At 47.1% G+C, this 72,089-nt stretch overlaps 1 protein-coding gene, 1 non-coding gene and 1 pseudogene across 2 annotated transcripts; 2 read left to right on the forward strand and 1 right to left on the reverse strand.

Moving 5' to 3' along the window:
* Nucleotides 1-22,287: 22,287 nt before the first annotated feature.
* TRNAE-CUC (transfer RNA glutamic acid (anticodon CUC)) lies at nucleotides 22,288-22,359 on the reverse strand. Its single transcript has one exon. It is a non-coding gene; the product is annotated as a tRNA-Glu (tRNA).
* Nucleotides 22,360-22,564: 205 nt separating this feature from the next.
* On the forward strand, nucleotides 22,565-50,593 carry PIN1 (peptidylprolyl cis/trans isomerase, NIMA-interacting 1). The gene is made up of 4 exons (XM_073557195.1): nucleotides 22,565-22,723; nucleotides 27,334-27,534; nucleotides 29,295-29,405; nucleotides 44,558-50,593. The coding sequence occupies exons 1-4, from the start codon at nucleotides 22,666-22,668 to the stop codon at nucleotides 44,665-44,667; spliced, it is 480 nt and encodes a 159-aa protein (XP_073413296.1). The 5' UTR covers nucleotides 22,565-22,665; the 3' UTR covers nucleotides 44,668-50,593.
* An 18,729-nt stretch (nucleotides 50,594-69,322) lies between these two features.
* LOC141062758 (U4 spliceosomal RNA) lies at nucleotides 69,323-69,455 on the forward strand (annotated as a pseudogene).
* The last annotated feature ends 2,634 nt before the right edge of the window (nucleotides 69,456-72,089 follow it).

The raw sequence follows: 72,089 nt of genomic DNA on the forward strand, positions 1-72,089 counted from the left end.
ACAGAGAAAAACACAAGCTCCTGCGTTAGTGGGGTTTAGTAACGTCTGCTGTTCCCCTGCTGTGTGGACGACAAAGTCTCCTGCTGCCTCCACATTCAAAAACCATCAGGCCTCTGCCTGCTCCATGCTTGATCCTGGGCTCCAACAACGCCAGTTGGTGTTCAGAAGTGCCGCCTTCACAGAGAAAAAAACACTAGCTCCTATGTTAGTGGGGTTCAGTAACGTCAGCTGTTCCCCTGCTGTGTGGACGACAAAGTCTCCTGCTGCTTCCACATTCAAAAACCATCAGGCCTCAGCCTGCTCCATGCTTGATCCTGGGCTCCAACCATGCCAGTTGGTGTTCAGAAGTGCCGTCTTCACAGAGAAAAACACGAGCTCCTGTGTTAGTGGGGGTTCAGTAACGTCTGCTGTTCCCCTGCTGTGTGGACGACAAAGTCTCCTGCTGCCTCCACATTCAAAAACCATCAGGCCTCAGCCTGCTCCATGCTTGATCCTGGGCTCCAACAACGCCAGTTGGTGTTCAGAAGTGCCATCTTCACAGAGAAAAACACTAGCTCCTGTGTTAGTGGGGTTCAGTAACGCCAGCTGCTCCCCTGCTGTGTGGATGACAAAGTCACCTGCTGCCTCCAAAATCACACTACATCTTATTTTCTACTCGCTCCAAGTAGGCCTCAGCCTGCTCCATGATTGATCCTGGGCTTCAACACAGCCAGTTGTTGCTTGGAAGTGCTGTCTGCACAGAGAGAAACACTAGCTCCTGTGTCAGTGGGGTTCAGTAATGCAAGCTGGTCCCCTGCTGTGTGGATGGCAAAGTCTCCTGCTGCCTCCACATTCAAAAACCATCAGGCCTCAGCCTGCTCCATGCTTGATCTGGGCTCCAAAAACACCAGTTGGTGTTCAGATGTGCCATCTTTACAGAGAAAAGCACAATAGTTCCTGTGTTAGTGGGGTTCAGTAATGCCAGCTGCTCCCCTGCTGTGTGGACGACAAAGTCTCCTGCTGCCTCCAAAATCACACTACATCTTATTTTCTACTCACTCCAATTAGGCCTCAGCCTGCTCCATGATTGATCCTGGGCTTCAACACAGCCAGTTGTTGCTTGGAAGTGCCGTCCGCACAGAGAGAAACACTAGCTCCTGTGTCAGTGGGGTTCAGTAACGCCAGCTGCTCCCCTGCTGTGTGGATGGCAAAGTCTCCTGCTGCCTACACAGTCACACTACTACTGATTTTTAACTGAGCTCCACTTAGGCCTCTAGCTCCACTGTCTCTAGTATTTCCCCTGGCCTTCAAGCCCGCCAGTTGCTGCTCTGAAGTGGCGTCTGCACAATCCACACTTGTTCCTGTGTTACAGGGGCTCAGTCACATCAGTTGATCCCCAGATGTGTGTCCGGCAATGTCTCCTGCTCTGTCCACATTCCCATTACTAGTAGTGGGAATGTGGACAGAGCAGGAGACCTTGCCGGACACACATCAGGGGATCAACTGACGTGACTGAGCCCCTGTAACCCAGGAACAAGTGTGGATTGTGCAGACGCCACTACAGAGCAGCAACTGGCGGGGTTGGAGGCCAAGGGAAAAACTAGAGACAGAAGAGCCAGAGGCCTAAGTGGAGCACGGTTACAATCAGTAGTAGTGTACAACCGATATAAAACTTGCTTCAAGTAGGCCTCAGCCTGCTTCATGATTGATCCTGGGCTTCAACACAGCCAGTTGTTGCTCGGAAATGCCATCTGCACAGAGAAAAACACATGCTCCAGTTTGGGGTTCAGTAACGCCAGCTGCTCCCCTGCTGTGTGGACGACAAAGTCTCCTGCTGCCTCCAAAATCACACTACATCTTATTTACTACTCGCTCCAAGTAGGCCTCAGCCTGCTGCATGATTGACCCTGGGCTCCAACATCGCCAGTTGCTGCTCAGAAGTGTCTTTGGCACGGGTACTCCCTCCTGCCCAGCCTGGTTCCAGCACGCCTGCTCTTTCCGGGTAGTGTTAATGTCTCTTTGCCACCAAAACGTTGTCCAGTCGTGTTGTGGTCGGGTTAGCCGACTCTATGGTGCCTGCAGTTTAGGTGCTTCCTATGTGGGCTGCGGGTTCTGGTAATAAAGGCTGGTTCCATAGTGCCAATAGGACAAGCACCCCCTGTAGGACTGTGGGTTTCAGTAACTGCGGCCGGCTCGCGGCCTTGCAACGTTGTTTTTCAAGGGTAGCTTCTGCTAGCCATCCGGGTTCCAGAACCGTCAGCTGGTTCTCGGCAGTGCCTTTGGCCTAGGTGCCTCCTTCTCAGTATCCGAGTTCCAGCAACGTCTGCTGGTCCTTGATAGTGCTTTGTAGCACAGGTACCTCCTGCTTAGTAACCGGGTTCCAGCACCGTCAGCTGGTCCACGGTTGTGCCATTGGCTCTTGTTCCTTCTGCTGCCACTCTGGGTACCAGCACCGTCAGCTGGTTCTCGGTAGTTCCATTGACTCTTGTAGCTTCTGCTACCCATCCGGGTTCCAGCACCGTCAGCTGGTTCTCGGCAGTGCCTTTGGCCTAGGTTCCTCCTTCTCGGTATCCGAGTTCCAGCAACGTCTGCTGGTCCTTGGTACTAGTGCTTTGTAGCACAGGTACCTCCTGCTTAGTAACCGGGTTCCAGCACCGTCAGCTGGTCCACGGTTGTGCCATTGGCTCTTGTTCCTTCTGCTGCCCCTCCGGGTTCCAGCACCATCAGCTGGTCCTCGCTAGTTCCATTTGCTCTTGTTCCTTCTGCTACTCATCTGGGTTCCAGTACCGTCAGCTGGTTCTCGGCAGTGCCTTTGGCCTAGGTGCCTCCTTCTCGGTATCCGAGTTCCAGCAACGTCTGCTGGTCCTTGGTACTAGTGCTTTGTAGCACAGGTACCTCCTGCTTAGTAACCGGGTTCCAGCACCGTCAACTGGTCCACGGTTGTGCCATTGGCTCTTGTTCCTTCTGCTGCCCCTCCGGGTTCCAGCACCATCATCTGGTCCTCGCTAGTTCCATTTGCTCTTGTTCCTTCTGCTACTCATCCGGGTTCCAGTACAGTCAGCTGGTTCTCGGCAGTGCCTTTGAACTAGGTGCCTCCTTCTCGGTATCCGAGTTCCAGCAACGTTTGCTGGTCCTTGGTAGTGCTTTATAGCACAGGCACCTCCTGCTTAGTAACCGTGTTCCAGCACCGTCAGCTGGTCCACGGTTGTGCCATTGGCTCTTGTTCCTTCTGCTGCCCATCCGGGTTCCAGTACCATCAGCTGGCTCTCGGCAGTTCCTCAGCCTTCTTGTACCTTCTGCCACTTTTCAAAGTTCACGCTAGTGGAAATGGTTTTTGGTTCTCACACTGGATCTCCCTCACGACGACCCTGAAGACCACACCGAAGAAGACCAAAAAGATGACCCTGAAGAAGATGACCAAGAGGACAAAGAACATGAAGACAACCACCAAGATGCAGAACAACAAGAGACAGAAGAGCAAGAAGCAGAAAAACCAAAAGCAGAAGAACATTAAGCATAAGACTAAAAATCAGAGCAAATGATATTATCTAAATTATAAGCAGAAGAAGACTAAGCAGTGTATGGGGGTGAGTCTGTTCCTCCTCATGGTGCCCCTGGAAAATGCCTGCTGCTGCAGGCCAAACTGAACGCGGACATATCCTGTTGTAAATCTTTTGTGACAGGCAGAACGGAAGGTGTAATCTTCAAACTTTTATAGATAACAACTACAGGAATGCCTGTCACAAATAAGAATATGATGAAGAAGAAGAATAGGAAGAAGATGAATAAGAAGAATATGAAGAATGTACAAAAAAAGAATAATAGGAAGAAGATGAAGAATGTTAAAAAAAAGAATAATAGGGAGAAGGTGAAAAAGAAGAAGATGAATAAGGTGAAGAAGTTGATGAAAAAGATGCTGCTGCTGGGGATGATGAAGGAGAAAGTGTTGGAGAAGTAAAAAAGGTGAAGAGCATGGAAGTAGTGAAACATACATATCTAACAAAATATACAAAAGGTTAACATAGTCAATATCTTTGTAACTCCGAACATCTTTAAAAAAAAAAATGTATTCCTGCTATTCCATTTGATTGGGCTAAACCTCTCTGCCTTTAATGTCTCCTCCACCTCCCCCAATACATTCTACATTATTCTTAGTTGTTTTTCTTCATGTAGAATTACACTACAAGGAAAGAAAGGTTTTTTTTAATTCCGATATTTCTGTTCCATTGACTTGAATGGGGATTGAGGGATCGGAATCGGCGATACCCGATACTTTTTTGATATCGGCCGATCCAATATTTTTCAATATCGGGTGGTATCGCTCAACACTAATTACAACACAATCTAAAAAGCCATAAAACGGTAATGGATCTCAAGAGTACAGCTGTACACAGTGTAGGTGTCATTGTTGTCAATTTCAATATTTATTTCCACAGTCAGAAAATAACTCACTTGGTCAGTTTGGATTAGATCAGAATATAACAAGCAGTAAATGGGTAATGTATCCCAAGCATAGAGCTGTATACAGTGTTGGGGTAATTTTTAAATGTACATGTAAATTGCAGGAGTAACCCATAGACACTCACATGCTCAGGATAGATCACACCACAATATAACAAGAAGATCCGCAAGAAATAACCACACATGTGGGACAATATTCCAGGTGTCAATGATACACTTAGAGTGTTGGTTGGAGAACTTCCTGGCAGAAAGGGTACAGTATCACCAGATACCAGGTATATATAGCATAGTTTAAACATTAACAATGTATTTCTATATATCAGGAGTAGTGTTGAGCCACCCCACTAGTGTTTTGGTTCGTCGCACAGGAGGCAAGTTCGTCGAATGTTCGTCGAACGTTCGAAGAACACTGTCGAACCCCATTGAAAACAATGGCAGGCAAACACAAACACATAGAAATCAATTACAAAACACCTTTAAAGGTGTCCCAAAGCAGACAAAATGCTCAGAAGAAAAAAATAACATATGGAAAAGGGCAATTACATTTAGAAAAGAGGTGGAGGAGTAAAAGGAGGAGGTGGAGGAGACACAGATATAGGCTTGTCATGCCCTTATGAAGTCAAGAAAGGCTGGAATAAAAATGTAAAATACAAACCAAAAAAAAAATTCTGAAATCGAACACGATCGTATACCGTCGGACTTCCCACCAATAAATTATGCCAACTGCCGATGGGGCGGCGTTATTCCCACGAACCTCCAAACTGCGTCCATGAAGGCAAAGTGTTTGGTTTCCGGGGGCAGTATGATTGCAAAGCTGAACCTTAAAGGAATGTCCAAAAGGGCACCACCAAGAGTGGCTTAATTGGACTCCACCCGGGAAACCACAACCATACAAGCTACAGAAAAGATGGACAGATTGCAAGGTTTGTCAATTCTGTGTGTGGTGTGGTATGCCCGTTGTAGTTGTGCTAGCGATTTCTCAGCTTTATTCCGTTAACGACCGAGACTCCGGCATGCCCCCGCAGTACGCGTCAAGCTTACTAGAGGGATACGCGAGGCTCTGGCACGCGAGATCGAGCAATAACAGGTCTATCATGCCCTTACATGTCCGGGGCTGCATGCGCGCTACACTGAAAGGACCAGCTTTTGTCGCTTACAGGTGCTGATAACCCGCTGAACACCGTTAGTGATGGGGATCTGGGATTCCAATTATTCCCCGCGAACGATGATTTCCCAGTAAGTGCAGGTCAACCGCAATTACGGAATTAGGCCTAACCGGCATTCCTGAAAAAATGAAAAAAATTACGTGTCCAAACCACAGGTGCTGTAGCTTGCTTAACAGCTCGCAGCCGTTCTTAGGCCCAGTATGGATTCGACAACGTTGTAGAAAGTTGATAAAGGGTACAGTTTCACCAGATAACACGTATATATGTAGCATAGTTTACACATTAAAAACCTATGTCTATAGATCAGTAGGCAGGCTCAGACGGTCTCAGGCCCAGTATGGATTAGACGTGATTGGACAAAGTTGAGAAAGAGTACATTATCACTGGATAGCAGGTATATATAGCAAAGTTTAAACATTTAAAATCTCCGTGTTCTCAGTATGGATTAGACAACAATCTAAAAAGTAGAAAAAAGGAAATGTTTTTGAAGCGTACACCAGTATACACTTTTGGTGGTATTTTTAAATCTTCATATATATTTCTGTCTCAGTAAGACAGTCCAGCCTCTCCACAATAGGAAATGAGATGCAATCAATTACTGACATAAAGTCTAGTGATTACAGAAATCTAGGAATTAATAATCACGGGAAAAACTTCCGTCACAATTCTCAGAGGCGAGGCTGACCCTCAATTAATTTGTGTGTGGAGGCAGCGAAAACATAACTTTGTGAAGAAAGTGTTGCTGTATCGCAGTACCGTTGATCCCATCAGCGTTACTCATCTCCATCAAATTTTTATCACAGGGAGAGATGTAAACATGCTGCTCACTGCCTATCATGATCTGTCACGTAACTTTGGAGTGCAAAAGACAGAAGCCACAGGCCGTAGGTGATTCTATGGGATTGGCATGAGAGGGCACATTTAAAAATGTGCGCCGGAATGTCACACGTCTGTGAGTAGGAAAACTGTGAAAGCTGATGATAAACCACCACTGCATGTCATTGTGAGTCGACGTCCATAAGAAATGGAAGCCATTGATCATCTGAAGCTAGAGCCCGGCCAGCGGGACAGGGCATCGCTACGTCTTAACCATCATCTAACAGTTCAACAAATTTGTAGTGGCAGTCCCAGTGAAGGATTTTAAAGCCCAGACTACACAGCGGAGGAGCAGGGAGAGGTAAACATTGCAAATGCTGTGGCCCTGCCCAAGCAAGGGGGGCACACTCATGGGTGTCGGCACTGGCACTGGGCACCTCATAGTACGGCGGTGTGTCTGACGGCGGGTGTGCACCCCCACCGTCAGAGACACTTGATTGCACTATGATGGACCCTGTGCCAGTGCCCGCGCCCAAGAGTCGGCCTACCCACCTGTCCAGGGCAACGGCACTCGCATGGTTGTGTGCGCTAGGTGGTGACCCCGGCCATGGGAGGGGGAGGCAGCCCAGTTAGGGAGGTTTACAAAATGGCATATGTTGATCTTGGACATTCAGCTGCTGCTAAAGGCAAAATTGGTCAAGTCCGAGGAAGAGGAGGACCAAAGCAAGCCATTTTTCTGGCAACCTATGTGTCATCAGGGTAAGGTGGGACAAAATCCTTGGAAACCCATGCATGGTTCATTTTAATGAAGGTTAGATCATCCACATTTTGGGTCGACAGACGGGTCCTTTTTTCTGTGAAGATTGATCCAGCTGCACTGAAGACTCTTTCTGATAGCACACTTGCAGCTGGGCAAGCGAGCTCCTGTAAGGCATATCGTGCCAATTCAGGCCAGGTGTCCAGTTTAGCGGCCCAATAGTCAAATGGGAATGACCTGTGAGGGAGAACATCGATATGGGAGGAGAAGTAGTTTGTAACCATAGTTGACAACTGCTGTCTCCTGTCACTTTCAATCGATGCAGTATTACCAGTCGTGTGAGCGGGACTTGAAAAATCAGTCCACAACATGGTCATGAAACCCGTCTCCAACGACACTTCTGATGTGTGCACCACGAACACCTCTTCCAAGCTGCCCCCGGCCCCTACGGCTCGTGTGAGAACCATCACCGCTGCCGTGTGCTGGGAAAGCCTCAACCAACCGGTTTACCAGAGTTGCTTGTTTGTTAGCCAATATTAGGTCAAGGTTCTCCTGTGGCATGATGTTTTGTAATTTGCCTTTATAGCATGGATCCAGGATGCTGGCCAACCAGTAGTCGTCATCATTCATCATTTTGGCAATGCGGGGGTCCCTTTTTAGGATCTGCAAGACATAATCTGACATGTGGGCCAATGTTCCCGTTGTCAATGATGCACTGCGAGTGCTGGGTGGAGGAGCACTTTCTGGCAAATCCACATCCCTCCAGTCATGCACAAACCCTGTACCAGACCTTGCCACGCCAACATTTTCTCTTGCCCCACGAGAAGCATCCTCCTCCCCTAAATAATCATCCCCATCATCATCCTCCTCCTCCTCTTCCTCCACCTCGTCCAGGAAAGGTCCCGGAGCAGACAATGGCTGACTGTCATCAAGGCTTCCCTCCTCCTCTTCCTCCTCATCTACCTCGGCTGCAGACGCCTGCTCCTTAATGTGCGTCAAAGTTTGCATGAGCAGACGCATAAGTGGGATGCTCATGCTTATGATGGCATCGTCTGCGCTTACCAGCCATGTGCATTCCTCAAAACACTGAAGGACTTTACAGAGGTCTTTCAGCTTCGACCACTGCACACCTGTCAACTCCATGTCTGCCCTCAAAGTGCCTGCCCGTGTATCCTCCCACAAATGCATTACGGCCTGCCTCTGTTCGCACAGCCGCTCAACCATGTGCAGGGTGGAGTTCCACCTTGTTGCAACGTCGATAATTAGGCGGTGCTTGGGAAGGTGGAGCAATCGCTGCAGCTTCTGCATATGACTGGAGTGTACCGGCGACCGGCGGATGTGCGAGCACAGTCTTCGAACCTTATGGAGCAGGCCTGTTAACTCCGGATAATTATTGAGGAAGCACTGCACCACCAGGTTCAAGGTGTGAGCCAAGTAAGGTATGTGTCTGAGTTTTGAAAGGGCTATGGCTGCCACAAAATTCCAGCCGTTATCACTAACTACCTTGCCTGCCTCAAGATGTAGACTGTCCAGACATGACTCAGTTTGTCGTTGAAAGTAGTCGGCCAGTACCTCCGCGGTGTGTCTGTCGCCCAAACACATCATCTGCAACACAGCCTGCTGACGCTTTCCACTAGCTGATCGATAGGGGGACACCTCGTGTGCAACAGTGGCAGCTGCAAATGGAGTGCTCGTACGACTGCGCTCTGTGGACGAGCTTTCGCTTCTGGAGGAGGAGGAGGGTCGAACGCCTACAGCCACCTGTTTCCTATACCGTGGGCTAGGCAGCACTGTCCCACCACCGCTGTCCCCTGTGGACCCTGCATCCACCACATTAACCCAGTGCACAGTGATGGACACGCAACGGCCCTGGCCATGTCTACTGGACCATGCATCAGTTGTCAGGTACACCTTTCCACTCACTGATTGCTTGAGTGCATGGACAATGCGGTCTTTCACATGAAGGTGGAGGTCTGGGATGGCTTTGCGAGAAAAGTGGCGACTGGGTAGGTCATAGCATGGTACTGCATAGGCCATGAGTTCGTGGAAAGCTGCACTTTTAACCAACCGGTAGGGCATCATCTCTAACAAGATTAGTTTGGCAATGTGGGCATTCAAACCCAGTGTACGGGGATGAGAGGATGAGCACTTTCTTGTCCTACTCATAGTCTCTGGTTAGGTGAGCTGGACTTGAGAGCTGCATATGGTGGAACTAGCGGTGGACATGGCGGACTGAGAGAGGGTTGATGATGGTGATGGAGTTGGTGTTCTGATGGCCTAGATTCAGTCTTTCGTTGATATAACATTGTGATTCCCTGACTGCTTTGGCCTTGCGACGACACCTCAACATTTGCTGCTGGTGGTGTGCTAACTGGTGGGCTTACAGTGGGGGAAACAATGTAGCGCTGCTGACTACCTTCTTTGGGAGCAGTTGCACATGTGGTACGTGAGGTTTGGTAGTCCGTCCACGCTTGCAAGTGCATGGTGGTTAAATGTCTAAGCATGCAACTGGTATTCAAATTTCTCAGATTTTGCCACAACCAGCAGAAGCACCACCACCAACACCACCATCAGGACGAGCTGGCAACCCCCACCCACTTCCACGGCCTCTTCCACCATACTTCTTCATTTTTTGAAAAAGGTACCCAAAATAACAACAGCTATATGGTACTGTAAAACAAGGTAAAGGGTCTATAGAGTCTTGGTGAGAATTTGAATCTCACTGTAGATTAGAGGACGTTGAGCTATTGTCTCAGGCCCAGTAGAGATTACACCGCAATGTGACAGGCAGAAATTGGCTGGTATATGAGAAGGCAGAAGCTGTATAGACAATTGGCTAGAATTTGAATCTCACTGTAGATTGGAGGACGCTGAACTATTGTCTCAGGCCCAGTAGAGATTACACCACAATGTGACAGGCAGAAATTGGCTGGTATATGAGAAGACAGAAGCTGTATATAGTATTGGTGAGAATTTGAATCTCACTGTAGATTGGAGGACGCTGAACTATTGTCTCAGGCCCAGTAGAGATTACACCGCAATGTGACAGGCAGAAATTGCCTAATGTATGACTAACTACAAGGTGTATATAGAATTGGGCAGAATTGGAATCTCCCTAGAGTGTAGGTCTGTAAGAATGGACAAACTCCTCAGCTTTTTCTTACAGAATCACACACAGATAGCTTCAATTTCGCCGCTGAACTATTGTCTCTGGCCCAGGACAGATTACACCGCAATGTGACAGGCAGAAATTGCCTAGTGTATGACTAACTACAAGGTGTATATAGAATTGGGCAGAACTGGAATCTTCCTAGAGTGAAGGTTTGTAAGAACGGACAAACTCCTCAGCTTTTCCTTACAGAGTTACACACAGATAGCTTCAATTTGGCCATGATAACAGCCGGTACACGGTACTGTGTGAGGAGCGTACACCGCTGTACGGTGTGTGAAAAAATGAACGCTCAGTAACTCACCAGGACAAAATTTGGATTGTTTTGAAAAAAAGTAGTTTGCTCAGCCGTGTGAAAACAGCAATGCAGCCATCAGGGAGCCTTAAAAGGCAGCCTAATAACCAACAGAGCTGATGCACCAAAATATAGCCTCCCCTTGCACTGCACAGTAACTGGGGTGTTGTACAGGCAAAATCGCTAGCAGCAGAAGTAGTTTTTGGTATCTTCTTCCCTGCCTAACGCTCTCCCTACAGAATCAGCAGCAGCAGAAGCTCTCCCTACTCTGAGATCAGCATAAGTAACATGGCGGTCGGGGTGCACGCCCTTTTATACCCCCTGTGACGCCACACAAAGCAAGCCAATCACTTGCATGCCCTTCACAAACATGGTGGTAACCGCTGCCTATATCATCACGTTGCCCACAGTGTCCGATCTTCCTGATTGGCTGAAAAAGGGCGCAAAAGCATCTTTTGAAACGCGACTTTGGCACGATGGTCGCCGACCTCGTGGCCGACCTTATGCTAAGGTCGAGTTTCATTTCATGAAACCTGACTTTGGCGAAAGTCGGCGACTTTTGAATTTTTTCTACCCATTTCGCTCAACTCTAATAATAAGGTGTAGTTCAGAATAGTTTAAGCTATGAAACAAAATGAAATCTTGTTCAAAAGGTCAGTAAGAGCCACAAATACCCTGATGTTCAGCATTTTGACTGCAAGGTACAAATTCTACCTGAAATATTGTTGTCTGGAAAACACATTTCTGTCTTTGAATGTTGGCAGTAGTACAGAAAAAGGTGCTTTCCCATATCGGGAGTTGAATCCGGGTCAAAACCAGGAATCCTAACCGCTAGACCTATCGCTGTTAGGTAGGGATCTCCTAACTAGGGATTCCAGTTTTGAGATCCTCTTCCCTCCTTTTTTCCCTAAAATTAATTGTTTTTTTCAGCTACTGGTTGAACCCATTTTTCATATTTTGCTGTGGTCATTGGTGGTTGATTTTTGATTGGTTAAAATTTTTATCCCTGGACTGCTCTAAAATATTGGACCAAACATCATAGTTATCTAGTTTTATGTTTGGTGACGTTTGTCCTGAGAACAGGAGTTAATAGGGTGATTAGGGACAGCCACCGTGGAGCGGGGGCGTCATTTGCGTTTCAAGAGGGTGTCAACCTCGGCTGTCAGGCAGGGACCACTGGTAGGGCCTGTTAGGGATACATAGGTTCCCTAGCTGATATCCCTTAAGCGCCAATTTTCTTAATCATTTGAGATTTTGATCAGCAAATGGTTACTTGTTTTTTTCACATGTTCTATGGTTTTTAAAAATTGAATAATAAAGGATTTTTTTTCTAATTAGTTTTTTTTATGAGCCATCACATAACTAATTCATCTGCGAGGAAAGACGAGGGATTGGCTTTTGAGCCCGAAACAACGTTGAGGAGCCACATCTGTACACCTTATTCCAGCAAGGTGTTAAAATTCAGCTCCGGTTTCAGTGGTTGTCATGTGACCGTAAATATGCGTTTCGCATGCTTCCTTTCATGTTCTGACTAGACTAGCAGCCACGATTCGCAATGTGAGACACGGCCGAGTCTGGCGCAACTACAGCAAGCGGAGACGAATCCTAATGATGTCTGCAATACATGCTGGAAAAGGTGGAGAGTACGTTTACATTTAACCTGCCAAGGTCCCAAATTTAATGAGGTTGTCCAGGCTTGGGGCTCAAGTCTGAAATCGATCTACATGGCTGCAGGCTTGTGAGTCCTCACCGCGTACACCGTGTGCTAGCTGTCAGGATTCTCTAAGGCCGGTAGTGATGTGTCGTTCGTGAACGAACCGATACAAAGAGTCGGCTCTTTCATGTGAACGACGGGAGTCGGCTCACCACTGGGAGCTGAGCCAAATTTTTTTCCCCCCCTGCCGTTTGCGTAGCTTCTTCCTGCCTGGCTGGGGGCTGGGAGGAGTTGGGGAGGAGACTTACAGCAGTGTGTACTAGTGGGGAGTGACTGGCAAGGCCAGAGGCGTATCTAGGCTTCCTGGCACTCGGGGCAAGAATTTGGTTCGGCGCCCCCCCCCACACCAAGTACATATGCGACTTGCACACTTAGCCATGTACCCACGAGCCGCTCTCCCTAATGCTCTCAATGTTCAGTAAAAAACTGAAAGCAGGAAGAGAAGCTCGTTGTCACAAGACCATAACTATGAAAATCGCATATGAGTGAAGTGTCCATGTGGTGACTACTGCAACCTGCAGAGCTGAATCCTGACATTGCAGCTTCTGAATTCTCACAATGAATGCACTGCACACTTTTAGGATTCTCCCTTGCCGATGTACAGTCATGTCAGCACAAGCATGTGATTTATATACTTCTGGCCACATTCTGACTAGACGTGCCCGGCCCCGCTCCGTTCATTTTCATTGAGTGAGGCCACACACGTCTAGTCAGCATGTGACCGCATGTATGTAAATTACCGGCACGAGAGAATCCTGACAGCGTTCAGTGAGCACTGTGAGAATTCAGATGTCTGCAGTCACATAGAATGACTGCAGACTCGGCACAAACCTGGACAACCCCTTTAATGCTGCTAACAAATAAAAACATGAGAATTAGTCAGTATCACACATAATATTTACATCCAGGTACCTTATAGATGATGTAGTCGTTCTCCTTTTCTTCTTCTTGTCCAGACACCATGATGAGTTTTCTCATCCACAGCTGTCTCTGCAGACTTCCATCTTCTCCGGTATTCTGCAGCAAATCTCCACACGATCCCCTTAAAGATAGAAGTGTCATTATAATGCACCTAAATAAAAATATCTGCAATATACTGTCACCTCACACTATTCCCCTCCCTCCTCATACTGTCTCCTCTAACATCCCCTCTGTTCACCATACTGTCTCCTCATATATTTACCCCCTCACTCTCTATACTGCCTGCTCACACATACCCGACACCCCATACTGTGTCCACATACATTAACCCGTTCGCTCCCCATACTGTCTGCACCCAACCCCCATACTGTTTCCTCATACATACTCTGTGTCCTCAAATCTCCCCACACACATTAAATTCCCCCATCCACACTCCAAATCACTCACACACATTAAATAACCCCCCATCCCCACTCCCAAATCCCCCCCACACATTATGTACCCCCCACTCCAAATCCCATCCCAACTCATTAACCCCCCCAAACAATAACCCCCATCCCCACTCATTAACCCCCCGTCCATACTCCCAAATCCCCCAACACATTATGTACCCCCCACTCCAAATCCCATCCCTACTCATTAACCCCCCCAAACAATAATCCCCATCCCCACTCATTACTTCCATCCCCACTCATTAACCACCCCGTCCATACTCCCAAATCCCCCAACACATTATGTACCCCCCACTCTAAATCCCCCACACATTAATTCCATCCCCACACATTAACCCCCATCCCCACTCATTAACCTGCCACACATTAACCCCCATCCCCACTCATTAACCCCCCACACATTAACCCCATCTCCACTCATTAACCCCCTCCCCATCTTCGGTGGTTTCTTCAGCTCCACATTGGAGCACACTTACCACCAGCGCTGAGCGTTCACTCTGGGCGCCGGGGAGTGACGTCAGCAGCGTGATCACATGACATGTCACGCTGCTGACGTCGCTCTGGCCCGGCGGTCAGAGCTGCAATTGTACTGGCGTCTATAGAGACGCCAGTACAATTGTTCCCTGGGAGCCGGCACGCGCACCTTCTCTGCGCCAGCTGTCAGCTTGACAGCTGACACAGAGAACCGCCGACTCTCAGGCCGGGGGGCGGCAGAACGCAGCCGCCAGGGAGGACACTGCGGACCGCTGCATTAGGCGGCCTGGACTGCGCCCCCTGCCGGCTGTGCCCGGGGCAACTGCCCCGGCTGCCCCCCCCCTAGATACGCCCCTGGGCAAGGCTCTGACTTGCGACTGGGCTCCTCCCACATGAACACATAGCTGTACTGTGATTGGCTGCTCAGTATAGTGAGTGCACACACATGATCTGTGATAGATCACAATGTGCAGTCACAGAGACTGCTACTGTGTCTGACATAACAGTGGATTTCAGGCAGCTGCAGGATGAGCAGAGGCACTGAGGCATTGACAGCCATCTTATCCCTCTCACTATTTTCTGTAGTTCCTGCTGCTTTACAGTGGGAAAGTAATAATATAAATATAAATATGTATAAAATAAAGCTCTAAGCATCACTCTGAAGCCTGTATAGACTACGCAAGTGTGACGCACCTGCGCAGTCTGGCTCCAGAGTGACACACCCCCCACGAGATCACGGTAGACGCACTCCCCCCAGGAGATCGCGGTATGCGTAAGCACTGAACGCATACCGCAATCTCCGGCACAGCACCTTACCGATTCGGTGTTGCTGCGGGGTCTTGCATCTGGCGGTGATGATAGGAGAGGGTGGGTTGTTGGGCCGGAATCGGCGCCTGCGCATTCCACGCTTTCCGGCGCCATTTTGTGGAAGACACACTGCAGTGTGTCTTCAAGAAAATGGCGCCAGAAAGAGAGGAATGCACAGGTGCCAATTCCGGCCCAACAACCCGCCCTCTCCTCACATCACGGCACAAAAGATTACTGATCGGGTATTCGGCGTGAAGTCAGGAGAGGGCAGGTTGTGGCGCCATGCATACCTGGATAGGGGGGCTAGAGAACCATGCATACCAGGATAGGGGGGTGAGGGGTAGCATGCATACTAGGATAGTGGGGTGAGAGGACCATGCATACCAAGATTAGGGATGAGAGGACCATGCATACCAGGAAAGGGTGGTGAGGGGACCATGCATTCCAGGATAGGGGGGTGAGGGGTACAATGCATACCAGAATTGGTAGGTAAGGGGTGCCATGTATACAAGGATTGGGGATGAGGGGACCATACATCCTATGATAGGGATGAGGGGAGACCATGCATACCAGTATTGGGGGGTGAGGGGACCAAGCATACCAGGATTGGGGGGTGAGAGGACCATGCATACCAGGATTGGGGGGTGAGAGGACCAGGCATACCAGGATTGGGGGGTGAGAGGACCAGGCATACCAGGATTGGGGATGAGGGGGCCATGCATACCAGGATAGGGGATGAGGGGGCCATGCATGCCAGAATTGGTAGGTAAGGGGTGGCATGTATGGTGCAGAAATCAGAGTTACTCTGTAAGAACCTGGAACATGTCTCCAAGGATTTACTTATAAGGGTATGTGCACATGTTGCGAATTGCTGTGTGGAATTTTCTGTGCGGAATCTGCATCTCTTGGCAGAATCTGCAGGTCTAAATCCGTGCGGTTTTTATGCGGATTTATTGCAGATTTTGTGCGGATTTGGCCTGTGTTTTTACACCTTCGGATTCCTATAATGGAATGGGTGTAAAAACGCTGCGGAATCCGCACAAAGTATTGACATGCTGCAGAAAATAAACCCCTGAGTTTCTGCAGCATGTGCACAGCGTTTTTTTCCCCCATAGAATAACATTATACTGTAAATCACTTGTGGATCTGCAGCGAGTGCACATGGCCTTAGAATAATCAGTGCCGGCAGATGTCACAGCACTGACTAATGTAGAAACCACATGGACAAATATCAAATATAGATTAAGGCCCGATGCTATCGCATCGAGAGGATAGTGACACACCTCTTGCCATGTTAACCCTCAATACACACACACCTCCTCAACACACACTCCTCTCACCTTTCACCATCTCCACTCACATCCACTCACTCTTTCACTCCACATACGACCCTTTCTCTCACTCCGTCTCTCATACTCACACTGTCATCGTCGCTGCTCCATGATCCCCGACATCTTCTTCCGCCGGCGCCATCCTGGATCCCGACGTTGTCCACGCCGGCGACATGTTCTTGCGGCCATGCCATCTTGAGTATTCTGAAATCCTGCAAGTGGACATTAGTGGAGATAGTGAAAGGTGAGAGGAGTGTATGTTGAGGAGTGGTGTGTTGAGGGTTAACATGGCAAGAGGTGTGCTGTGACGTCACCAGTTACAACTGGACGGAAGTTGTTACAACCCGGAAGCTGCTTAGCGCATTTATTATAGTAGATTAAAGCCCGATGCTATCGCATCGAGAGGATAGTGACACACCTCTTGCCATGTTAACCCTCAATACACACACACCTCCTCAACACACCACACCTCCTCAACACACACTCCTCTCACCTTTCACCATCTCCACTCACGTCCATTCACTCTTTCACTCCACATACGACCCTTTCTCTCACTCCGTCTCTCATACTCACACCGTCATCGTCGCTGCTCCACGATCCCCGACATCTTCTTCCACCGGCGCCATCCTGGATCCCGACATTGTCCACGCCGGCGACATGTTCTTGCGGCCATGCCATCTTGAGTATTCTGAAATCCTGCGAGTGGACATTAGTGGCTCACCATTGTCATTTTGAAACACGACTGCTACTTCACTGACAGTGGGATTATTGTAGCGTCGAGGGTCTTGAGTACGATCTTGTTTAATAGCCATAGTGATGTTTGGCATGACAGTTCCGTTTTGTAGAGATTTAATTTTTTCTTGTTCTTCCACATCACGTAACATTTGATAAGCTTCCACAAAAGGATTAATAGTTTGGATTTGAAGGGCAATAATGTTCATCAATGTAGGATGACATTTTTGATTTTCTTTACATCGTAAGCGTTGTTCGTTTGCGGTAGTGGTATCGAGAATGTAAAGTTGGGCAAATGCGCGTTGCTGGTCATCTGAGGGATTTAGTGTTTCAGTTCTATGATAGATCTGGCCATGTATGCGGAAACAGTATGGGCCATATCCAGGAGGTGGTGAAATATTTGCACCCATGGAGGCAAAAGCAAAGGAACTGTTAATACTTCGAATATTATCCATGAAATTTTTGCTAAATTCACTTTGCCCTTTCAGCAAACGTGTAAAGACATCAGGATATTGTAGTATGGGTACATGGACTTTACCCTTCTGACAGCAGAGCGTAAAGTTGTTATCAGAAGGTATCTCTGCTACAAAATGCAAAGCTTCGCAATGCTCACATACATGGGTCATGTCACCACAGCTGTGTTCGGTAATACTGTTTTCATCATTAGTGAAAATGTGAGGTTGTAGTAGAAGTGCATGTCCAACCGATGGGGTGCGCCTAGTTTTGAGACCAACGTATATTTGTCTTGGTTGCACTTTCTGCGGGCTAACTGCAGCTTGTATGTGAAGAAACTGTGCGTTGGTATTGACTAATGGTGGTATTGATAGGGCAGAAACAGATTGCTGATTAGTTATGTCAGTGAACGGCATATAGGATGAAGTGTGGTAGTAACTTGTTCCACATGCTGATGTGGAAGCATCCTGTTGTGAGTCTACTAATAATGATGAGGAAGAAGCCGTCTGTTGTTGGCGGTGATGGCGTGTAGAGGCTTCTTCAGCCAATGTAATAGATTTAGAGTTAGGGGATTCGTGTGTGAGACGACGGCGTTTATAAGCCTTAATCTTGTCAAGTCGATGCTGTTTTTCCTCAGGAGTCTCATTAGCACGGCGTTGTTTTTGTCGTAGTGCTAAAGCTGCTTTCCTTTCACTGGCATTGGCATACTTTTTGTTATGACTCATGTTGGCACAGGTAAAGGAGTCTATTTGGCAGTTATCTGGCAGTGAAGAAGGCGTCCTGGAGTATTGTAGAGTAAACAGATACTAATTGACCCTGTAATTGCCCAGCAGTAGTTATGAAGTGGTAGTGGCAAATTGGCCCTGTAGTTAGACACCGGCAGAGGAGCAAGGCAGCAGTAGTTATGGCGGTAGAGGCAAATTGGCCCTGTAATTAGACACCGGCAGAGGAGCAAGGCAGCAGTAGTTATGGCGGTAGAGGCAAATTGGCCCTGTAATTAGACACAGGCAGTGAACAGTCAGAGGAGCAAGGCAGCAGTACTTATGGCGGTAGAGGCAAATTGGCCCTGTAATTAGACACCGGCAGAGGAGCAAGGCAGCAGTAGTTATGGCGGTATTGGCAAATTGGCCCTGTAATTAGACACCAGCAGAGGAGCAATGCAGCAGTAGTTATGGCGGTAGAGGCAAATTGGCCCTGTAATTAGACACCGGCAGAGGAGCAAGGCAGCAGTAGTTATGGCGGTAGAGGCAAATTGGCCCTGTAATTAGACACCGGCAGAGGAGCAAGGTAGCAGTAGTTATGGCGGTAGAGGCAAATTAGCCCTGTAATTAGACACCGGCAGAGGAGCAAGGCAGCAGTAGTTATGGCGGTAGAGGCAAATTGGCCTTGTAATTAGACACCGGCAGAGGAGCAAGGCAGCAGTAGTTATGGCGATAGAGGCAAATTGGCCCTGTAATTAGACACTGGCAGAGGACAAAGGCAGCAGTAGTTATGGCAGTATAGGCAAATTAGCCCTGTAATTAGACACCGGCAGAGGACAAAGGCAGTAGTTATGGCGGTATAGGCAAATTGGTCCTGTAATTAGACACCGGCAGAGGAGCAAGGCAGCAGTAGTTATGGCGGTAGAGGCAAATTGGCCCTGTAATTAGACACCGGCAGAGGAGCAAGGTAGCAGTAGTTATGGCGGTAGAGGCAAATTAGCCCTGTAATTAGACACCGGCAGAGGAGCAAGGCAGCAGTAGTTATGGCGATAGAGGCAAATTGGCCCTGTAATTAGACACCGGCAGAGGACAAAGGCAGCAGTAGTTATGGCGGTATAGGCAAATAGGTCCTGTAATTAGACACCGGCAGAGGAGCAAGGTAGCAGTAGTTATGGCGGTAGAGGCAAATTGGCCCTGTAATTAGACACCGGCAGAGGAGCAAGGTAGCAGTAGTTATGGCGGTAGAGGCAAATTGGCCCTGTAATTAGACACCGGCAGAGGAGCAAGGCAGCAGTAGTTATGGCGATAGAGGCAAATTGGCCCTGTAATTAGACACCGGCAGAGGACAAAGGCAGCAGTAGTTATGGCGGTATAGGCAAATTGGTCCTGTAATTAGACACCGGCAGAGGAGCAAGGTAGCAGTAGTTATGGCGGTAGAGGCAAATTAGCCCTGTAATTAGACACCGGCAGAGGAGCAAGGCAGCAGTAGTTATGGCGATAGAGGCAAATTGGCCCTGTAATTAGACACCGGCATAGGACAAAGGCAGCAGTAGTTATGGCGGTATAGGCAAATTGGTCCTGTAATTAGACACCGGCAGAGCAAGGCAGCAGTAGTTATGGCGGTAGAGGCAAATTGGCCCTGTAATTAGACACCGGCAGAGGAGCAAGGCAGCAGTAATTATGGCGGTAGAGGCAAATTGGCCCTGTAATTAGACACCGGCAGAGGAGCAAGGCAGCAGTAGTTATGGCGGTAGAGGCAAATTGGCCCTGTAATTAGACACTGGCAGAGGACAAAGGCAGCAGTAGTTATGGCAGTATAGGCAAATTGGTCCAGTAATTAGACACCGGCAGAGGAGCAAGGCAGCAGTAGTTATGGCGGTAGAGGCAAATTGGTCCTGTAATTAGACACCGGCAGAGGAGCAAGGCAGCAGTAGTTATGGCTGTAGAGGCAAATTGGTCCTGTAATTAGACACTGGCAGAGGACAAAGGCAGCAGTAGTTATGGCGGTACAGGCAAATTGGTCCAGTAATTAGACACCGGCAGTAAACAGGCATAGGACCAAGGCAGCAGTAGTTATGGTGGTACAGGCAATGCCAAGCGTCCGCACAGCAAGTCAGCGTGAGGTAAATGACGCAATTTCAAGAATGCAAGATGGCGTCGGCGAGATTTCGCCGACGTCGTTAACACCTCTTGCCATGTTAACCCTCAACACACCACACCGCCTCAACACACACTCCTCTCACCTTTCACCTCCACTCATGTCCACTCACTCTTTCACTCCACATACGTTCCTTTCTCTCACTCCGTTTCTCATACTCACACTGTCATCGTCGCTGCCCCGACATCTTCCTCCGCCGCCGGGATCCAGGATCCAGACGTTCTTCAGGCCGCCGACATGTTCTTGCGGGACGCCATCTTGGATTTCGTGAAATCCCGCGATATTCAAGATAGCGTCGCCGCAACAACATGTCGATGGCGTGGACGACATCGGGATCCAAAAAGATGGCGTCGGCGAAATCTCGCGAGATTACGCCGACGCCATTTTGGATCCCAATGTTGCCCACGCCAGCGACATATTCTTGCGGGACGCCATCTTGGATGTCGTGAAGTCCCGCGATATTCAAGATGGCGTCGCCGCAACAACATGTCGCTGGCATGGGCGACATCGGGATCCAAAATGGCGTCGGCGTAATCTCGCGAGATTTCGCCGACGCCATCTTTTTGGATCCCGATGTCGTCCACGCCAGCGACATATTGTTGCGGCGACGCCATCTTGAATCTCGCGGGACTTCACGACATCCAAGATGGCGTCCAGCAAGAACATGTCGGCGGCCTGGAGAACGTCTGGATCCTGGATCGCGGCGGCGGAGGAAGATGTCGGGGCAGCGACGATGACGGTGTGAGTATGAGAAACGGAGTGAGAGAAAGGAACGTATGTGGAGTGAAAGAGTGAGTGGACATGAGTGGAGGTGAAAGGTGAGAGGAGTGTGTGTTGAGGCGGTGTGGTGTGTTGAGGGTTAACATGTGCGTGTGTGTGGTGACGTCACCGGTTACAACTGGACGGAAGTTGTTACAACCGGAAGCTGGTTAGGGCATTTATTATTATAGATTAGAGAACACAAATCAGCAATACGGGCAGGAGTGAGGGCCTGATCCCAGGAGCTTACACTCTGAGAAAATGGCTAAAAAGCCTTCAGTAGACCTCTGTACAGCTGTATACTGAGGCCCAGGCTTTATAGTTGAGAGACTGGAGTGATAAAAGTAGGGAAAGTTGCACTTTTTGCAAGAAGAGCCGGCTCTTTTTGGTGATCGGAGCCGAGTGAGCCAGATCACCAAAAAGAGCCGGATGCCCATCACTAAGGGCCGGGGCCGCATGTGACAGCAGGTGTGTGATGTGGATACTTCCAGTCACATGACGACTAGACGTGCGTCACTCGATTCCTGGCTCCCGGCCCTAATCCTGACACTTGTGACGACTCCCAGGTCACATAGAGCGACTGCAGTGAACCCCGAGCCTGGACAACCCCTTTAAGCCACTTTTCTTGTCTAGTATTTATGGCCTGGGGTTTTTCTTTCCTCCAAATTTTTCAAAATGGCGCTCGGGCTTCATGAATTTTGCAAAAAGTCCAAAAAATGCTCTTTATTATTGCCTTCAACCTTTTTTTGTTTAAGGTAAAAAAAAATTCACATTTCGCAATATTATTATGCCACAAAAAAACAGCGTCAAATCAGTAAGGGAGGCAGAAGGCTGAGGAACATTTACAGCAAAATGGGAAACCATCTGGAAACCTCAAACCTCGTCCGAATATGAAAGACGAACACATATAAAAGAGAATTAAAAAAGGCGAAGACGGAAAAGCCGTAAAACACTAAAAAACTCACCAAAAAACGATGAATCGGGCGTTGACAGAGACTTATCGCATCTTTGTGCGTCAAGCGCCATGTTTTCATTTGTAAGAAACCCCGACTGTAGCAGCAGATGGCACTTTTCCCATTTTATACCATAATTTACCTCAAAAAAATACATTTGAAACTAGTAAAAAATAAAAAAAATCCGTATTCCCTGACCGGGAATCGAACCCGGGCCGCGGCGGTGAGAGCGCCGAATCCTAACCACTAGACCACCAGGGAAGATATTAGCACTTACAGCACTGTGCCAAATCAGCGTTTTCCCGCCCACACGCTTGCGCACTCAGATGAACAATGCGCATTTCTTATAAGGATGCCCCCTTTCCTAACACGTTCGGCCCATGTACAGCTACAAACAAACATCTGGATTGGTTCATTTTCTCCCGCCCTTTACGTCTCGCTCAGTCGTAGCGATGTCCAGGTTCTGCGCCGTCATCGTCAAAGCATCAGTGAAGATTGACGAATAGGGAAGCCTGATATAGAGGTGACGTCATAGAGGGCGGGGCATACCTGGACGCAGGAGTCAAGATGGCGGACGAGGAGAAGCTGCCGTCCGGGTGGGAGAAGCGGATGAGCCGTAGCTCTGGTAAATGGAGGCGAGAAGTAACGGCCTGTGAGGAGGAGGAGGAGAGCGATGACCGTGGCGGCCGCTCAGATCTGTGCCGCCTGGTGTGAAGGGCTGGCGCCTGGCTGCCATTGTGCTGGCTCCTCTGGGGCTCATTCATTGACCCCGCCGGGCTCTTCGGGTCTGCAGGGCAGAGATGATCGCCCCAGGGGCCACTATAGCGGTAGCTAGTGAGATAGCGCCCCCTATAGATCTCCGGGTCTGATCCGCCATTGTTTACTTGTGTCTTAGGAGCCAGGAGGGCGAATGACTGAGAGATCACCGCCCCCTCATAGAAAGGCGAGGGGCCCCCCGCAAAACTTACAGCTGTGGCCCCCCCCCGCAATCCTTATGGCTGTGGCCCCCCCCCGCAATCCTTATGGCTGTGGCCCCGCCCCGCAATCCTTACGGCTGTGGCCCCCCCCGCAATCCTTACGGCTGTGGCCCCCCCCGCAATCCTTACGGCTGTGGCCCCCCCCCCCGCAATCCTTACGGCTGTGGCCCCCCCCCCCGCAATCCTTACGGCCGTGGCCCCCCCCCCCGCAATCCTTACGGCCGTGGCCCCCCCCCCCCCGCAATCCTTACGGCTGTGGCCCCCCCCCCCCCGCAATCCTTACGGCTGTGGCCCCCCCCCCCCGCAATCCTTACGGCTGTGGCCCCCCCCCCGCAATCCTTACGGCTGTGGCCCCCCCCCCGCAATCCTTACGGCTGTGGCCCCCCCCCCCGCAATCCTTACGGCTGTGGCCCCCCCCCCCCGCAATCCTTACGGCTGTGGCCCCCCCCCGCAATCCTTACGGCTGTGGCCCCCCCCCGCAATCCTTACGGCTGTGGCCCCCCCCCGCAATCCTTACGGCTGTGGCCCCCCCCCCCCGCAATCCTTACGGCTGTGGCCCCCCCCCCCCCGCAATCCTTACGGCTGTGGCCCCCCCCCCCCGCAATCCTTACGGCTGTGGCCCCCCCCCCCGCAATCCTTACGGCCGTGGCCCCCCCCCCCGCAATCCTTACGGCCGTGGCCCCCCCCCCCCCGCAATCCTTACGGCTGTGGCCCCCCCCCCCCGCAATCCTTACGGCTGTGGCCCCCCCCCCGCAATCCTTACGGCTGTGGCCCCCCCCCCCGCAATCCTTACGGCTGTGGCCCCCCCCCCGCAATCCTTACGGCTGTGGCCCCCCCCCCCCGCAATCCTTACGGCTGTGGCCCCCCCCCGCAATCCTTACGGCTGTGGCCCCCCCCCGCAATCCTTACGGCTGTGGCCCCCCCCCCGCAATCCTTACGGCTGTGGCCCCCCCCCCCCGCAATCCTTACGGCTGTGGCCCCCCCCCCCCCGCAATCCTTACGGCTGTGGCCCCCCCCCCCCCGCAATCCTTACGGCTGTGGCCCCCCCCCCCCCCCGCAATCCTTACGGCTGTGGCCCCCCCCCCCCGCAATCCTTACGGCTGTGGCCCCCCCCCCCCCGCAATCCTTACGGCTGTGGCCCCCCCCCCCCCCCGCAATCCTTACGGCTGTGGCCCCCCCCCCCCCCGCAATCCTTACGGCTGTGGCCCCCCCCCCCGCAATCCTTACGGCTGTGGGCCCCCCCCCCCGCAATCCTTACGGCTGTGGGCCCCCCCCCCCGCAATCCTTACGGCTGTGGGCCCCCCCCCCCCCCCGCAATCCTTACGGCTGTGCCCCCCCCCCCCCGCAATCCTTACGGCTGGGTCCCCCCCCCCCCCCGCAATCCTTACGGCTGGGTCCCCCCCCCCCCCCGCAATCCTTACGGCTGGTTGGGTCCCCCCCCCCCCGCAATCCTTACGGCTGGGTCCCCCCCCCCCGCAATCCTTACGGCTGGGTCCCCCCCCCCCCCGCAATCCTTACGGCTGGGGCCCCCCCCCCCGCAATCCTTACGGCTGGCCCCCCCCCCCCCCGCATTCCTTACGGCTGGGCCCCCCCCCCCCCCGCAATCCTTACGGCTGGGCCCCCCCCCCCCGCAATCCTTACGGCTGGGCCCCCCCCGCAATCCTTCTCTCTGGCTGCTCAGTCTGCTGTCAGGGTGCGGACGTGTGGCCACCACGTAACGGCGCAGGGTGCGGACGTGTGGCCTCCAGGTAACGGCGCAGGGTGCGGACGTGTGGCCTCCAGGTAACGGCGCAGGGTGCGGACGTGTGGCCTCCAGGTAACGGCGCAGGGTGCCGACGTGTGGCCTCCAGGTAACGGCGCAGGGTGCCGACGTGTGGCCTCCAGGTAACGGCGCAGGGTGCCGACGTGTGGCCTCCAGGTAACGGCGCAGGGTGCGGACGTGTGGCCTCCAGGTAACGGCGCAGGGTGCGGTCGTGTGGCCTCCAGGTAACGGCGCAGGGTGCGGTCGTGTGGCCTCCAGGTAACGGCGCAGGGTGCGGTCGTGTGGCCTCCAGGTAACGGCGCAGGGTGCGGTCGTGTGGCCTCCACGTAACGGCGCAGGGTGCGGTCGTGTGGCCTCCACGTAACGGCGCAGGGTGCGGTCGTGTGGCCTCCACGTAACGGCGCAGGGTGCGGTCGTGTGGCCTCCACGTAACGGCGCAGGGTGCGGACATGTCCAGCTGGGTGCAAAGGCCGCTGGTAAATTCTACAGTTTAACAATAGCTCGTCAATAAGGATCAATTGATCCCTTCTGTTAACTCTTTTCTGAGATGTCCCCTTTAAAAAAAAAAAAAAAAAATTACATTCTTAAAGAATCTCCCCCTTTTTGAGTTCTTGCATTCCCCCTGCACCTTAGGCCTCTTTCACACTTCCGTTTTTTACAATCAGTCACAATCCGCCAGGTTTTGAAAAAAAACGGATCCTCAAATTTTTTTTGAGGATCCGTTTTTTTCCCATTGACTTGCATTAATGGCGGATTGGTGTCCGTTGCATCCGTTTTTTGGTGAGGATCCGCCAAAAGTTGCTGTCCGTCACCATCCTTAAAAATTTCAAAACGGAGCTTGTAACGTTTTTTTCTCTGGCGGATCCTGCAAACACTGATTTAACCCGAATTTCTTTCTGGGTGCCGGACTAAAAAAAAAAAATCTCTCTCTCTCTCTCTCTCTCTCTCTCTCTCTCTCTCTCTCTCTCTCTCTCTCTCTCTCTCTCTCTCTCTCTCTCTCTCTCTCTCTCTCTCTCTCTCTCTCTCTCTCTCTCTCTCTCTCTCTCTCTCTCTCCTTCTATAACTCATCTATAACTGATGCAAAAAACTGAAGTGTGAAAGAGGCCTTAGATGGCTGAATGACCGTTCATTCGGGAGCCACCTCAGCCATCTCTCCCATACAAAGCCGCGCTCACTCATCTGAGTGCTCCTGTGTTCTCCATCACAGCGCTGCTGCCAGACATCTGTTTGGAGAACAAAAGGATCAGCCATGCAAAGTTAGAAATATCGGATCCTTTGCTCCCCGACAATCATCTGTTAGTGGGCACCATACACATTAGACTTGGCCGAACCGTCTATCAGTGGATTCAGCCGACCTCTGTCTAAAGTGAACAGGGGTTTACATTATTTTTAGTCCACTTGATTCATACGAGACGGCCATGAAAACAAGCGCGAGTTTTGCCCTACCATTGCCCATGTGCTCCACCATTGTCCATGCATGCCACCATTGCCACACGCTATTACCCTACCGTTGCCAATTTTACTCCACCAATGCTCTACCATTGCCCTTCCACGCCACCATTGCTGCAGAATAGCCAATCCACGCCGCTGCTTTGCTGTGGCCCATGCACGCCACCATTGCTTGTGCGCCACCATTTTGCCCATGCACGCCACCACTTCATTAAATGCCTACGAGACTGACAGCGGTGGCAGAAATCAACATTTGCCTATCCTTAAGTCCACTTAATAGAATAATGGGCTCGGGTCTGTAAGTCTCAGCTCAGCCTGTCTCTGTATTTCTGCTTTTGCTATCTGGGCTCATTATGAGACCCCTTAAACCTCCACCTAAGGAGAGCTTGAAAATATATCAGAATTAGTGATGAGCAAGCATGCTCGGGTTCTAATCGAGTATTTTCACCGTGCTTGAAAAATATGCCCAAGTCGCCGTGGCTGTTCAACAGCCACAACACACGCAGGGATTGTTTGCCTATCAGGTAATCCCTGCATGTGCTGCGACTATCGTACAGCCGTGAGACATGCAGCCGCAGAGACCCGAACGTATTTTTCAAGCACGCTGAAGACACTCGGTTAGGACACGAGCACGGAGGGTACATGCTCACTCATCACTAAAATTCACAATCAATTAAACTGACTGCTCAGGGTGCAAAAAACACTGAAGCCATTACAGAGGGTATAACTTCTGGACCACTGGGACCTCCTACCGATCCCAGGAAACAGGGCCATGTGAATTGGATGGTGGTCTATCATGGGCACTGCCCCTCTATTCATTCTTAATGGGGTTACCAGAGATAAACGAGCTGGTCTTAAGCTCTCCCGTGAGAATGAATGACGAGACCTCTGATCTATTTACACGGTTCTCTTCAGATCGCCGGTTCTCTGGATCCATGGAGGTCCCGAGTGGTCTGGAGTTACATACTATCCCATCCAAACTTTTCAAACTTGTGACCCAGGCCTGGTTGTTGAGGGTTAGTTTGTTTTGCTTTTGTTTTGCTTCAGGACGTGTGTATTATTTTAACCACATGACTAATGCCAGCCAGTGGGAGCGACCTTCCGCAGCCGGGAAAAACGGGCAAGGCGAGCCGGCAAAGGTGCGATGTTCTCACCTGCTAGTGAAGCATAACCAGTCCAGACGTCCTTCATCGTGGAGGCAGGAGAGGATCACTCGCACCAAAGATGAGGCTCTGGAGATGATTAACGGTAGGTAAGCCCCGGGGAAGTGTGGGGAATAATGCTTCCAAAGATAGCAACTCAACTTACATGGAAGCCAGTGGGGCTGTCTCCAGTCCCTTCATGGGGATCTGAGCCCACGGTGTTGTGATCTGATCCTCCAAGTGCAGAGTGCCTAAGAGAGACATAATTCCTCCCAGAAAGCAAATGACTAGATTCTCTGCAGACCTAAAAGAAGCGCTCCAGGGAAAGCTGGTAACCGCTGACGTGCCCGGGCATAACACGGGACCATTCCTGTCAATGTAGAGCTACATATTGTGGCCCTGTGCCCAGTCACGAAAGACCCCAGCAGTATAGGACAGGTCACATTGGTTTTAGCCAAATTCCCCCGTGGCAACTGCTAGAACGAGGGTCTTCTGTTTAAATTGTGTGGCAGTGCACATGTTGCATTTATTCCCCGAGGGACTGCTGAAGGTGGCTTGTCGTTTATAGGATGGTGTGCAAGCTCGGCCTCCGCTCCTTTCATTGGCCGTCGGAGTACGAAGAATGACGAAGTATGCCATTCAGCTTTCTCCATTAGTTTTATTAACCATGAATGAAGCAGAGGTTGAACATGTGCACCACCGCTTTTTTCCAGATGGGGCAGAAGACCCCTGATCTCCGGACTACTTGGTGCCCTATCAATTGGGGGATACCTTGTCGTTTGGGGAATAACCAAGCTTTACCACTGCTAACTTGGATTTGTAGATTACATTCAGTGTTGCGTTTTTCTAAATCATGGTAAGACGTATTTATTTTACCTAGATCTTTTTGAAAATCACAGCAGACAAAAAAAAACCTGCAGTTGCTTCATGTGAATTTGTCCTAACATTTCTTCCTGAAAGCACAGCATACATTATCCATAAAAGCTCCACTCCAACATTGGAGCGGTGCCAGCAGTCTGAACTTCCTGCGCTTAGTTCTAGGGCTCGCTCACACGAGCACACACCAGGGCCTAGTGCTCTTTGATGATTTATCGGATAGCACTCGGCCCAATGTAATGCCATGGAGCGGTGCTGCTTCGGCATGAGACCACAGTCATGGCATGCTGCAAGTGGCTCTGATGATGGGATCACACGCACCCATATTAGTCAGTGGGTGCATGCGAAACCTCGGGCTGCATGCATAGGCCGTCCGTGTGAAGTCCAGCATCCGCGGACAGACAATGGACAGATTAAGTACTCTGCCTTCTCTGTACCTGTGATGCCATTTTCTCATGCGAGATAATTTAGTCACTTTGATCAATCTCTGATAGTTTGGCCTGAGTGTCATCAGCAAGCTCGTCCCATTTCTCTCGCATGAGAGAATCAACGGCCGTGTGACCCCGGCCTTATACTTACCAGCCGCCATCTTCCTCTTTGATCTCCAGTAGCTTGTGACCTGTTTGATCACTGATGACGGCCGCTGCTATATCACTAGGATCCGGGAACTTGGATTTGTAGCGCCACTCCAGCAATGAAATGAAACATTAGGCTGGAGTGATGCTTTCAGAGACGTTCTCCTGGACAATATTACTGATGGGTGGGCCCAGTTATGTGAGCACAATGCTAATGGAGGTGAGACCCCACCCCACTGATCCAACATGTGGTGGTGCATTCTTAGGGAACAGCTTTTTCTTTTCTTTTTTTCCTCCTTTTCAAAAGATGAAAAGCTAAAGGAAGAAATGATGATGCCGAACATAAGGTTTGTTATAGATGAGGAAGATAAACCATAACTGTACCGGCTAAGGCAATTTATACTGTTCTTCTCAGGCTATATCCAGAAAATCAAATCTGGAGCGGAGGACTTTGAAGCTTTAGCCTCACAGTTTAGTGACTGCAGTTCTGCTAAGGCCGGAGGCGACTTGGGAAATTTTGGTCGAGGTAAGTTCTTACTACTTTCAAATGTTATTGATAGTTTTCTTCTTCAGGCCTTTCAGCAGAAATATGCACAAAATGACCCACAAGTGAATGCCGAAAAGCTCCAAACCGACGTTTTTTTGTGATTTTTCTGTGTCATTACAAATCGGCAATTGATTCTTGCAATAAAATCTAATATAATGCTAGGAGCGTCACTCTGTCCGAAGCCTTTATAGACTGCGTAAGCGCAACGCGCCTGCGCAGTCTGGACCCCACAGAGTAACGCATCTGGGGAGGAGGAGCGTGGCCCAGGAGATTGCGGTATGCGTAAGCACTGAACGCATACCATGATCTCCGGCACAACTACTTACCAATCCGGTATTGCTACGGGGTCTCGCCGTGATGTCAGGAGAGGGCGGGTTGTGGCTTTGGAATCGGTGCCTGCGCAGTCCGTGGTTTCCGACGCCAATTTGATGAAGACACACTGCAGTGTGTCTTCAAGAAAATGGCACCAGAAAGCGCGGACTGCACAGGCGCTGATTCCGACGCCACAAACCTGCCCTCTCCTGACATCACGGCGAGAACCCGCGGCAATACCAGTGTCCTCAAGAAAATGGCGCTGGACAGCGTGGTCTGCGCAGGCGAGGATTCCGGCGCCACAGTGTCCCCTCTGCTGATATCCCTGATTTATTTAAATATGTAACTGACGCCCACAATTCGCCCCCATTTTAAAAACACAAGATTTCTGCACCACACAGTGCCTCCAGTCTCTGTCTTAATATATATATTATAAGTGTTCTAGAATAAGGCGCAGCATGGGAGCAGCACATGACAGAATAGGGACGCAGGATGGGAGCAGCACATACCAGGATGGAGACCATATACCAATATAAATGCTCGCCACCCGGGCATAGAACGGGTTCAGAGCTAGTAACTATATACAAGAGGTTGCTAATCTGTATGTCTGACTTGTAGGAAGTCTTGCAACAACAGTAGGGAACTCTTCCACAGGCACGCTGATTTGGGGTGTTTGCCTTTGATCAGTGGAGAGCAATGCTGGTGAGACTTCGAACTCCTAGAATGAGAATGGTAGAGTTGGAAGGGACCTCCTGGGCCATCTGGTCCAACCCCCTGCTCAACGCAGGATTCACTAAATCATCTGACAGATGTCTGTCCAGCCTCTGTTTGAAGACCTCCATTGATGGAGAACTCACCGCCTCTCGTGGTATCCTGTTCCACTCATTGATCGCCCTCATTGTCAAAAAGTTTACTTTGTTAGGAGAGCCTGTGCTTTCCCCACAGTCAGCCTCTGCTCCACACTGATGAGGGGCAACACCCTGAAACAGGCTTGCCTGGGCATGAGTTTCTGAATTTGCCTTTTTTCCTTGGTCCTGTTTCATGAATCTTTAATGGGTCAGACTTTTGGGTGGTCGCCTCATCTAGGTGGTAATTGCGTGATTTTCTTTCTTTCTGTATGTCTCATCATATAAATAGGACGCTCGCAGAAACGTCTGCAAAACAAGAAAAAAAATCTGCCACTTGTGAAACTCTCCATGTGCTCTGAGCTAAAGAATAGTCGCCAGCGCTGACACTTCTTACCTTGAGTGCTGTTTGATTTTTTTTTTTTTTTTTTTTTTTCCCCATCAACCTATAGACTTGCATTGCTGATTTTGATCCAGAACTCTGTTCAAAATTGGACGTGTCAACGGTTTTCCACGGGGAAGACAGTCCATGAAAGACACTGATGGCACTCGTACAAAAATTAAAATGAGAATGAATTAACCCTTAAGGACATGGCAATAACAGATATGGTTTTTTCTATTGTTTTTATTCTTAATAGGCGGAAAAGGTAACGATTCAAATTGTTATATTTTTTTTCTATTTTTTTTTTTTCGTTCATAGTTCCCTCATTAACTTTAAACCTTTGATCGTCTGATCGCTTGCACAATATATTGCAATACCAGCTTGAATTGCTTTTTCCTATGAAGCCCGATCTGTTTTTGGGCTTCCCAGGAATACCAAGATGGCAGCCATGTGGGCTGGCTGCCACGGTAATGCATCAGTACCCCACGATCGCGCCCTGCAGCCGTGAGCATTCCCTTTTAAATGCCGCTGTCAAGGGATTGACAGCAGAATCTAAATGTTTAACAGCAGCAATTGGAGGTCAGCTCCGATCACTGCTGGAAATGACGATACCGGCTGGCATCTACTGTTGAGAGATTGTTCCTGAATCCTCTGTTTATGCCTGGGGGGTTAATGTGTAGCAGCAGCTCCCGAGAACCGGAGCTCAGCTCCCGTTCTCAAATAGTGGAGTAGATCTGCAGCAGTCGTTGGACGGCGCTGCGCGGTTTACCTCCATTTCCCGCCTCTGGTTATAGTTGACAGATTTTGTGACGTTATAGCGATATTGCTAGCGATATCGCTATGTCTGATACTTATCTCCAACCGGCTCCCCGCTGCTCATCGCTGATCGCGCGAGAAGGTCCTGGACCATTTCTCGTCGGCCACTTCCTGCTGGGCTTCCTGTGGCGCCGACGAGCGACATGTGTGCGTGGGCGGGAGGACGTCAGGATCGCCGCGTCTGACAGGTAAGTAGCGACCCCCGACCCCTGCTATGTCGCTGGTGAGATCTGCCTGTGTGGCAGCTCACTAGCGACCACTTAGCGATGCACCAGCGATCCATATCGTTGTCGGGATCGCAGGTGCATCACTAAGTGTAGCGGTACCCTAAGGCTGAAATCCGTGCGTCAGTCACTGGACTTCATCCGTATAAAAAGAAAAAAAAAAAAAAAAAGTCGTAAAGAGAGAGGATTCAGCATGGAAACCCAAGAATATCGGTAAATTGGAGGCCATTGGCTATGAGGATTGTGCCCAGACACTCCTCAGGACGCTGTCATACAGGTTACAACAGCCAGGAGGCTCTAGAAAGTAGTAAAGACACTGGTCTCAGAGAGGTGAATACTTCTCCGACTTCAGTCTTCAGTAAAAGTGGCATTTGTGTGAGTCTTGAGAAGCTACTTGTTACAGTAGTTGTTGGGATATCTACCTTGTTCTTTGGTTTATTGTACACAGCAGTCAATTTTGCTAATAAACCGAATTTTCAATGGGGGAGAAGCGGTGAAAAATGTGAGCTGTGCAGCGGTCCGAAACCCAGTAATCTAGCATCGATAACTTATCCTAACCTCTGCTCACAAAAGGATGGAATATTCACGTCTTGGGCAGGGGTCCTCAAGTGTGGAGTGGGCTGAGGAGCAGATCTCCCTACACCTGCTGTTACCACAGCTATGACTGGCGTAAATTTCTGGCCGCAGCTGTCAACCATTTAAATGCCACTGTCCATCCGAGCGGTTTTTAAATAGAACCCGCTCCCATCGGCCCTAAGTGACGCGATGGATTACTATGGCAGCCCTGGGTCTGCTGGGGACCCCCTCTCGTTGTCAGCTTGGTCCTCCTGTGAATCACATAGAAGACTGAGATGATCGCTATATACTGTAATACTTCGACATCACAGTATATAGTACAAGCAATAAAACAATCACAAGTTTATGTCCCCTAAAAAAATTTTAAAAACTACGTTTTTAAAAATCTAAAAAAAAAAATAAATCACCCTCCTATTTTTCCCTTGTTACAGATAAAATAGAAAAAAACCCCACAGGTTTGGAAATACCGTGTTCTTAAAAGTCTGATCTATTAAAATATGGAATTACCCCAAATGGTAAGCGGCGTCAAGAGAAAATGAATTAAAATGCCAGAATCGAAGGATTTTTTTTTCCCCATAATTTAAACGGATCTATGTTTGGTGTCCCCATATTCGGACTGACCTGTCAGGCTTTTCGGTTATACTTTACAAATATCCAGGCCTCTCTGAAGCAGGTCTTTTATACCTTGCCGATGGAAACCGATCCTCTTGTTTGAATATCCAAATCCTTTTTACCATAGAATGAACTCCGTAAATAGAAAAAAAAACCCGAAAAAATGATGGAATTGCATCACACTTGCAAGTTTTTTTCTCCATGTTTCAATACATTGTGGTAAAATTGATAGTGCCTTCGAAACTACAACTCGTCCTGCAACAAACAAGGTCTCATACGGCCTCGTGAATGGAAAAATGCAAAACTTATGGCTCTTAGAAGAAGGCAAAGAGAAAAAACGAAAGCTCAAAAATTAGAAATTCTCTGGCCCGTAAAGTGGTTGTCTGTCACTGTGACTACAGACTTGTGAATCCTCACAGCACACTGCCAGGATTTTCCGGTGCTGGGATCAGGCGAGCAAAGCAAAATTTGCATTCGTGCGGGCACCTGCCAACTAGACGTGCCTCGCTCAATATAAGTGAATTACGCAAGGCCAGACACGTCTAGAAGGAATGTTGCAGAGATCACGCGTATTTCCAGTCACATGACTGCCCTCTCCCAGCATCGGACAATCATTGCAGTGTGTGCGCTGTGAGACTTCAGAAGTCTGCAGTAACAGTGACTGCAGACGTGTACTCCAAGGCGGGGCAACCCTTTTTAGAGGTTAAGGGATAGGTCATCAATATTTCATGCCTTGGCCAACCCCCTTGAGTCCCTTCACGGTCTATGACTTAAACTTGCATGATATGTTGTGTCCCTGTCTTTTGATGCAGCCTCACATCTTTCCCCGCTCACAGCCGCAGAGGGCGATTTGCCCTCGGTTCTTGACCTGTTAAATCATGCTGTCAGTCTCAGCAGCATTTAATATGTGCCGGCAGGGACGTGCGTCATTCCACAGTTCCATCAGAGTGCCTGTGATGTGATCAGTAAGTGCCAATGGATTGTCATGACAGCTGGGGATTTGCTGAATACCCCCATACCTGTTGTTAGGATCCTCCTGTGAAAGCCGGCTTGTGACGACATTCATAGAAGATCGTGATTTTCTCAATGCATGATGTGCTGATGCGCTGCCATGTTTAGTTCAAGGGATCGAACAATTGCAGCTTCAAGATGCCTAAAGGGAATAATCCAGTAAAAATGGGAAAAAACTTATTTAATAAATAACAAAAATACTCAAGTTCAAATTCCCCCTCTTTTATCCCATTAAGAATAAAACCGTTTTAAAATACACTTGATATCGCTGCATTCAGAAATGTTCAGCCTTTCAGAATATAAAGTTTAATCCAATAGGTAAACTGCATAACAAAAAAAAATCCTAACTCCAGAACTACGTTATTTTTGGCTGCCGCAACATTGCCATAAAAGGCAATCAAAACATCGTATCTACCCCAAAATGGTGTCAGTAAAAATGTCACCTCAGGCCGCAAACAATAAGCCCTCACCCAGCCCCTGCTGCCGAAAAATAGAAATGCTACGGTCTCGGAAAATGGTGACAAAATAAACAGGTTATGGCTCTTGGAAGAAGGGGAGGAAAAAACGGAAAATGGCCATGGTGTGAAGGGGTTCAAGGGAAGGTGCTGCAATTTTTTTGTATTAAGTATTGATTATACAATTTTTAATAAAAAATTTTAAATTACTGGCCAGCAATTATTCAACGCAAGGTACCGTATATACTCGCGTATAAGCCGAGATATTCAGCCCATTTTTTTGGGCTGAAAGTCTCTCTCGGCTTATACGCGAGTCATATGCCGGGGTGTAAGAGATCATACTCACCTCTCCTAGCATGTCTCTTGCAGCCCCCCGTGCTTATTCCATCTTCTCTGCGCTGTTCTTCCTGCTTTCAGCGGTCACGTGGTGCCACTCATTACATATGCGCATATGTAATGAGCGGCACCACGTGACCGCTGAAAGCAGGAAGAACAGCGCTGAGAAGATGGAATAAGCACGGGGGGCTGCAAGAGACATGCTAGGAGAGGTGAGTATAGCGGAGGGAGCCATATTTACCTGTCCCCTGTTCCACCGCTGCGCGTCGCTCTGCTGTCTTGCTTCCTCTGGCAGTGACGTTCAGGTCAGAGGGCGCCATGACGTAGTTAGCAGGCGCCCTCTGCCTGAACAGTTACTGTGCAGAGCCGGCAACGCTGATCAGCAGCAGCTGGGACGAGGTGAGTATATAGGTTTTTTTTTTTAACTGAGACAGCAGCAGCATTATAAGGGGCCACTAATAACTGTGCATCATTGTAAGGGGCCGCTCACTGTGCAGCATTATAAGGGGCCGCTCACTGTGCAGCATTATAAGGGGCCACTAATAACTGTGCATCATTGTAAGGGGCCGCTCACTGTGCAGCATTATAAGGGGCCACTAATGACTGTGCATCATTGTAAGGGGCCGCTCACTGTGCAGCATTATAAGGGGCCACTAATGACTGTGCATCATTGTAAGGGGCCGCTCACTGTGCAGCATTATAAGGGGCCACTAATGACTGTGCATCATTGTAAGGGGCCGCTCACTCTGTCGTAACTGACAATGCTTCAAATATAAGTACTATTAAGCTAATGAATGAGAGTAATGATGGTGACCAGCAGCTAGAAGAACATTCTGGGTCCACAGACACAGAAATGTTTGAAATAGAGGAACACAGTATTGTAACTGAGGAGCAAACTGAAGTTGCTTCAGATGAACAGCAACATGATAGTTTAGATGATCTTGTTGAAACTGTGTCAATATGTTGTTTCATTCATCACATGCGCTGTGTTGTGCATACGCTACAGCTGGCTATAAGAGACAGTCTGCAAGAAGGACATGCTGCTGCACTGATTGGCAAGGTGAGAAAATTGGCTACTGTTGCCAGAACCCCTAAAGTTGACTCAATTTTGAAGAGACGTGCTGGAAAAGGGGCAATTATTGATCAAGCCACACGATGGGGCAGTACTTACTTAATGATTCAGCGCTTGGTTGAACTGAAAACCTTTCTTCTAGACATGGCTAACCCTCAACTGACGCTAAATGAAAGTCAGTGGAATCAGGTGACTGAGCTGGAAAAATTGCTAGAGCACCCATTTACAGTGACTAAAAAATTACAAGCAGAGGACTTAACTGCAGGTATTTTCTTAAAGGAGTCGAAGAACCTGATGTTTCGCCTGTCCCAAAGAGGAGGGTTAATTGCAAGTGGCATTGCTACATCAATGAAACGGAGAGAGGAGCTACTATTACAAAATAACATTCTTTTGGCAGCTGTTTATGTAGACCCAATGCATCGGATTCTTCTAGATGATCAACAGCTAAGTAAAGGAAAAGAAGCTCTGTTTGAAATAGCAGTAAGGATGAAAGGGTTGCAGAACAGTCAGGAGGAACAAGAAGAATTTGGTCGTCCTGCCACATCTTCACCCTCATCATCAACTGATGAAGAATTTAATTTCGAAAAATATTTGGATCACAAGGACCGTGCAAAGCGTTCCCGCATAGAAGAGTCATCCCCATCAAGGAACACAGCCAGTACATTTCAGCAGAATTTTTCATGTGCACTAAAAGAAATTGAGAAATTTGACCGTTCATCAAAAATAACAGTGCAACAAGCGATTCCTCTGTATCCTGACATTGTCAGAGATGTTGCCCGACTGGTTACTGCTTTGCCACCAACACAAGTTAGTGTAGAGAGGTTGTTCTCTGCTCTCAAAATAATTAGATCAGATTTGAGGGCATCCATGAAGGAGGATCTGACAGAGGCAATACTTTTTCTGAGGACAAATTTATAGATTTCTTCTTATTAACTGCATAAAAGTGTTTATTGCATATTTACTTAAAGTTTAGAAAAGTTTATAAAAGTTATTTGCTATATTCTAATTGTATTCTAATGTAGTTTTTGCTCTAAGTGGTCTGATTACTTATATGATGGTGAGAAACTGAATTAGCACGATGTTTAATATTTTACAACAGTAAATTTGTTGTTATGAATTGGCCATTTATGAAGGAGTCGGAGCCGGAGTCGGAGCCGGAGCCTGATAAAATCCAGGAGTCGGAGTCGCAAATGTGGCTTACCGACTCCACAGCCCTGATTGTAAGGGGCCGCTCACTGTGCAGCATTATAAGGGGCCGCTCACTGTGCAGCATTATAAGGGGCCACTAATAACTGCATCATTGTAAGGGGCCGCTCACTGTGCAGCATTATAAGGGGCCACTAATAACTGCATCATTGTAAGGGGCCGCTCACTGTGCAGCATTATAAGGGGCCGCTCACTGTGCAGCATTATAAGGGGCCACTAATAACTGTGCATCATTGTAAGGGGCCGCTCACTGTGCAGCATTATAAGGGGCCGCTCACTGTGCAGCATTATAAGGGGCCACTAATAACTGTGCATCATTGTAAGGGGCCGCTCACTGTGCAGCATTATAAGGGGCCACTAATAACTGCATCATTGTAAGGGGCCGCTCACTGTGCAGCATTATAAGGGGCCACTAATAACTGCATCATTGTAAGGGGCCGCTCACTGTGCAGCATTATAAGGGGCCACTAATAACTGCATCATTGTAAGGGGCCGCTCACTGTGCAGCATTATATAAGGGCATTAGCTTCGGCATTTTCCACCCTAGGCTTATACGCGAGTCAATAAGTTTTTCCAGTCTTTTGTGACAAAATGGGGGGAGCGGGCTTATACACGAGTATATACGATAAATGCTGCTACATTTTGAATTAAAATGAGTTGCAAAAATTAATTTAGCACAAAACACAGGAATCTAAATAAAATCGTACAAATGTCTCCATTGTCAATGGAAGTTATTTTTCAAGGTGATATAGAGAAGTATCAGTGTAAGGAGTCATCTATAGGATCCCAATATGTAGATCAGACCAGTTTATCTAATCCCATCATTCTTGATACTCCCCAGAACAGTGTATCTAATCTCGTCATCGTGTGCTGTATCACATGCTGCGATTAGATATGCGGAGTGTAACACGTGCTGGGATTAACAAACACATACCGTATTTTTCGGACTATAAGACGCACCGGGGACCATAAGACGCATCACAATTTTCAGAACGAAAATAAGGGAAAAGAAAAATAATGTGTCAAATGGGGGTCCGTCTTAAAGTCCGAATTCAGCTTACCTGGGAAGGGATCCGGCACAGGTGGAGAAGTACGTAGTCACAGGGGTCATTCAGTGGTCCAGGCTCGTGCGGTGGCGGCTCTGTGCTGGGGCAGGTTGGTTGTGCTGGGGCAGCTGCGCTGGGGCTGGAGCAGGTGGGCTGTGCTGGGGCAGGGGCAGCTGTGCAGGGGCAGGTGGGCTCTGCGGTGCGGTGGTGGCAGCGGGCTGTGCTCCGGTGCAGGTGCGGCGGCTCCGCCGGCATTTCTTCGCAGCACGGAGGCCCCCGCACATCCCTTGCTGGCCGCCGCCATCTTGCGGTGGCCTCCGGGAGCATGGACGCCGGGAAGATGGCCGCCGGTCCAGGGACGGCGCATGCGCAGCTTCAGATCTCTTCCCGAGATCTCAGGGGACGAGATTCAAATCTCGGCAACGAGATCTCGGGACGAGATCTGAAGCTGCGCATGCGTCGTCCCCGGACCGGCGGCTATCTTCCCGGCGTCCATGCTCCCGGAGGCCACCGCAACATGGCGGCGGCCAGCAAGGGATGTGCGGGGGCCTCCGGGCTGCGAAGAAATGCCGGTGGAGCCGCCGCCCCTGCACACGGAGCGCCGCCCACTGCACCGCAGAGCCCTGCCCGCTGCCAGCAGCGCACCAGCCAGAAGGTTAGTACCGTGTATTGCGACCATAAGACGCACCCCCCACTTTCCCCAAAAATTTTTGGGGAAAAAAGTGCGTCTTATGGTCGGAAAAATACGGTACTCTACGTATCTAATCGCACCTTATGGTAACGCTAACAGCACCAACTAACAGAATAAAAGCTGCCTGCTGTTCTCTGTGACACCGTGGACCAGCGGCGGGCAATTAATTTTCCTGAGGGGCCACATGAGAGACCATAACTTTGTGGAGGGCCGAACCAATAGCTTGAAATTCTACTCAATATTTATTAATATTAATTCTATCACTTAATACTGAGCAGAATTAAAGGGAAGGTGCCATCCAAAAAATTTTTTTCAGCAATTGAAAAAAATGTAAAGAATTAATGTTTACATTTTCTTAAAAAATATTATCATTTGTTTTTAATTTTACAAAATATGAAAAATAATTTTAAAAAGTTTGGCATTTCCACTTGTTAACACTAGGGGGAGCAGCTACTGAAATTTGGCACAAAAACCTAGTGTACAACTAGCTCACATTACTGCACTGCAGTAATTATGGGCGGAGTCTGCTGACATGGTGTGATGTCACTCCTCTCCTCCCCTTCTGGGTGCTTGCTTCTGGATCAGAACAGGTCACCAATCAGCAGAATTTTTTTCTGATGTTCTGTGGAGCAGACAAGTAGACGGTCCATCCATGTGTATAAAACACAGCGCTCTATGTATAATCCCTGGAACCGAACAGGGTGCCATAGACCAGCACACTGCTCTCCTGAAATACTCTGTGCTGCTGTAACCCTGCTCCCTCCACCATGTATCTCCCTCTGTGCCCCCCATAGACTGCTGATTGATGGCCTGTTCTGATCCAGACTTTGCAGGCAAAGACCCCATTCCCCTCCTCAGATCCTGTCCTGGCGATGTGTGAAAGCGAGGTGACAGGCGCAGTCCGGGTTGACGCTGGGAAGCAGGATGGGGGAAATGTAGCCATACAGTAACGATAAAAATGAGACCCCTCTCTTCAGCTGCCTCACCAGCCCTCCCCTGAATGCACCTAACTATTACCCCTGATCCGTGTGCAGTTGTTCAGCCAGAACCACCCTAGAATGGATCCCCTTTTAGCAGATAATACTGCCATAGAGTTCTCACACAATACCGCCATATACTTCACACATAATACCGCCATATAGATCATACACAATACAACCATGTAGATCACACATAAAACCAGCAGGGTGAAAGCAGCACAGAGTATTTCAGGAGAGCAGTATCACACGGGATAGGATTAGATACACGGCTCAGCAGTCAGTATCACGCAGGATAGGATTAGATACATGGCTCAGCAGTCAGTATCACGCAGGATAGGATTAGATACACGGCTCAGCAGTCAGTATCACGCAGGATAGGATTAGATACACAGCTCAGCAGTCAGTATCACGCAGGATAGGATTATATACACGGCTCAGCAGTCAGTATCACGCAGGATAGGATTAGATACACGGCTCAGCAGTCAGTATCACGCCGGATAGGATTACATACACGGCTCAGCAGTCAGTATCACGCAGGATAGGATTAGATACACGGCTCAGCAGTCAGTATCACGCCGGATAGGATTATATACACGGCTCAGCAGTCAGTATCACGCAGGATAGGATTAGATACACGGCTCAGCAGTCAGTATCACGCAGGATAGGATTAGATACACGGCTCAGCAGTCAGTATCACGCCGGATAGGATTACATACACGGCTCAGCAGTCAGTATCACGCCGGATAGGATTAGATACACGGCTCAGCAGTCAGTATCACGCCGGATAGGATTATATACACGGCTCAGCAGTCAGTATCACGCAGGATAGGATTAGATACACGGCTCAGCAGTCAGTATCACGCAGGATAGGATTAGATACACAGCTCAGCAGTCTCTCTCTCTCTCTCTCCCCCCCGGACGGCACTTACGATAACTTCAGCTGCTGCGACATAGCCCTCCTTCTCCTCCCGGCAAATTCCTTCAGCTGCTGCGTCTGCCGTAAATGAAGCACGAGGTCGGGAGCCGACCGTTACACTTATGCCCCACTGCTGCCGTCAAGAGGCAGAGGGGTGTGTCCTTCACCAGCCACAAAAAAAACATGGAGGCCTCCAGTCACTGCATTCCTCAGGTATACTATCTGAACAACACCCTCCCCGTACTGCAGCTTACTGGACAACATTGTTTTATACTGTTTTATCTTTGACATGTAATTATAAAAAACCACGGCACCTTCCCTTTAAGTATGCTGCCACATATATATATATATATAATCTCTTTAACCCCCCCCCCCCACAGCCCCTTATATACAGCATGAGCCCCACACAGCCTCCCCATGTACGGCATGACAGTATACAGCCTTCCCATAGCCTCCCCATGTGCTGCACGTCCTCCCCATGTTCAACCCCATATTCATACACATGAGGAAAAAAAAAAACACCACATACTCACTTTGTCCGTTTCCCAGGCATCCTACCTCTGCCTCCGGAGCGCTGACTCTCCGGCAGTACACAGCTGACGCGATGACATGACGTCATCGCGTCAGCTGTTTCACACGCTGATTGGTGGAGGAAGTGGCCGGAGGCCCCTCCTCCACCAATGCTGACAGCGGGCGGGCACGGTCTGCCGTGGACCATTCCCTATTACTACAGACCCTCTCATCTCTTGGTATCACAGACTTGGCCCTATCTTGGATCGCGTCATACCTAACAGACCGCACATTCAGTGTCTCCCACTCACACACCACCTCCTCACCGCGCCCCCTATCTGTTAGAGTCCTGCAAGGTTCAGTCCTAGGGCCCCTGCTTTTCTCCGTTTACGCCTTCGGCCTCGGACAGCTCATAGAATCTCATGGCTTTCAGTATCACCTCTATGCTGATGACACACAGATCTACATCTCTGGACCAGATATCACCTCCCTACTAACCAGAATCCCTCAATGTCTGTCCACTATTTCATCCTTCTTCTCCGCTAGATTTCTAAAACTTAATATGGACAAAACAATTCATCTTCTTTCCCCCATCTCACGTGACCCCCCCCCCCCCCAACGGACCTATCCATTACAGTAAACGGCTGCCCACTCTCTCCAGTCCCACAAGCTTGCTTCCTCGGGGGTTATCCTTGACACTGATCTCTCTTTCAAACCACATATCCAAGCCCTTTCCACTTCCTGCCGACTTCAACTCAAAAATATTTCACAGATCTGTACATTCCTCAACCAAGAATCTGCAAAAACCCTAGTCCATGCCCTCATCATCTCCCGCCTTGACTACTGCAACCTCCTGCTCTGTGGCCTCCCCTCTAACACTCTCGCACCCCTCCAATCTATTCTAAACTTTGCTGCCTGACTAATCCACCTGTCCCCCCGCTATTCCCCGGCTTCTCCCCTCTGTGAATCCCTGCACTGGCTCCCCATTACCCAAAGACTCCAGTTCAAAACCCTAACCATGACATACAAAGCCATCCACAACCTGAGTCCTCCGTACATCTGTGACCTCGTCTCCCGGTATTTACCTGCACGAAACCTCCGATCCTCACACGATCTCCTTCTCTACTCCCCTCTTATCTCCTCTTCCCACAATCGCATACAAGATTTCTCTCGCGCATCCCCCCTACTCTGGAACTCTCTACCACAACATATCAGACTCTCACCTACCATGGAAACCTTCAAAACGAACCTGAAGACCGACCTCTTCCGACAAGCCTATAACCTGCAATAACCACCGATCCACCAAACCACTGCATGACCAGCTCTACCCTCACCTACTGTATCCTCACCCATCCCGTTGTAGATTGTGAGCCCTCGCGGGCAGGGTCCTCTCTCCTCCTGTATCAGTCGTGACTTGTATTGTTTAAGATTACTGTACTTGTATGTATTATGTATACCCCTCCTCACATGGAATAAAATAATAACACTGTCTACTTTTCAGTATCACTTTGCAGTCACAGTTACCAGTAATGTCTCCTCCCTGTGATCCTAAACTTTGTCCTCTTATCCCTTACACCCAGAAAGGGAAGGGAGTTTTCATGGCAAACTTCACCAGGGGCTCCCCCTTGTGTTTTAGAAGTGGAACTACCAAACCTTTTTAAATTACTGTTCATATTTTATTAGATTAAAATCAAATGATATATTTTTTTTAAATTAATACTTAACATTTTTTTAATTGTTGACATTTTATTTTTATTTATGGCGCCTTCCCTTTAGGATCCCCATTTTGTTTTGCATGAAACACTCTTGGTTACCACCAGATGTCACTGTTGTTAAAGATTAAATCAATGACTGAGCTTACCAGAGCATAAGGCTATGTTCACATATTGCGTTTTTTTTAATGATTTTTTTTTTGTATTGTTTCCGCACACCATACCTACTCTCTTGGCAGTAAGAAGCTTGCTGCAAGAAATCTGGTTTTGCTTAGTTTTTGGTGCTTTTTTTTCCTGGTACTTTTGTCTCTTGTGAATGATAAAATTTAGTGCAAAAAAAATTTGATTCTACTTCATCAGTTTTTGGCACAAAAAAACACAGCAAAAACTGATGCCTGCATTTTTGCAGTGTTTTCTGCACCACCCATTGCTTTCAGTGGGTGAAAAACGCTGAAAGAAGTGACACGCTCTATTCTGGAAAACCAAGCAAAGCACGAAATACCGAGGACAAAAAAAACAATGTGTGCATGAGGTTTCAGAAATCTTAGACTGATACTGTGACACGCAGGTGAAAATTTGAATTAAAAAACGCAGCATGTGAACATACTCTTACAGTGACTTACTGTGAGGTTACCGAAGCGTAGGGGCGGCTGTGAGATTACCGAAGCGTAGGGGCTGCTGTGAGGTTACCGGAGCGTAGGGGCGGCTGTGAGGTTACCGGAGCGTAGGGGCGACGGTGAGGTTACCGGAGCGTAGGGGCGACGGTGAGGTTACCGGGGCGTAGGGGCGACGGTGAGGTTACCGGGGCGTAGGGGCGACGGTGAGGTTACCGGGGCGTAGGGGCGACGGTGAGGTTACCGGGGCGTAGGGGCGACGGGGAGGTTACCGGGGCGTAGGGGCGACGGGGAGGTTACCGGGGCGTAGGGGCGACGGTGAGGTTACCGGGGCGTAGGGGCGACGGTGAGGTTACCGGGGCGTAGGGGCGACGGTGAGGTTACCGGGGCGTAGGGGCGACGGTGAGGTTACCGGGGCGTAGGGGCGACGGTGAGGTTACCGGAGCGTAGGGGCGACGGTGAGGTTACCGGGGCGTAGGGGCGACGGTGAGGTTACCGGGGCGTAGGGGCGACGGTGAGGTTACCGGGGCGTAGGGGCGACGGTGAGGTTACCGGGGCGTAGGGGCGACGGTGAGGTTACCGGGGCGTAGGGGCGACGGTGAGGTTACCGGGGCGTAGGGGCGACGGTGAGGTTACCGGGGCGTAGGGGCGACGGTGAGGTTACCGGGGCGTAGGGGCGACGGGGAGGTTACCGGGGCGTAGGGGCTGCTGTGAGGTTACCGGAGCGTAGCGGCGACTGTGAGATTACCGGAACGTAGCAGCGTTACCGCGGCATTCCCTTGAAGACTGTTCATTGTGTTCTCTCTCTCCCGCAGGTGATATGCAGAAACCCTTTGAAGATGCTTCTTTCGCTCTGCGGCCTGGAGAGATGAGCGGCCCGGTATTCACAGATTCTGGCATCCATATTATACTTCGCACCGAGTGAATCCCTCGTTATAGGAGAACCCTGGCCCCTTTAGTAGAAAGGATCTGGGGGCTTTGGAGGCCATCATGTCCTTGGATGTAGAGGAGGAGGAGGGCAGGTGGGACGGACGGGGTAGTCTAGGCTTTACAATACCTTGGGGATTCCGTTTGCCATTATGGAAGATTTCTAAGGGTCTTTTTTTCTTTTTTTTTTTTTTTTCCAATCCATCGTTACATGCAGTGGGTCTCTGCACTAATGGGGAGTTTAGTATTGATGTCGAACATTTCATTTTACAGAGAGGGATCTGCATGAGGGGTTGGGGGCTACATCTTAAGTTATGGGCCACATGTATACTCCCAATGTTCAGGAGCTAGCTACAATGATCGGCCTCGTACACATGAATGGCATTGCGTACCATCCTGCATGCCGGTCGCTCTGGCCAGTGCATCTACCACCATGGATCAATGAGCCAGAGCACTCGATGCTGGAGGTCTTCTCTGTTGCATGTGATTTCTGTGTTAAATGAAGCCATTCCATTAAAGAGCTCCTGTCATCGATCCGCTGTGGAATAGGCTATTTTCTTCACCCCAAGACATTGAGGCGAGGGCCAGTTTCATAGGTCTCGGCTGCAGTGTTCTAACTAGTCGGACTAATCAGTTTATAGAACATGGATACTAAATCGATTTCCAACAAAATAGCGCCACTCTGGAATATAGTTTGTATTTGGTATTGCACCTTATCCCTAAAGTTAATGGGACTGAGCTACACTAAGAGGCAAGAGTGTCATTGTTTGATTTTTTTTTTTTTTTTTTTTTTTTTTTTAATCCTTCTGGCATCTCTTGGACAACTTCTCTGAAGGAGTACTTGAATCTCCCATTTCTGGCGTATCCATAGGCTTAGTTGGATATTTTCAGAATTCTCATAAAAGTGAGACAGATGCGCATGGGCTGGTATCTTTATTCAGAGAGATGAGACCAGATCAGTCATTTATGTCGTAGCCCGAGTTTGAGATGTTAAGTGTGGTTCCCACCTCTGCCCATGTGCTGCTCTTTCCATCCACTTTTATGAGCGTTGCGAAAGCTTTCTCACTTATTTTTGAAGATCCCATAGAGGTAAATGGAGAGAGGTGCCCATGCCGTCATCTCTGCAGAACCAAGCAAATTCTTTTAAGCTGGTCTTGACCCCTCAGAACCTTTTTATTTCTTTTCCCGTTCCAGCCATATATTTGGAGGCCAATTTCCTTTTCCGTTAAGGGGCTTGTCTGATCCAAACTGATAAGTCTGCAGTCACTCTGTGTCTACAGACTTAGAAATCCCCCTCCGTGCACTGCGCGCTGTGCGGGATTTGCCGGTTTCAGACCCAGGACCGGAGGGTATGAATGAGTTATACATACTCCTGGCCTTGCTCCGTACATTTGTAGGGAGCTAGTCTGCACCTCAACTAGAGACGTGGTTGGCCAGTGGGCATGGCCAACTACAGAAAGAGGCCTAGCTCCAAACAAGTGTATGGAGCAAAGCCGTGCCCACTTGGCAGGAATTTATAACTCCTAGATGCCCTCCGGTCCTGAGTCTGAGACCACCTAATCTCCTTGGCATACAGTGAGTGAGCTGGGATGATTCGTAAGTCTGCAGTAATGCAGAGTGACTGCAGACTTATTTGGGCCGGACAACAACTTTAAATTTAAAATTTGGGACCAACACGAAAATTGGCAAAGCTATTTCTGTAGTGTCTTGAATATGTGAAATGCTTCCTTTCTCTTTGCCATTTAATGTAGCTCTGTACTCGATACCCTGATTAGTAATTGGATGACAAGAAATGGCCGGAGTTCCTGCTGTTTCAGATGGCTCCAGTATAATAAGGACATGTGGAGCTGCGGTATTAGCTTATTCAGGAAGCCATGCAGGAAACTAGAATTTTCTTCTTAGGCCACACACTGATATCCAAGACTGATTCAAAGCTCTATGGCTATAATAATAGAACTCGCCATCTTCCTGTGGCACTCCTGCTACTAAGGCACAACCTGCAAATAGTTACCCACCTTCATGACAGAACAGGTTAAATACCTTGGATATGAATAGGACAATAAAAAGACCTAATTGGTTAATGGAGTTGTCCCATAAAGTACATTTTAATCAGTACACTCTGGAATGCTAAGTTCCACAATTGGAGATATTAAAAATAAAATGTTCCTTTGCTGAGATAATCTTATAAATGCCCCTATGTACTGTGTAATGGCTGTGTCTTGCCATGCAGAGCTGCTCCAGTTTGTAGTGAGTATATACCACAGCTCCTCACCAGGAGCTATAAGTAAGTGTATTGATCAAGCAGCAGGGGCTTACAGCTGCTACTTTCACGTAGCACGTTTTCCTGACTGTTATATCACAGGAGTGAGCTTCTGCCACATCACCAGTCCTGCGAGCTCATCATAAATCAAGTCTGAGACAGACAAGGTCAGCAGCCACTGGAGCTCCTATGTCGCTGGCTTGATTTATGCAGAGCTAGGAGGGCTGAAGATCCGGCACACACACTCCTGTGAAAGTACAGGCAGGGAAATTTTTTACCTCCATAAAGCAGGAGCTGCAAGCTCCCACTGTTTCATCTGTATATCCTTCTCATAAGTGACTTGTGCTTCCTCCTCACCTGGCCACGAGCTGGACTGTGTGTCACCCATGAACTGGAGCCGCTCTGCATATTTTGAAAGAGCAAATGGTATATGGGAGCAGATTTATAAGAATCTCAGTTCAGGAATGTCTTTTTACCACCTCCAATTGTAGAACATAAATATTCCAAGATTAATTAAAATGGACTTAGTTCCTGGGACAACCCCATTCAATTCTTTATATATGAAGGGATCTTGGTTTATAAGTGTGAATACGCCTTATACCATTGCTCCCTGTTGTCTCATTCTCAATCACTGGGTTGTTTGTTTGGCGTTCTGAATTCTGCACATAGATTTGCTAATGTTGTTTGTATGAGTGTACCTGCTCCTTAGGCCGGGGTCACACTTCCGAGAAAGTCGCGCGAGTCTCTCACCTCAGTACCCGGCACTCGGGACCAGAGTGTGTGGTTGCTTGTCTTTCTGTGCAGCTGAATGCTCCGGTCCGAACCGCCAGCGGCAGTGCTGGGTATTAAGACGAGAAACTCGCGCGACGTTCTCGCATTGCACTCGCAAGTGTGACCCCGGCCTTACGAAGACCCCCTTCAGATTAGGTTCCTACGGTCAATTTTCATCCTCCTGTTTATTTCCAAAAATAAAACAGGAGCGTAGGAAGCCCCTCCACACCAGGGGAATCCATTTACTTTTATAGGTAGAAATCTGGATCCTGAACACACAATTTGATCATCTGAATGAAACTTCCAAACAGTAACGGACTCATCCTCTTGTTGGAAAACATTTTGTAATGCCATATAAATGCCGCCCGTAGATTTACCAACAATACCTATAGGGGGGCTTTACCGTACCCCGTCTGACATGGAAGCACTGGAGAAAGTTAGAGCAGGATAGATTTTTTTTTTTTTTTTTTTTTTCCCCTTGTTGGATATTGAACCTTTCTCCCTTCCACTCACTCTACAATGACATGAGGTGTCCCTTGTTCATCTCTACCAACCTTCGAGAATAAAGTACGGCGGTAAATAGTGGCGACACCATCCTCACAAGATCCATTGTGATCTGGTCTTGTTGCCCCCAATTGATTTTAATGGCGCCGCCAAGTTTCTGTCGTAGCGTGCTTTTGTGCATGTTCACATTATGCTCTAAAGTCATCAAAGAAAAAACTTTGCATTAGCTTTCCTATAGATTTCAATAGGAAAACGCGTCAATAGTGCACAGAGGGCTGTTGCTTTTTCCGTACAGAGAAAAAAATAAATTATTTGTGTTTTCTGGTTTGCAAAAATGCTTCTAGGTTTTACTACTGAACCAATTGAAGCGGAAAAAAACCCAGTGCACAAAAACGTTCAGTAAGGCCGGTTTCACATTTGCGTTTAGGGCTGCAGCGTCGGCCTGTGCACGGCTGCCGCTAAGCCCCGCACCTCCGCAGGTAGCTCCGCCTACGGATGCATGACGCTGCATGCATGACGTTCCCTGTCATTAGCACTGGGGACGCAGGCCGTGCGCAGTATGGGGACGCAGGCCGAGCGCACCAAATTGTAACCTGTTGCGTTTGGCGCTGGTTGGCGCAGCGTCAAAAGGACGCATGCGCCGCCAAACGCATACTGCGCACAGCCTGCGTCCCCAGTGCTAAAGATAGGGGACACATGCAGCGTCATGCGTCCATAGGCGGAGCTACCGGCGGAGCCGCTGTAGGGGGCGGGGCTTAGCGGCGGCCCTAAACGCAAATGTGAAACTGGCCTAAAGTACACTAAAACACGGACTTTTTTCTTTTTACATTAACAAAGCTTTTATTTTTTTTTATATACCGTGTATAATTTTGTTCAGCATGGAAAGTTCTGAAACTTCGCAAGAAAGTCACTTGGCGAAAGATCTGTCTTCATTCCTGTGAAAAAAAAAAATACATTGTCTGTCTTAATTGCTTGGCTTCAGCTGCATTGATGTCGGGAGGTACTCATTTGGAGGACAGGTGATGGTAGTGAAGGAATCAGCACCCGAGTCTCTCTAAGGGCTCATATACACATCAATGACTTTCTCATGACAGTATTTTTTTCCTCCACCTCCTTTCACATATGAGTCCTCGAAGAAAAAAACAGGCAGATTCAGATCATCATCCAACTGCTCTCTGAACTTTTTTTTTTCCAAGGACCCATGCACTTTCATTGCTGATCACTTGGTGATCCACTACACGTGTCTCAACAATTTTGCGGTTCGCAACAAATCACGGACATGTCAACAGCCCCGTACACAATCACTGGGTACGAGTGCTCTCCATGAAAAACAGAAACGCAGTTGGACATCGTACAGGAAAAAGCGATGTGTGAATGAGACCTAGCTCTGGGGATGAGCTGCTTGCGGGAGATTGTTCTGATGAGCCCCACACCTAGAGGATGAGTGGTGCTCGTGTGTGACCACGGCTCCATAAACGGTCTTGATAATCTTCCATTTGTACGCTAAGGCTTGTGCTACATGGTGATACTAGTCGTGCAGATGGGTTGGAGCTTTCCGGCTATGGGTCATGCTACCAAACACATTTGCGTGACTTGTGTCGAGTTAGAGATACACTAATCACAGACCCGTCGCAGGCCAGTAACATTGAAGTCAACGCGTTCCATCAACATACATTTGACGCAAGAGTAAACTAGGCCTAAGTGCTGTTGACTCTTTGCTCTATTATCGTAAGGGTTGTCAGTACAGGTTTAGATGGAATTCCCCTTTTAATGTGAAGTAAAGCTGATGACTAGTATCCTATCTGTATAAAGAACAGAAAATTAGTAATGAGCGAGCATGATCGAATAAGGCTTTATCCGAGCATGCTCGTGTGCGAACGGAGTGTCCTGCTTGGAAAAATATGTTCAAGACCCGGCAGCTGCATGTCTCACTGCTGTTACACAGCCCCAACACCGACTGTCTAATAGCCGCAAGACATGCAGCGGTGGGGACTTGAACATAGTTTTCGAGTACGCCGAAGACACTCAGCACACAAGCGAGCTTGGATAAAGCCTTATTCGAGCATGCTTACTTATCACTACAGAATATCTGTTTTAGCCAAGGATAGTTAGGTTGATAAAGTGTTTAATGCATGTGATTAAACCTCCACCGGTCTCTGCACACACAGAGGGCGCACCCCCCGATCATCTACATGGCTGTAGGGGGGAGACTGCAAATGGCTTTTGAGTTCTTCCAGCATAAGACGTACGCAACAAAATATTTATTAAGCTACTGTTGTGGTTTGGCTAATATTTGTTCAGCTTTGGTGTGAAACTTTTTTTTTTCCTCTTTTTTTCTACTGGTTTTGTTGAGAACTTGTATGACAATAAAAGTGCAGTATGTACACAAGTGACCCCGTTATCAATGTATTTAATCACATGGACACTACCAAATGTAGCCATTGAGCTCTGGAAACGTAAGGCAGAATTATGGTAAAAATAAATGTTGAGCTTATCTAGAAATGGTAGCACTTGTGTCCGGTTTCAGATGCCGACCTGTGTAATCTCCCTATGTGCTGAGGAATATGGGAGTAAGGAGAAGTAAGGGATAATGGCCTTCATTCTTTAGATCGATCCTATTGTTAATGCCATGGCAGTAGTTCTGCCCCCTCTTGTTCTTTCGATGTGCCCAGTATTCCTATTTTTATGCAGTTTAAGGGCTTATTCAGACTATCGGTTTGTGTTAACATCAGATATCACATGGACAGCGCACTGAGAAATGTTATTGAATAGGGCTGTTCAGATGAGGGTCCATATGAAGAAAAAATCGCAGCATGCACTGTTCTCTTCCATGTTTCGGATGAGACTCACTTATTCAACTCCTATGGGCGCGCAAAAGAAAGCCCCGAATCCCATTCAGAACCACTGTAAAGCATCCGACTTTTCCAGATAGATTGCCATTAACTTAGGAAACTATTAGTCTTGTAAATTTAATTTACTGCTGATGTATGAAAACGTATGCCATAATGTAAAACTTGGATAAAAGGAAAGCGCTTCATAGGGCAACAGTGCAAATAACGTATAGCAGGGAAACAAAGAGAAACTCACTGTTAAGTTTGGAGCAGAACATCCATCAAAACCTTGGAAAACTGTGATAATCAGCAGCCACCGCTCCCACTCAGATCCAGGATGGGTTCGGATGAGTTGAAATGCAGGTATGTGGAGAAAACAAGGGCGTATAGTAAGGGGCGCCATTAAAGGGAACTTATCAGCAGGATTATGCACAGTAACCTACAAACAGTGTCAGGTCGGCGCCATTATACTGATTACAATGACACCTTGATTGATTAGATCCGTCTTGTGGTTGTTTAATCTTTACACCACTGCTCCCATAGAAGTGGACGGAGTTGTGTCACCAGAAGCATAGCTAGGTTCGTGGAGGGTGAAACTTCTGGGTGGGCCCCTAACCTGGTAAACCTGATTACAACTACGGTGGCGCACCCTAAAAGTGGATGTAGGAGAATCACAGCAGTTGACCTCACTGTTGCTATAAAAAAAATTGCAAAGACCAACACTGATGTTATCGCCATATAGTGTTAGATACCAGTGCTGCAGAGAGAATACAGCATAGTTGTAGTGACTTACAGCTGACGTTCTTTCTGATGGAATTGTTCACTTTCCATCTGACCCAGATCGTTGCATGGCCCCAAAACTGCAAAGCTACCACACTGTAGGATGGCCCCCTAAATATCCTCCATATAGTTTAATGCACTTCCCATAGGCATCTGTATAGTATAATACTTCTCACAAGCCTTTATATTGTATAATGCACTCCCCATATAGTATATTGCACTTGTCATAGACCTCCATATAGTATAATGCACTCCCCATAAGCCACCATGTAGTATAATTCACTGCCTACAGACCTCTATATAGTATAATGCACTCTCCATAGGTCTTCATATCATATGTACTCCCCATATGCCTCTATATAGTAAAATGCATTGTCTACAGGCCTCGATATAGTATGCGCTGCCTACAGGCCTCTATATAGTATAATGCACTCCCCATAGGCCTTAATACACTCCCCAAGGGCTTCTATATAGTAGAATGCATTCCATAGTCCTCTATATAGTAGAATGCACTCCACATTGGCCTCCATGCCGTATAGTGCAACCCCATAGTCCAGCGAGGGCTCCAAGTAGTGACATCATCGCGTCCACTGTTAGTATCTCGTCACGCTCCCTCACTTATTGCTTTCAACTGTATCGGTATCCAGTCGATACAGTTCAACTTGTGTTGACGGGCATGGGCTTGGTGCTTGCCCCCCCCCCCCTCGCTGGGCTCTCGGGCCCCACAGCGGATGTGTGACAGTGCAGGGAGATCATGTCTCACCGCTATGCTTCAGAGTTTAACTATCCGTGCATGCTAATACAGTGTATGTTAGCGTTGCTCCAGGTGGGCCACTTGGAGCGCGGGACCCTCTATGCCCCCCCCAAAGCTATGCTACTGGGTGTCACACATTACACCACTGCTTCATTAAAAGTGGATGGCGCAGGGTCACGTTGCATTAATTAGATATAGCGTATGTAATCCCATCCTATGTGATGCACTCCACTGAGCTCAATATCTAATCCCATCATGTGATAAACTACACTGAACCCTGTATCTAATCTCAGCGTAATACTTTAAGCGTATCTAATAGCACACGTGATACATGGAGTGTATCTAACACCAGCTTATGATACAGAGAATAGCACCAACTAACAATCTACTCTGTCATCCTTCCTCGGTGATGCTGTCTACTTGTCAGTATCGCTGGCAGTCACCAACAAAATGGCTCCGCACTGTGATCCTAAACTTCATCCATTCTTATCTTATTACAAACACCCAGGAGAAGAGGGGATGAATGACATCACACACGTGAGCAGATCCCGCCCACATTTACTGCAGTCGTAGTGTGAGCTAGTTGTACACTAGGTTTTCCTGGCAAATTTCAGCAACTCCACCTAGTGTTAAAGCTTTTTAAATTTATTTTTCATATTTTACTTCATTAAAAACAAATAATATTTTTTAAAAAATTATTATTTTACATTTTTTCAATTGTTAAACAATTTTTTACGGCACCTTCCCTTTAATGTCAGTGACAAACCTTAGTGGAAAGAAGAAAACATGGTAGCCAACAGTCTATTTAATAGCACACAGCAATAACAGTCTTTTCGAGCTACTTAAATTGTAAAAAAGTCCAAAAATTACTCCTATTTGGGGACACATTCCTGTCTTGCTGGTGTTTTATACACAGGTGATGAAAACAGAACAAGCCATGGCTTTTTCACAAGGAGGGGTGCAAAATGTATCCCTGTTTGGGGAATATCAAAAGCATTTATTTCTTATATGAAACGAAAGCGTTTTCACAAGCCGTCCAAAAATTATTCCTTCTTAAATTTGAAGAAAAATGGGAATTTCAGGAAATACAACAAAAAATCCAGTTTATCAATCTGCTCACCTGTAGATGAATATTTTAAGTTGTATCTTATAGCCAAATTATTATATACATAATTTGGGGAAATGGACAAAGAAAGTGTGGAAAAGTCTTACAATCTATGTTGGGACTAGAGATGAGCTATCGATAACCAGTTCAAATCTCGCCAGCCGTAGAAGTGAAGTCTGGCTGCAAAAGTACTGGACCAGTGGTCGGAACTTGGTGCTACAAATCTTGCTCATCCCTACTTGTGACAGTTCCGGGTAAATAAAAATGTTGGTATTGTTCCATCCCCTTTTCCTGTATATCCATCTTCTCATGGTGTTCAGCTTGTATTTCTATTTCAGAAATGGATTTTAACGCAATATGATGTCCTTCTAGGGCACATTTACATAATGATATTTTGGATTTTTTTTACCCATGCAGTTTTTACTAAGAACAGGAAGGGTTCCAGTAGAGGAAAGGTTAAAGCTTTTTACCTTCCACATTTTCCAAAAACTTAGAATCCAAGTGAGAACGGGTTGGTCAATGCAATACAAATAATGGAATTTCCGTCACCAACCTTGCTGACAGGTACTTAGAAATGCTGTAAGCAAAAGGTCGCTGTGGGATGTCAAGGTTCTTCATGTTAATAATGATTCAAAGGTGTCCATACATAACGGAAGCATGTACAGTGGCGCCTAAGGTACCAAGGCTACTTGAATTTTACGTATTGGGGCATTTGTACCAGTCTTCCCCACCATAGTAGCTCCCCGGCATGCCTTGAGATGTCCATCTATCACATGGAGGACCAGTATTTTTCTCATTTATATGGACTTTTGAATTTCCTTGGAGGTGGAACCATATCCATAGAACTCAAAAAAGTAGCTTAGTGGCTGCGATCTGACGAGGGCATGCAAATTCCGCTTAGTATGGCCGTTCCATACAACTCAAGAAAGTAGTTTACTTGATGGTAGAATTCCATTAGTCCATCTACCAATAGTTTAAAATCTTCATTATTTCCAAAACTTGACACCTGTTAAGGTTTTTGCGGAAATCTCAGCAGTCTAGCTTTTTTAGGAGTTGGACAAGAAAGTGATCTTTGGGAACTTTAGATCAGTGGACAGAATCATTTAAAAATATTTGAATAAAAGGAAGACATACAAGGTTCACGTGTTGGAATAAAATTTCAAACGTATCAGAAATTCAAGGCTGACCTGTTTGGGTTTTTTCTTCAGATTTGCATTGCAACAGATCGACATGAGGATTAGCCCCATAGTCATCCAAATCAATATGTAGCATGTTTTCTAATTCAGCAACGCCAACTCATCTGCATGGGAAATGTTTCATTGAACGCGAGTGGGGTTGTGCTAACCCAAGTCACATACAGCTTATTAAATTAGCCAGGTTTTCAGTATGGAATCTACACAAAATATGTATTAAATATCACCCACTTGAACATGGTTTATCAGAAACATAAACCTTAAGGCCATCATAGAGTGAGTCCTGCAGAGTACAGCCTTTCGGCCGGAATCACACATGCGAGAAACTCTGACGAGTCAAACATAATTCCCGGCACTACTGCCGGCACATGGGAGCGGAGCAGCCACACGCTCCGCTCCCGAGTGCCGGCGGCATTGCCGGGTATTGTGCGAGACACGGCCGAGTTTTTTGCATGTGTGACCATGGCACACATTCCATGACAAAAGGAAGGAAGACTTTCCTGACTTCCAATAGCTAAGTCTTTTCCTACGCCATTATATTGCTAGTGGTCTATAGAGCTCTGTATAGTTTCTTCAGTACTGGATCTGCTCCATTCTCTGTTGTCCTAAGCAAATGATTAAAAAAATCAATACCACCCTGTTACAGAACCTGCAAGTCCAGTATCCTGCTTCTCCTGGCAGAACTTGATTCACTTGATAGATAAAACATCCTTCTCAAAACCTGTGGCTGGGTGTTAGGGAAGAGACTGTTATTGATTACATCTGCTTGACTGTGGCCTACACATCTGTCTACTGTCCATGAATTCAGTGAGACGCTCATAAAATCCTGGTCCTGTCCCAAAACATCACAGTACTTATCTTCTACGGTACTGATCTGTGACTACCTATACCTATACCATAAGAGAGAAGCTACACTTCAGTTGCTCCTGATTTGCTGCATGCCTGTAAATTTATGCAAGGAGTGGAAAGAAGCATCCGGTCATGGAGGAGATAACTGTGTTGTCTTTGTAAGGGCACTATTACTGGCTTACGTGTATTTGATAGTAAAGAACGAGATGAATTCAGCTCATCAACCAATAGAATAGGTAACAGACTAATTAATCTCTGGTGTCCAGGTGATCAAGGAACACTTGGCTCGCTCCCAGGTCAAACAGTCTTAGCGATAGTGGAACTCTGTAACGCTATACCATGCAAACATGAAATATATGAATTTGGAATTGCATTACTCCTCTAGAAAATAGGAAAAAACAAAGATACTTGGCGCATAAATTTGGCAATTCATGTGTGCCCAGCAGCCAACGACAATGTAATCCTCTTTGCTAGGAACCTGTCCTAATATGTACTTCTCCTGGGCTGCTAGCTTGCAATTATAGGTAGATAGGATCCTGCTGTGATGAAAACTGCTGTAGGCTGATGGGAATAGTTCTTGGTCAGAAAGCCTATATATACAAATATCAAAGACTAAGAAAACCAGGAGAACACACATGAGCATGCGATGAATTGCATATAAAAGTATCAAAATTTTATTTAGAAAACAATACTACAGATAAAATCTTATAATAACAATGTGCCATTCAAACAATGCAGATGGTATTAGCCCAATGTCACCAACTCCTCCCACCAAGATGAAAAACCGTCCCAGTACACATACCGAATGTGGCCATGTCCCAATTACCCGTATATTAAGTAATAATGCCCAAGGGCTGTATAATAGGGTCAGGGACCAACATGAAATGACAGGTTAGCATGTAATGATAAACCATGGTCCAGAATGCCACAAAGGAGCTTACCAGGGAGGGGAAGAGAAGGAGAGCCCGGCAGAGTCACCCCCGACACGCGTTTCGCGGTGCCCCAGGCCGCTTTGTCAGGAGGAAGTTGGTAAGAATGTCCAAGCAGGACCTTAACATAGCACATGACCAGGATCCACCAATAGTGATGGCGCCTTTGGGGCATGCGCCCTTGCATCTGCAGGTCCTGCACTGCAGCACAGGCATCATGCACAATGCGCACGCGCTGGGCATTAGCTCAGACAGAAGCGCAGTGCATATAGATGCCGGCTGCAGAGTGGAGCCATGGACACAGGAGCGATGCGCATGGCCATAACGTAGGCAAGGGTGGATAATTACAGCCAAGTGTGAATAGAAGCCCAATACAGGGCAGACATATTGGAGCAATATACAAGCCATAAAAATAAATGTTACTGCTCTGTGTAGAATAACAAAAGAAAGGGGTCATACAGTGGGGCAAAAAAGTATTTAGTCAGTCAGCAATAGTGCAAGTTCCACCACTTAAAAAGATGCGAGGCGTCTGTAATTTACATCATAGGTAGACCTCAACTATGGGAGACAAACTGAGAAAAAAAAATCCAGAAAATCACATTGTCTGGTTTTTTTTCATTTTATTTGCATATTATGGTGGAAAATAAGTATTTGGTCAGAAACAAGCAATCAAGATTTCTGGCTCTCACAGACCTGTAACTTCTTTAAGAGTCTCCTCTTTCCTCCACTCATTACCTGTAGTAATGGCACCTGTTTAAACTTGTTATCAGTATAAAAAGACACATGTGCACACCCTCAAACAGTCTGACTCCAAACTCCACTATGGTGAAGACCAAAGAGCTGTCAAAGGACACCAGAAACAAAATTGTAGCCCTGCACCAGGCTGGGAAGACTGAATCTGCAATAGCCAACCAGCTTGGAGTGAAGAAATCAACTGTGGGAGCAATAATTAGAAAATGGAAGACATACAAGACCACTGATAATCTCCCTCGATCTGGTGCTCCACGCAAAATCCCACCCCGTGGGGTCAGAATGATCACAAGAACGGTGAGCAAAAATCCCAGAACCACGCGGGGGGACCTAGTGAATGAACTGCAGAGAGCTGGGACCAATGTAACAAGGCCTACCATAAGTAACACACTACGCCACCATGGACTCAGATCCTGCAGTGCCAGACGTGTCCCACTGCTTAAGCCTGTACATGTCCGGGCCCGTCTGAAGTTTGCTAGAGAGCATTTGGATGATCCAGAGGAGTTTTGGGAGAATGTCCTATGGTCTGATGAAACCAAACTGGAACTGTTTGGTAGAAACACAACTTGTCGTGTTTGGAGGAAAAAGAATACTGAGTTGCATCCATCAAACACCATACCTACTGTAAAGCATGGTGGTGGAAACATCATGCTTTGGGGCTGTTTCTCTGCAAAGGGGCCAGGACGACTGATCCGGGTACATGAAAGAATGAATGGGGCCATGTATCGTGAGATTTTGAGTGCAAACCTCCTTCCATCAGCAAGGGCATTGAAGATGAAACGTGGCTGGGTCTTTCAACATGACAATGATCCAAAGCACACCGCCAGGGCAACGAAGGAGTGGCTTCGTAAGAAGCATTTCAAGGTCCTGGAGTGGCCTAGCCAGTCTCCAGATCTCAACCCTATAGAAAACCTTTGGAGGGAGTTGAAAGTCCGTGTTGCCAAGCGAAAAGCCAAAAACATCACTGCTCTAGAGGAGATCTGCATGGAGGAATGGGCCAACATACCAACAACAGTGTGTGGCAACCTTGTGAAGACTTACAGAAAACGTTTGACCTCTGTCATTGCCAACAAAGGATATATCACAAAGTATTGAGATGTAATTTTGTTTCTGACCAAATACTTATTTTCCACCATAATATGCAAATAAAATGAAAAAAAAGCAGACAATGTGATTTTCTGGATTTTTTTTTCTCAGTTTGTCTCCCATAGTTGAGGTCTACCTATGATGTAAATTACAGACGCCTCTCATCTTTTTAAGTGGTGGAACTTGCACTATTGCTGACTGACTAAATACTTTTTTGCCCCACTGTATGTCAGTATATAAATAACATAAACAGCGCACATATATGACTGATGACTCATACATATATACAGAAGCAGATCACTAGCAGTATTATTATTATTGTGCCATTCATGATCGTATGTGGAGATGGAATCCATGTATTCTAGCATATACTCCTAGTATATATAGTTTATACTAACCTACATCTTATAATCATTCCTGGTTTATCTCCTTATTTTTGCTTTTGCGTTATCCCGTATTTCCCATTGTTTCCCTTGGCAGTTTCTTGCTTGTTTTTAATTTTGTTTTTAATTTTTCACTGATTTCACTTTTTATCCTTTTTCGTATTTTGTCATTCTACAGTAGTCCCCTTTTGGACATGGATGTAGCCCTGTACTCTGGATCCTATATGTCATCTACTACAATCAAGTGTATGCAGTATTCCACGGCCATCATCATATATTCCAATAATAATAATACTGCTAGTGATCTGCTTCTGTATATATGTATGAGTCATCGGTCATATATGTACGCTGTTTGTTATTTATATACTGACATATGACCCTGCCTGTCCTGCTTGGACATTCTTACCAACTTCCTCTTGACAAAAGCAGCCAGGGGTGCCGCAAAACGCGCGTCGGGGGTGACTCTGCCGGGCTCTCCTTCTCTTCCCCTCCCTGGTAAGCTCCTTTGTGGCACTTTGGACCATGTTTTGTCACACACCATGGTTTATCATTACATGCTAACCTGTCTATACATGTTGGTCCCTGACCCTATTATACAGCCCTTGGGCATTATTACTTAATACTTATACGGGTAATTGGGACATGGCCACATTGGGTATGTGTAGCGGGACGGTTTTTCATCTTGGTGGGAGGCGTTGGTGACATTTGGGCTAATACCGTCTGTATTGTTTGATTGACACTTTGTTACTATAAGATTTTATCTGTAGTATTGTTTTCTAAATAAAATTTTGATACTTTTATATACAATTCATCGCATGCTCATGTTTGTTCTTTTGGTTTTCCTAGCTTTATTTTGAGCTTGTGCGTTTGGTGTTGGAGTGGGTTGCTCTCCCCCACTTCCATTTCACCATATTATGTTCATGGGGCTTTTGCTGCCAAATATCAAAGACTAATAGTAACCTCCAGTGAACAGGTGCATACTAAGAGTAGCTACCTCCATATACTGTTGCACTCTGTAACGCTATTGCATGATCACATGAAATATATGAAATTGGAATTGCATTACTGAGCCAGAAAATAAGAAAAAAACAAAGATATTTATCGCATAAATTGTATTCTTCCTACCCATACTTGCAGGCAAACAGCCCAGAAGGGATGCATGTTAGGTTAGGCTTCCAGCAAAGAGGATTGCCTTGTCATTGGCTCCTGGGCATACATGAATTGGTCAATTTATGTGCTAAGTGTCTTCATTTTTTCTTATTTTCTAGAGCAGTAATGCAGTTCCAGTTTCATGTTTGCATGCTATATCGTTACTGAGTGCAACTTTCTTAGTTATCTAGGGAGAAAGCCACTCTTAAGCCCCTGTCACACATAGCGATCTTGCTAGTGAGATCGCTGCTGAGTCACAAGTTTTGTGACGCAACAGCGATCTCACCAACGAGATCGCTGTGTGTGACAGCGATCAGCGACCGGCCCCCCTGCCGGGTATCACTGATCGTCCTGGAATGGCCAGGACATTTTTTTGATCGCTGGTCTCCCGCTGGCCAGCACGCATCGCTGCGTGTGACAGGCGGTAGACCAGCGATCTGACGCTGGTAACTAAGGTAAACACATGGTTCCTAAGTGGCGCACAGCGCTTAGAAACCCGATGTGTACCTTAGTTATCAGCGTGCTGGTGCAGGGAGCTGGTAACCAAGGTCCACATCGGGTTTTTAAGTGCCGCGTGCCACTTAGAAACCCGATGTGTACCTTGGTTACCAGCTCCCTGCGCCAGCGTGCTGATAACTAAGGTACACAGTGGGTAACTAAGCGACGTGCGTCGCTTGTTACCCTCGTGTTGCTGGTGCTGGTCGCTGGTGAAGCTGCCTGTTTGGCAGCTCACCAGCGATCATGTAGCGACACACCAGCGATCCTGACAAGGTCATATCATTGTCGGGATCGCTGGTGCGTCGCTATGTGTCACGGGGCCCTTAGTATGCACCTGTACTCTGGAAGTGACGGTCAGTACTTGATATTTGTCTTTGGGGTAGTAGCCTCCAGCACCAAATAATGGAGTTAAAGCATAACTGTTTAAGGAGTATTCTCAAGTTTGAAAGTTATTTGTGTAGGAGATAACTTTCTGATTGCTGGTGGTCTGCCTGTCATGGGACCCCACTGATCTCAAGAACTGGGGCTCTGAAGAGTCCCGGCATAATGGAGCAAAGGTCAATCTTGTTCATTGCTTCTCCATTCATTTTAATAGGAATGAATGGAGCATTAGTGTGTATGATTGACCTCTGCTCCATTTGGCCCCAGTTCTCTGGATCAGTGGGGGGGGGCAATAGAAATCAGACCTCTAGTAATCGGAAAGCAATCCTGTGGATAGGGCTCCACTTTTAAACTTGAGAACAGCCCATTTTAATTGCACGAAATTAAAAAAAAAAGAGTGAAAATATAAACTATGTGCATAATTAAAAAATGCTCTGTTGACTTATGCATTCCGGCTCAATAAACTTATTCATAGGTTGCAGTTAAATGTATGGATCTACTTTAAATACCTACAAAGCCATCCACAACCTGTTCCCTCCCTATAATCTCTGAACTAATCTCCCAATATCTTCCCTCACGTACTCTTCGATCCTCCCAAGACCTCCTACTCTCCTCCACACTTATTTGTTCCTCACACAACCGCCTCCAAGATTTCCCCCGAATATCCCCCATCCTCTGGAATTCCATGCCTCAACACGTTCGATTATCCACCACCCTTGGATCCTTCAAATGGAACCTGAAAACCCATCTTTTCAGGAAAGCTTACAGCCTGCAATAACCATTCTGTCGCCAGACCACCGCCGGAGCCACCGCCTCGTCACCACCAGAGCTGCTGCACCCCCGACCTTCTGTCTCTTCCCCACTATCCCGTAGAATGTAAGTCCGCAAGGACAGGGCCCTCTCCCCTCTGTACCAGTCTGTCATTGTAAATTTGTTTACTGTTAACGATGTCTATAACTTTGTATGTAACCCCTTCTCATGTACAGCACCATGGAATTAATGGCGCTATATAAATAAATAATAATAGTAAATAATGAAGTACTGTAATATAATGGGTGGGATTCTTTAGTGTTTGGTAGACGCTCATTTAGATTGGTAAAATATCCCTTTATTGATGTGAGCAGTAAAAAAAAACCCTGAATCAATAATGAAAACATTGACCACAGTATTTTAGTAAACATGCATAAGGTCTGTTCCAAAATTTAAGCCACAAGGTGAGTATTTGGTGAATGTTGTTTTTTTTTAACCCCATGAAATGAAAAGTTCAGTTTCTATTCCCTCATTTGTTGGAAAAGGGTAATATTGCATGGACTGGTATATCTGTTTGTAACTGAGAGGACAAGTACATAAATGTAAAGGTTTATCTTATCAAAGTCAACCATATCTATATCTCTGCATAGTGTTCAGGTGATTTCTGTGGTTCTGTCTCCTGAGACCCCTGCCAACCCACCATTAATGAAGTATTATTTGTAGTTCTTCAAATCAATGGCTGTCATTGTAATGCATGGACAATCTGAAGACCTCCATACTCATTAAAGTAGGCTGATTATGTAGTGTGTGTGTGGACCTTCCAACTCTCCCGACAGTTATTATAGATGGTATACCCATCCATTTGTTATTCAGGCAAATAAAGTGCTGATAAGCTTGGCAGGAGCTTACTCCCTTCTTCCCACAGAGAACACATGAACACTAATCCGAACTGAGTGATCATGTTCAGAGATGAGCTGTTCTTTTGAAATTGTAATTTTCAAAAATAATTTGATTTGCAGAAAATTTCAATACTTCAATGCTTATAATTGCGCCAAAAATACATGTAAGGAAGAGGACTCCGCTGACCGTATGATCTTACACTCTACAGACGAGAAAGAGGACCCTACTGACCATAAGAGCTTACACTCTATAGGATGAAGAGAGACGACCCCGCTGACCAAAAGAGTTTACCCTCTACGGGAGAGAGAAAGGACCCCACTGACCATAAGAGTTTACCTTCTACAGGAGAGAGAAAGGACCCCACTGACCATAAGAGCTTACGCTCTATAGGATCAAGAGAGACAACCCTGCTTACCATAAGAGTTTACCTTCTGCAGGAGAGAGAAAGGGCCCCACTGACAATAAGAGCTTACACTCTATAGGATCAAGAGAGACAACCCCGCTGACCATAAGAGTTTACCCTCTACAGGAGAGAGAAAGGACCCCACTGACCTTAAGAGTTTACCTTCTACAGGAGAGAGAAAGGACCCCACTGACCATAAGAGCTTACACTCTATAGGATCAAGAGAGACGACCCCGCTGACCATAAGAGTTTACACTCTATAGGATCAAGAGAGACGACCCCGCTGACCATAAGAGTTTACACTCTATAGGATCAAGAGAGAGGACCCCACTGACCATAAGAGTTTACACTCTATAGGATCAAGAGAGAGGACCCCACTGACCATAAGATTTTACCCTCTACAGTACAGGAGAGAGAAAGGACCCCACTGACCATAAGAGTTTACCCTTTACAGGAGAGAGAAAAGACTCCACTGACCATAAGAGTTTACCCTCTACAGGAGAGAGAAATGACTCCACTGACCATAAGAGCTTACACTCTATAGGATCAAGAGAGACGACCCCGCTGACCATAAGAGTTTACACTCTATAGGATCAAGAGAGAGGACCCCACTGACCATAAGATTTTACCCTCTACAGTACAGGAGAGAGAAAGGACCCCACTGACCATAAGAGTTTACCCTTTACAGGAGAGAGAAAAGACCCCACTGACCATAAGAGTTTACCCTCTACAGGAGAGAGAAAGGACTCCACTGACCATAAGAGTTTATCCTCTACAGGAGAGAGAAAGGACCCCACTGACCATAATAGCTTACACTCTGCAGGAGAGAGATTTAGGACCCTGCTGATCATAAGAGCTTACACTCTACAGGAAAGAGAGTGGAGAACCCCTGCTGAACATGAGAGCTTACACTCTCCAGAATAAAGAGAGGACCTCACTGACCATAAGGGTACACTCTACAGTAGAGAGATAAAGGACCCTGCTGATCATAAGAGTTTACACTCTACATGAAAGAGAGAGGACCCAACTGACCATAAGAGCTACTCTCTCCAGGATAGAGAGGACCTTGCAGACCAAAAGAGTTTACACTCTACATGAAAGAGAGAGGACCCCACTGACCATAAGAGCTACTCTCTCCAGGATAGAGAGGACCTTGCAGACCAAAAGAGCACTAATACTTGGAAGAATTTTGCAGACTGAATTGCAGTTGTGTGTGAGATGAATAAGAGATGGGGTCGACAGCAATGTACTGGAATTAGAGGTACTGTAGCAGCCACAATAGCTACTACTAAACTTCTCAGCACTGCCCTTCACCAGTCACACACAACGGCCGGATAATGAAGCACCGAGCAATAAGTGCAGGGGGATGATATAATTTATCTCTATTACTGGAGCTGGGAGCACAGACAGATTACCCACAGCGGATCAATCAGAATAAACTCTGCCCTCTAATATTCGTTCTAGCAGGCAGAATTGCTTTTAAATCTGATAAGGCCATCCTCGCTTGTGGTATTTGTAAGACAATTAGACATGGAGACTCTCGCCTGTGCAGGAAATGTATTTTATTTTAATTGCATTGCTGTTGAGAGCCATAAATAACTTCGTTAAGGCCCCCAACATCATTTTTATTTTTTTATTTATTTATTTTTTTCCAGAATATTTCTCCGTGATCAATAGAACACACCGAATTATTGTAGAGGAACATCATCTATTATCTCATTTAGGAAAGTGTTTTGCAACCTGGAAATTTGATTATTTCAGTTTCGGAGTGGAAAATGAAAAGAGGTTCCAATTAACTCCAACCTTTTAGAATCCGTTATGCTGGCCTCGAGGGAGCGGCATTGTTATCAATGTAATACCTTAACTGTGGAGAGTTTAGGAACAGTCAGAGCTTCTGATGTGAGTGGATCTCATGCACCAAAGCCTATGTAATCTATACAAGTGATAGATTTATTTTGATTAATGACACTGAACCGCAGTAGTTAGTCTATGCTGTCTTGGTTGGTACGGTCTTGTGTTCCTTTGTAACATATGTTAGTGCTTATTGTTCCTTTTCGTAGATGTTTGTAGAACTCACAGGCAAAATTTGGTTAATGATTTCCCTTATCGATAGACTTACCCTCTTAAAAAGTTTCAGAAGCTATTGATTCTCCCCTCAGAGATCCAGCTGTTGGAGAGCATTGACTTCTGATCTCAACTGACCATAAAAATAATTTTTGCAATTGGATTCCATTACAAATTTAGCACCGTTTTGCTTTTTACAGGCTGTTTTGTTTCTCAGCAAAATTCAACTGCAATGTAGTCTGTGGTCATAAATCAGCCGAGAGATCAGATAAAGAAAAATAAGAGTTATGAACTCTCCTGTAGATGGTCAGAACGAGCTCAGTGATGGATTCTCAGTAGAGATGAGTGGATCGATTCCTGGGACTTCAATCCAGCATCCAGGTCAGTGGTACCTGGCCGGTAGACAAAAGGCTCCCTGATCTCTTGCGTTCCGGCACCTCTGACCCAGCATTTGATTTGTTAGGGCTGATACAACGTCATCTGATGTGATGCACACATGACATCATGCAAGCTTTTGCTAATCAAAAGCTGTGCCGGAGGTGCTGGAAGGTAAGGGATATGGGGCCTCCTGTCTAGACGTCAGGTACCACTGACCTGGATACATGGCCGGAGTCCCACAAATCGATACGTTCATCTCTAAATTTCAGATGAAGGGTTTTGCCACTTTCTCTTGTTAGTGTAGCTCTCCTCATAAACTGATGAGCAGTGCACTGTTATCTGTGTTAGGCCGTGGTCACACTTTACGAGAAACTAGCACGAATCTCGCATCTCAATAGCTGGCACTGCTGCCGGCACTTGGACTGGAGCGTGTGACTGCATAGAAATACATGCAGCTGCACGCTCCTGTCCGAGAGCCGGCTGCAGTGCTGAGTATTGACATGCGAGACTCATGAGAGTTTCTCGCAAGTGTGACCCTGGCCTTAAATGCAATATATGTTTAATTTAAAAAAATGGAAAAAAAATTGCATTGGCTCCCGCGCAATTTTCAATTCCAGAGTGGTTAAACCGGCAGCTGGGGGCCAGTGTTCATAGCCTTGGAAGCGGGTAATACCCATGAATCTTCCCAGGCTTTGAAATTCATCCCGCAGCTGTCTGCGTAGCCTTTCCTGGCTATTAAAATAGGGGGCCCCCCCCAAAAAAAAATGACGTGGGGTCCACCTATAATTAATAGCCAGAAAGGCTACGCAGACAGCTGCGGGCTGATATTCATAGCCTAGGGAGGGGCCATGGATATTCCCCCCCCGCTACAAACACCAGCCCGCAGTCGCCCCAGAAATTGTGCATCTGTAAGATGCACCAATTTCGGCACTTGGCCTCTCTCTTCCCACTGCCGTGTAGCGGTGGCATATGGGGCAATAAGGGGTTAATGTCACCTTTGATTGCAAGGTGACATTAAGTCCGGTTAATAATGGAGAGGCGTCAATAAGACACCTACCTGTTATGATTGGGTAACCAAGGAGGATAGCCGGTGAATAGGCTAGGTAACCAGATGACCAGAGAGGTTGGTAGCTTAATGGATTGCAGACCCCTAAACTGACGACACAACTAGAATTATCCATGGGACATACCTACGATGCCCTAGACCAGGGTTCCCCAACTCCAGTCCTCAAGGCCCACCAACAGATCATGTTTTCAGGATTTCCTTTGTATTGCACAGGTTAAGCAATTATCACCTGAGCAATACTAAGGAAATCCTGAAAGCATGATCTGTTGGTGGGCCTTGAAGACTGGAGTTGGCGAACCCTGCCCTAGACGCCTCGGCACAGCCAAAGAATTTACTAAGCCTAAAGAGAGAAATGAGAAAGCTAAACTGCCCCGGAGTAGAACCCCAAAGGAATAGATAGCCCCCAAACATATATTGCCAGTGAGACAAGATGAGGCACACAACACAGGCAGAAAATAGAGTAAGCAAATGATGGGGCCCAAACTGTCTAGATAGAACAGGACAGGAAAGGATACTGTCTGCAATCACGCAAAAAACCCAAAGAAAAATCCAACATTGATATGAAAAAGTACTGAGGCCTCACAACCTCTCCCCCACTAAATCAGGACTCTGGTGTGAACTGAACGCAAAACAAAGATACTGATATAACAGGGGATTAGAGATACAGAAAAGACTGATGCAAGCTGTGGCATATGAAACAGAGTCCAGCACAGGTCCCAACAGGGAACCTGGCTGAACTCACACCAGCAGAGCAAAAATCAGAGAAAAGCAAAAATGAATCAAAATGCAAAAAAGATTCAAGCAGACAAATAACTTATCTGAAAGATGCAGGATGGAGCAGGAGGCAAGCAGGGATCCAAAATGCTCAGGAAGCAAACCAAATCACCGGCTACAACTGAGGGAAGGTTGCTCATTTAAATCTCTCCAGTCTGTAACACCTGACCTCCAATCATCATCCTCAGGTGATTGACTTCTGTCAGCCAGACCAGCTCCATTACCAGCAGCAACCACCAGAGGGAGCCCACACTCAGAAGCCAGGTCAAAGGTGTTCACAACACCAACCCATTATTAATCCTAAAGTATGAAAGGGTTAAAAAAAAGACAGCCAGAAAAAAAGTATTTTAATGAAATAAAACACCACACAGTTTTGCCATTTTATTATACTCCTAATCCCCGAATCCCTCGATTTCCCGAAAAAAAAAACAACTAACAACCACAAATACTTCCTGTGCGACGTAGTCCATTAAACAAGTGTCCTACGACGAGTCCAGCTCTGCTACATCTGGATGCATGACATCCAGATATAGAAGAGTTTGTAGATGACAACCGGAGATATCTCCAGCGGTCACCTACACTCTAGCTCTCGCGGTCAGCTGACCGTGAGAACTAGCCTAGTGTGACCGGAGATTACCACCGGTCTCGTGCACGGCAGTTCTCGCGATAAGCTATGTTATCGTGAGAACTGCAGTGGATGTGGACTTCCGGCCGGGGGGGCAGGTAAGACAATGTGTAAATTAGTAGACATGCGTAGTAAGCTGCGATTATGCAGTTACTACGCATGTGACTAATCATTAGATGCAAATTTACCGCATCTAATGATTGTCTAAGGGAAATTTACACTGCGACGACGGAGCGTCGCTGCATCGTAAACAGACATGCTGCTGTCCTTTTATGCAGGTCTACCGCCTGTGTCTTTTAACGCATAGTGGATACCGGATTTCATGAAATCCCCTCCTCTATGCTGTAACATCTGGACCCTGCTGGTTTGACGCTGTTGCTGTACGCAGCGTCAAACACGCAGCGTTTCCAGACCGTGAAAACACACCCTAAGACGTGCTACTTGGTCAGAGAGTTAAAAGTTGTGGGAGCAGTTTCTGACAAGGATGCAAATTCGTTCACTTATTTGAGAAACCAAGATCCTGTGACCCCTGTCCACTGATTTAGAGTGTTTGTCAGTAGAAATCATTGAAGTTGTGGCCATATTTGTGCCCAATATTTAACACCTATCAGTGATGTTGTTGTTCTAGAAATGTGTAGGGTGTGAATATCACTTTCTCGAATAGGCCTCCCCAATTGGAAGAAACATAAGTTACCAGCTTTTTAACCCTACTGGGTATCCAGAATGCCGTTAATATAAAGAACTCTATCTCTGTGATTATCTCTTACCCTTTTATCTTGTATAAATTGCAGGTTTTTCAAATTTTCAAGACTCTTAGGGCCTTGCAATTTGTCGACCGTGATTCTGTGAATTTCCAATAGAGGGTAGCATAATACAATGATACACTATATAACAAACCGACTTTAGAACACCAGATCACGTCTCTTGCCTTAGAAACAAATCTCCCTATAACTCCAACAGATTTGCTCTCGCTGCCTAGATTTTATATTGAAAGAGAACCAAGCGCTTTGGAAAAAACCCAAGATTTAACAGTCCAGACTCAGTGGGTTTCATCTGCTGAATCCCGGGAGTCTGTCATAGAAGCTAACGACATATAAGAAAGATTTGGCCCTTCTGATCTGCTCATTCTTCCAACTAACCAAAAAACTGCTACAGGAGAAATAACATAACTGGGTTTATGTCTCAACACCTGTTCTTTATGTTTCTTCATAGTTAGTCACATTGTGGCAAATAATAAAGCTGAGTTCTAACAATAATCTTTAAGGCTTTCTTTACTCTGGCATCTTTCGTTCCATTTATAAAGGAATTATAGTGGATCAATGTGATCCATTGTGTAATAGATCTCATTGACATAAATTGCATCTATAGCAGCACAACAGACTTTTTCAACAATGATGATAGTGTGAACCGAGCTTTGAAGGGGTTGGCCCCGCTGGGAAGTGGGAATTCCTTGGCAGCCTGAGTTCCTTCAACTTTGCGCAATATCGTAGAACATGAGATGTAACAGAGGCGTGATTATTGCTAATTGAAAACTTTTCCCAATACCCCGCCATGATGACTTGAAATACAGTCAGCTTTGGCAATTTTTTTTGGTCTTTCAGGACACATAAGGCCCCTTTTCCATTTAGCGATGCACCAGCGATCCCGACCACAATACGACCCGGTCAGGATCGCTGGTGCATCGCTAAATGGTTGCTAGTGAGCTGTCACACAGAAAGATCTCACAGCTATGCAGCAGCGATACAGCGGTCATTATTTATCTTTCAGACGCGGCGATCCTGATGTCCTCCCGCCCGCCTCCACGCGTCGCTCGACGGCACCAGCAGGAAGCGCCCGACGAGAAATGGAGCTGCGCGATCAGCGACAGACAGCAGGGGAGCCGGTCGGAGGTAAGTATCACACATAGCGATATCGCTAGCGATATTGCTGCTGCGCCACCAAATCGGTGATGCTTCAGCGATATTGCTAGCGATATGGCTATGTGTAAAACCCCCTTTAATCCATGGCATGCAAATGATTGTCTTAGCTCCTCTCAGAAACAGAGGCTGGACAGACATCTGTGTGAGATGGTTTAATGAATCCTGCATTGAGCAGGGGTGTTGGACACGATGACCCTGGACGTCCAGGTCCCTTCCAACTCTAACATTCTATGATTCTATGGCCCATGATTTCAAATTATAATTATAGGGGGTCTTATAACTGAGTTTCCTTCTAATCACGATAATGAGGTTCCATTCTGCTTTTTAAATGGAGTAGTGGTCATGATTACACACAGCAAACCCTTTCTTTGTCAAAGAGTATACACAGTGTAACTATTCTTGTGGATCCCATAGAAGATAAATGAAATGGTATCATGCATGTGTGACCACCATTCCATTCAGTTGAGGGACATGGGACATTCATTCTTTAAATCGATAGTGGTCTGACTACTTTCATCCAAATATCACCTCTTTTGTGTAAAAATGATAAATGTTCTTCTTTATTCCACCCCTATAAAGAATAGGGTTGTTCACATACACATTATGCTGACATTAAAGTCTTCTGTTGAGAGGAACTATGCTCAGCTTTGCTGGACTCTAACATGCTGGTACAGAAGCCATGCACAGATACAAGTGCTTCTCACTAAAGTAAAATATTGTCAAAAAGTTAATTTATTTCAGTTCTTCAATACAAAATGTGAAACTCATATATTATATGGGGCCATTACACACAGAGTGATCTATTTTACATGTTTATTAAAAAGTCATTATCTCAGTAAATTAGAATACTTTATAACACCAGCTTGAAAAATTATTTTAAAATCCGAAATGTTGGCCTACTGAAATGTGTGTTCTGTAAATGCACCCAATATTTGGACGGGGCTCCTTTTGCATCAATTACTGCATCAATGCGACGTGGCATGGAGGCGATCAGCCTGTGGCACTGCTGAGTAGAGTTGAGCGACTTTGGTCGGATCGGGTTTCATGTAGCAAAATTTGTTTCAGATGAAACTGGTCCAACTAGGGCAAAAAAAAAGTCGGAGTTTCGTCCGAAACCAGACCCCAATGCAAGGCAATGGGAAATAAAAGTCGGCATTGAGCGGATGACATTCATCCACTCAATGCCGACTTTTAATCCCCATTGACTTGCATTGGGGTCGGGTTTCGGATGAAACTCCGACTTTTTTTTTGCCCTAGTCGGACCAGTTTCATCTGAAACAAATTTTGTTTCATGAAACCCGATCCGACCAAAGTCGCTCAACTCTACTGCTAAGGTGTTATTGAAGCCCAGGTTACATTGATAGCAGCCTTCAGCTCGTCTGCATTGTTGAGTCTGGTGTCTCTCATCTTCCTCTTGACAATAAATCTATGGGGTTAAGGTCAGGCGAGTTTGCGGCCAATTAAGCACAGTGATACTGTTGTTTGTAAACCAGGTATTAGTACTTTTGGCATTGTGGTTAGGTGCCAAGTACTGCTTGAGAATGAAATTTCCATCTCCGAAAAGCTTGTCGGCAGAGGAAAGCATGAAATGCTCTAAAATGTCCTGGTAGACGGCTGCCCTGACTTTGTTCTTGATAAAATACAGTGGACGTACACCAGCAGATGACATGGCTCCCCAAACCATCACTGATTGTGGAAACCACACTAGACCTCAAGCAGCTTGGATTGTGGCCTCTCCACTCTTCCTCCAGTCTCTGGGACCTTGATTTCCAAATGAAATGCAAAATTTACTTGAATTTACTTTTACTGAAAAAAACACCTTGGACCACTGACAACAGTCCAATTCTTTTTCTCCTTGGCCCAGGTAAAATGCTTCTGGCATTGTCTTTTGATCATGAGTGGCTTGACACAAGGAATGCGACACTTGTAGCCCACGTCCTGGATACGTCTGTGTGTGGTGGCTCTTGAAGCATTGACTCCAGCAGCAGTTCACTGATTGTGAATCTTCCCCAAATTTTTGAATGGCCTTTTCATAACAATCCTTTCAAGGCTGCGGTTATCCCAGTTGTTTGTGCACCTTTTTCTCCCACACTTTTTCCTTCCACTCAACTTTCCATTAATATGCTTGGATACAGCACTCGGTGAACAGACAGCTTCGTTAGCAGTGACCTTTTGTGGCTTACCCTCCTTGTGGAGTGCGTCAGTGACTGCCTTCTGGACATCTGTCAAGTCAGCAGTCTTCCCCATGATTGTCGAAATTACTGAAACAGGCTAAGCGACCTTTTTAAATGCTTAGGAAGTCTTTGCAGGTGTTTTTT

The sequence above is a fragment of the Dendrobates tinctorius genome, unplaced genomic scaffold (assembly GCF_039654945.1).
Source record: "Dendrobates tinctorius isolate UK_male_01 unplaced genomic scaffold, ASM3965494v1 ptg000245l, whole genome shotgun sequence".
In the NCBI taxonomy this organism is placed as follows: domain Eukaryota; kingdom Metazoa; phylum Chordata; class Amphibia; order Anura; family Dendrobatidae; genus Dendrobates; species Dendrobates tinctorius.

Excerpts from the sequence above, each read along its gene's own strand:
- PIN1 (XM_073557195.1), top strand. The coding sequence starts at position 22,666 with ATGGCGGACGAGGAGAAGCTGCCGTCCGGGTGGGAGAAGCGGATGAGC. Across the intron at positions 22,724-27,333 it reads GCGGATGAGCCGTAGCTCTG|GACGTGTGTATTATTTTAAC; the intron begins GTAAATGGAGGC and ends GTTTTGCTTCAG. Across the intron at positions 29,406-44,557 it reads CTTGGGAAATTTTGGTCGAG|GTGATATGCAGAAACCCTTT; the intron begins GTAAGTTCTTAC and ends TCTCTCCCGCAG.